We start from the raw sequence: 72,089 nt of genomic DNA, 5'->3' as shown, positions 1-72,089 counted from the left end.
CTACAGCTGTAGATCTAATGGAAGAAAGAAGGAGCTGGCTCGGGAGCGGAGGTAGTCAGGCGTTACGCGCGCCACGGTAGCATCATCTTTATCTATGCGTCCACGCTCTGAATGCGATCCTTCGAGAGCCCGGTTGCTAAATGCGGGTCGTGCCCAAAATCTATACACAGTGTATTTGAGAGTTGATTCCAACGGCTGGCTTTTATGGCCCGTTATACCACGGTCCGTTTGGGGTCGATCTTTTCGGTGCATTTGCGCTGGCGTCACCCGTTTGACTTCCGCAGGAGTTCGTGTCGCTTGTGTCTCGCCTCCTTTTTTTGGCGCCTTTGCGTGAAAGTAAGTGTAAAGATGGAAAGAAACTTTTTCCGTAGTGTAGACGGCTCTGAGATAATGCCTACTTAGTCGTTGTGTTATTAGCAAATTGCCGTTAAATAGGTTCCTGTGCACCAGAAAAAAAACATGCAACGTTAAACGCGGGGTCTTCGCTCGCTTGCTGAAACCAGAACACAAACTTCTCAGAACACTAAGAGCGTTTTGAACCGCTAGGGGCGGGGGATTTAGTTCCCAGAACAATATCAGTGCATTTTGCATTTCGACTATTACGTGATCGCCACACTGCTAACGCTTCCTTCTCTCTCTTTCCTTTCTTCATCCTTTTTCTTCATCCCAAGACACACATCTAACTGACCACTGCAAAGACATTGTAAAATAAAGAGAGACACCACAAGCTAAACCAAAAGGACATTGCACAATGCAGACTACACCCTTTGGCTAATCCACTCGGGGGAAGCATAGTGGCTGATCTTTGCAGCTCCTTTGCAATGTGCGTGAGAGCGGACAGAGCTAATTGAAATATCATTCGCTGAACGATTACTGTCGTCAATAAAAAAAAAGAAGTCTTAAACCCTCCCCCCCTCCCCCCTCTTTTGTTGAATAGTTTATTCAAGAGTCCCAGTTTCTTCTGTCAATCAACCTGGACATAACCGAGTTATAACAGACTCAAACGTGCGGTGTTAGCGTTTGCTTACCTTATGTAGATTTTGAGTATAGCTTAGCGATGTTGCGTTGAGTAATAGTAACGTTAACAGGTTTTTCCCCTCCGGTGCCTGAGAAGGTTAATGGTGTAGTACCTTGCAGAAACCAAGAAAGGAGAAAGAAATCTTTGATGATATGCATATAATTATGCCGACCTGCACGCAGCCTCCTACGTGGTAGTATACATGGGGAAAGGGACCGGAGACTTGAAGGTACTATCGGAGGAAGAGGATGCTTAGGAAAGGAGAAAAATGCCAGCAATATGTGACCATGGTACGTACACGGGAGAGAGAGAGAGGGGGGGGGGGGCGATGGTGTTGATGCTCAAGAAGACTAGTACTTGTAAGTCAAGTCATTATCTTCAACAAATGAAAAATGAAAATGTAAAGCTCGCCGTTGCTTTGAGGGACAATGCGTTGTAAATAGGTTACTACTGCTTAGTATATTGCTTCAGAACTGCTGACCCTCAGGTCGCGGGATCGAATCCCGGCCGCGAAAATGCTAGAGGCCCGTGTACTTAGATATAGGTGCACGTTAACCCCAGGTGGTCAAAATATCCGCAGCCCTCCACTTCAGCGTATTTCGTAACCATATCGTGGTTTTGGGACGTTAAACCCCAGGAATTATTATATTGCTTTAGAGGTTCTTGAGAAGAGTGTGTTTGCTCTGTGTGTGCATCTTCGCTTTTTCGACGGTATCTTTTGCGCATCACGTTACATGCATACTAAATCAGAGTCCATTCTTCGGAATACGTAAGAGTAATAAAGAGAGAGAGAGAGTTTCGGCTGGAATTTCTAGATTACAAAAGCAAAGCTATAGAAATATTCACGCGTGGCACTGTTACCATAATACGTACAGCCGCGCCCAATATGAGTTGCCCCTGGTCGGCGCTAACACTCTACGGCGGTGCCAACATAGGAAACAATCAGTGACGTAAACCGGGTTTCGACTATTGGTATTTCCGAAACAAATTTCACATTTGGCGGTGTTACAGTACAGGCTTGGGGCACTGGCATAGCCAAGGGGGGATGGGGGAGTTCAAACCCCGCCCCTCACCCCCTCCCCTCCCGAAAATTTTCACTTTTGCATGCGTATATATACACGCACACATAAAAACGCACGCACAAACATAAAGTATGGTTGAAGCCCCTTATCCCGAAAAAAAATTTTCTGGCTACGCTACCGGCGTGGGGCCCCTTGAACCATAGCCACCGTGCTGCGTCTCATATTGAGCGTCACTTTACGTAAATAAAAAACAGCAGGCGGATCGCTGTGTTAGGAGAGAGTTCACCACTTTCGCCGCCACGAGGCGGGCTTTCAACGGACGTGCTCGCGTACCGAGGGGCGAGTATTGCCGAACCACTGCGGGCCATCCTCCGGCGGTAGCCGTTCGCTGACCCAGTTCTTCCGCATCGGCTGTAGGGGGGCTCTCTTCTGTCCGAAGAAACACAAACGAACGAGCGGGCAGGTGAGGGGGGGATCCGCCCGTATATAAGGACACGTCGAAAGCTCCTTGTCTTTGACACGAACCGTTCTCACCGCCAAAAGCCGCGCGGAAGCAGCAACCGCAAAAGCGCCACGCCCACCGACAGACGAGGAAGGAAAGGACGACGCTAACGAAATTGCTTCCTCGGGATTGATTGCTCAAAAAGGACGTGCTTGCATCTATATACGGTATTCTGGACTTCGGCTCGGTGCTGGTGGTGGTGACCCATCCGCTGTGATACTGGACATTGTCAATACGACCTCTCGTCGACGCCCCTACGTGTACCACTGCGCTAGTCACCAAGGACACTGCTGCCAGAAGAGGGAATTGAACTTTCGCACATCTCCGTAGAGGAACCAACATGAACAAGGTGAGGTACATGCATACATGTTCCAAGAACGATGTCGTTTGAGCCAGCTATAGTGTTGAACGGAGATCTTCCGAAGGCATTTTCTTTCGCACGCTGATAGCGTGCAGCTGAGATGTCGTGCTTTGCTGTGGTCGTTGAGGTGTGCTGGGACCCTGTTCAGCACGCCGTCCATGAGTATGTCTACAAATAAGAGATAACGAGAGTGCACTCACAATAAGTTAAGTGCGCTTGCCAGTCCGGAAGGCTACACGCCCTGCCGAAAAGATGAACTCGTGCAATCTTTGCGTGTCTTTAGAGGGAATTTCATGAGCTTGATCGTGTGTTAAACGCCTTCCTATGCTTTTAGTGCTATGATGTCACCATAAGGGGTATTATTATTACGCCTTACTGTTATCGGCGTTTTGGTGCCAGCAGCTGCACAAGTAGAGAACTTTACAGGAGTTGAAAAGTTACATCACTACACATTTGTTTACTGAATAGACAGCAGTATTTTAAATGCGAAGCATTTCTTAGCGAACTTCTGCGACTTTGAGCGTATCTATCTATCTGCCTATCTATCTATCTAGCCGCCTACGAGTTTGTGCTTTCCTGGCCGTTTTTCTAATGTTTTCATACAGGACTGTACAAGTCGAAGACTGCAGAAAACATTTCGTAATTACTGCGTTACGGCGTAATTATGACCTTCCTTAGCATGTTAAAGTATTGAACGGGTTGAAGGCTTGAAAACGGACTCATTATCTATGCACCGTTGGACGTATCTACAACGTACATAGCCCCTGCAATTATACTTTCACACATCTATATTTCGCTGTACTCGTATGACTTTTAGCATTTCAGTTCATTTCTACCTATGATGACACTAACTCCTTGGGATATACGCCTCACGTTGTTAGCGATAACAACGATGGATTGAAAATAAACGCTGTATGTGACTAAGTAATAAATTTTGCAAAATTGTGCGAAGCAAGGAATAGAAGTTCAGTTGTCTGCGATCACATTTCCTCTGACGTCACTTCTTGAGCGCGTATTCACGACTGTTACGAATCTGAAAATAAATTTTTAGCTTATTTGGAAGAAATAAAGCTGGCTAACTTCAGTAACGAGTCGAAGATTCGACCACGACAGCAAATCGTAACATATATTTTGTTCTTCTTAAGGAATGGATAAACCCCTCTCCAGGACGTATATTGCGTAGCTTGCGTATCATATGATGGGCACCGTCCACTTATCTGCCCTTGAGCTGCAATGTTTTTTTTTTTTTATGTTGACGCGAAACACTTGGAGGACGCCTGAGCTTCGCATTCGAGAGTAGAAAGCGATAGCGCAATCGGATCCCGCTTGCATCGCCTTCTCATTCACTAGCCAGGCCTCGTTTCTTGTTGGACACCTCAAATGTGTCGCGAAGAAAGGAACTTTTCGCCATTTTAAACTATCCTAGAATGTTTACAGCAAGTATATATATAGAGAGAGAAACATTTAATGAAAAGCTGGAGATATTTGCCTGGCTATTCGCCTTACATGCTACTCCAGGTGCTGGGTGACGATTACGATGTATACACTGTTATGCGTTTACTGAAAGTATAGTTGCGAAGTGCCAACTACATCATTTGGCGAATTAGCAAGTACCCACTACGTGTCTTTAAGGCATTACCTGACTTTAACGCATCTGCACATTTTGTCGATGCTGTTGCTACTGATGATGATTAATTATGCCTGAGCGCTCTTAAAAAAGCTAGAAGAGAAATACTTTTGTTTCAAATATGATGAAGCCACTCAAGGTTCTGACAGGCGCAACGTCTGTGCATGACCCCAGTACAGGGTACTGGCATTTTAATATCGCAAGTGTGGTCACAACAATATAGAGACGTGACACGACGCTGCGTGAAGTTGCTGCCTAACAAATCGTTCGTATGTAAATGGTTGATCTTTACCTTGAAAGAGATAGAACAAGGAAAGCCACCTAGGTTAACCAGACAGGCATCCGGTTAACTACTTTGCGCAGGTCGACGTGCAGATTAGTAGACACGGAGTGTCTTTAAGTGTCTTTTCTGGTTCGTTAATTTAAACAAAAAAAACAACAAATTTAAACTATCGGGAATCGACAAGCGACAAGCGAACTATCGGCAAGCGAAGCTTGTCGTCTGCATGCCTGATGTAGCACTTTCCTTTCTTTCTTTCTTTCTTTCTTTCTTTCTTTCTTTCTTTCTTTCTTTCTTTCTTTCTTTCTTTCTTTCTTTCTTTCTTTCTTTCTTTCTTTCTTTCTTTCTTTCTTTCTTTATTTCTTTCTTTCTTTCTTTCTTTCCTTCCTTCTTTCTTTCCTTCTTTCTTTCTTATTGCGCAATGCTCCCTCCTGTTTCCTTCCCCAATGCCGAGAATTGCACCTTCATCCACGTGCTTAGCAGCACAACATTTCAGTTCCTACAGGCAACAACGACAGCCGTGCTTACATAACCAGGAAACAATGAAATGTGCCAACGTGAACTGACGAGTGACCTCGATAAAAGATGAGATTGCAATATCAGAAACAGATGATCGTCGACAAGCACACGATCGAGACAGCATCAATTATCGGAAAAGGGCGCATACAAATGCGGATGTGACCGGCACACCGCCGAGAGCCGCATTCCTGTGCGCTCACCGGCGCAGGGTCTTTCGCGTACGACTCCGCCGCCTAAATCCGTGATTTGTAAAATCTTCGTTTAAAGATGAGAAAGGGGGTTATAAGAGCACGCGTAGCTTTCTGAATGAGGTTGTGTACCTAGTATATCTGTCTGTAAATAATCGACAATCCAGTTGGTAGAGCAGCGTTCTGGATACGATGGGGCTCTGTGTCCACAGCAAGGATGATTCCTGTGCCGAGAGCACTGCAGTCCTTGCGGAATGTGCAATACGTGCTGGAGGTCTTGTGGTAAGGCATTGCTTCATTGCATTTTGCGTGGTTAGGAGGTTGCTTTTCTGAGCATTAAGCAACGACGGAATGTTGTTTTTCAGGGCCGCTGAGAGAGTAAACAAGGGGAGAATGTGGCATCCCGGCGCCAAGATTATTGCTATTCCAGCTGCCATTAATGCGTCCCAGCAATCGTATTAGCGACAGGGTAGCGAAAAATCAACAGGGAGTGGCATAACCAGCTCCGAATTTTTTTGCTACTTTGCCGAATGTGGCGTTACGTATTTACCTTTAATTTTTTTTTTATTTTTTGGTAACCGCAACAGAATTCGCATTTCAGCTACCGAGGAGCCAGCTACGCCTAAATTTTAGATAAATACAATCAGAAAAGGAAGAGCACCGAACGAGAGAGTAATATACGTAAATAAAAACAATCAAATTTATTTATGCAATTCACGTCCGCTTAGAGTAAGGTCAGCTTACGCTACAAAAACGTGACATAAAGCTTCAAATATGTGTGTGCATACATGTCACGTCTACAACTCAGTGATAGGCGTTATATATGACAACTATGAGCAGTCAGTCTCTGAGGAAGCCGAAGATTATGGTTTTGGTGGCTTGACGCCTGTAGATAAGGCGCGCGCATGTTCATCCGGTGTCGTATTGTTTGTATGCATACGTGCGCGTCTTCACCGCGTCTGTGTAAGCGCAGCTAGTCGTGTAGCGCCCCTAGTATTAACATCCGGTGAAATGCCCCGTATGTCCGGGGCCTGCGTGCTGAGTGTGCATACAGTCGTCGGCATACATCCGCTCATTTCCCGGCAGCATCTGGCGAGTTTCCTTTACAATCATAGAAAAAAAAGACAGTATGTGTCACTCTATTCACTGAGTCCTAAATTTTGCGAGTCTCTTTAAAGAGAGACGTCAACTCTGTTTGGTGTTTTACTACTCTAGGAAGAGAGTATTAATTATCTCCAAAGAAAGTTCACGCGTTTCTTTAAAGAGTGTCGTATACGTAGCAGGTCAGGACTCACAAAAAAAGGAGTCAAATGACTCTTTTTTCTTGCAGCGTGGACGGTGGCGTGTAGACGCGATCGGAGACAGTAAACACGTCGATCTGTGCTGACACGGAGACTTGTATTGCGGTGCAATGCACGTTCGTGGCATCGCCGGAAAAAAACTCTCGGACTCCTGTACCACGCGCACTGCCTGCCGATACGCAGCGCTCAGGCGCCTTTATGGTCTTGTGGTTCCTCTCGCGATTGGAAGGCCACGTAGCTCTTAAAACGGTGACTTACTTCCTCGAGTAGTCAAGCTTCGCTGCCAGGGTGACAAAATCTTTTGAGGAAATCCTTCTACCGTACATACGCGCGGAAACTGTGGATAAACATTTACCTAAGTTCCTCCGTTGTATATATGTAAACAGTTGCCTTCCTTTGCTCCTTCCTCGGTGCCCCTATAGCCTCGCCACACGGATGACTGTCTTTTGAGGAAATCGCTCTATGGTGTACGCACACAAGGAAACTCTGGTTAAATTTTACCTTAATCACACACGTAAGCAGTGGTTATCTCTTACGCTCTCCTTTACGCTATCATCTCGCCTCGAGATTTTATACCCGCTTGCATTTGCTCCCGCATTGCAGAGTACTGTTCTTGTTTGAGCAGCCGAAGCTACATAGATTTGTTACAGCACTTCAGCCGCAACTTCCTTCCCTTTCACTTTGCTTACTTCTTCGTTTTATCTACTTTTTAAACCACCGATTGTATAAAGCATCAGTACTGATTTTCCGTTTCTGTCCTATTTTTGTTTCGCAGCTCACAGTGTTGCTTGCGTCTTCCCTGTGCGTCGTCGCTGTCCAAGCGGGGCACCTCGGCCATGGAGTTCTCCCGACCTACGTTGCGACACAGCAGCTTTACGTAAGCGATGACACGCGGTGTCTCTTGTTACTCGCCTGTATAGCACCGAGCTCCTTGACGCTGTCACGGTGCCAAAGGAGCGGCACGGACCGTTGCCGCGAGCCTTCCGTATTGTGATAAGGAATGCGATGCTTGAAAGAGGATGTGTAGAGGGCATAAGCGCAGAGAGTGCTGGAGCGTAGACTATAGACGCTGACGAGTTACTCGGCGTGCATTGCATCAGCCTTGGTGACCTTGAACATCATAAGCTGACGAGAGCATCGAGAACAATAAAACCTGCTGATGCAACAATTCCACAGAACCTAGTGAAGGAAACGGGTCAAGGACATGTGTTTAGTGCGAGCAAGAATGCACGCACGTACTCGTGTAGACATAATCGTGAACGTTACAGAGTAAAATGCCAAAGCTACCCTCTCGAAATATTAATAAAAAAATTAGGACGGAATTGCGCATTGTGTACGAGCAGTTCAGCTCCTGAGCAGTTTCGCCTCTGCTCTGCAACCTGCAACCCTCCCCCCCCCCTTGCCTTCTTCTAGAATAAGGAAAGAAGTGTCATGTCACGGCAACAGACGCCCTGCTCCGTCAACACTGTTTTGACCATTCTTAATCTTAGTCTCCGCTGTCGCTTCACAATGCCTTGTTCTTCTGAAAATAAGACAAGGTTCTAAGTGTGTTCGTGGGTATTTTGTTTGTCAGTGGCGGTTTATGTAAACCACCTAAACGGTTCTGAACTGTAGCGCATCTTCGTTTGTTCCCCGCAGTACAAACCACAGCCATACGCGTTCGGCTACGAGATCAAGGACGCCTGGGGCAACACGCAACACCGGCACGAAGTGGGCGACGAGTACAACACCAAGCGCGGCTCGTACGGGTTCACGGACGCGCACGGAATCTACCGGCGAGTCGAGTACGTCGCCGACGGCAATGGTTTCCGAGCCATCGTCAAGACCAACGAACCCAGCACTAAGACGCACCACACGGCGCACGCGCTGTACCATTCGAATGCCCCTCAACACGTGGTCCATCAAGGCCAACATCAGAAGGAGCACCTCGAGGTGCCCATCTACGTGGACGCGGCACCGCAACATACCGTGATCGTCGCTCCCGTGGGTCTCGGGCATCACGGATACCACTGAACTAGATTATAGCATACCAGTTAGCGGGCTACTGTTAGTGTTATCGTTACCGCTTCCGCCGAAGTGCGCATGAGCGGTAAATCCCACGCGTCCCCAGTTGGCACCTTCTTGACTAGGCAGTGAAGGCTGCGCAGGTGGGTGTTGTCTTGCATCGTTTTCTTCTTGATATCCAACAGTGGACAGAAGTGCCGGGTGGTCGTGTACATGGCGTGCCACCTCTCCCCGTTAAGACGTCCCTTGTAGGCAGTACGTTGTATCGGTAACAGTAATGGTAGAACGGTAACGTTATAGTAAGCACTCCAACCGAGAGCAAGAACGGGTCCGTGTACGGCTTCAAGCATTGTCAACAGCTGTCGGACCGAAAGCATGCTCTTCTCGAGCCCTTGTGGCTTAGTAGCGTATGCAGTAAGTCAACTACCTTTTCAAAGCACTTGCTTGAGCGAAGACACGATTCGTGTGCCAGCACCATTTGCTGTAGTACGTGGTATGACTTGGGCGTTTTCGACTAGGACGGCTGGCTAGTACGTGTTATTTTTGATGGTTTTAATTCGACACCGCTAGGTTACAGCTGGCGGTACCTGGCGCGCTGTTCAGCGATGATTAGAGGCCATAGGTACCTGAGCTGCGGTGCTGGGCTTCGAAGCTCTCTGACAATATTTTTATTATTATTATTGTTGTACCTTTACCTTGGAAGCTTAAATGTGAGGAATTTGATGTGTTGCTGTCTTATCATTCAACTCCTTTAACAAAGCAACATTTGGAAAACCATCATATGGTCTATCATCGCTATGACCCTACACTAGGGGGGATTTCGGCAGATGCGCACTGCTTGAGCTTCACTCGTATTCACAGTATGTGATGAGCGCTTGAAAAATGACCAGAGTTCCTTTTTCTATGATTCTGATCCTTACGAAAAAGTGTTCGCGATAGCGTGTTGTCATCATTCGCGGAGCCTACAGTAAGTAGGTGAGTGTGTAAAGCTGTGAGTGTGTAAAGCTGTGAGTGTGTGAAAGTGTGCGACTAGCAGCACATCAAGATCGCTGTTTTAAAGCGGGACTATTCGTTGACGAAAGCAGAAGTAAATGCCTACGGTGCCTCTACTATGCCTCTACCAAACGGAGAACAAATGTTCATCGAAGAAAGCGGTTCTACAAGCTGATTTTAGGTCAAACTAAATGTAGCCTATTACTGAAATCGTTGCGCAGTTCTTGTGACGCAACGGCCAGAAACAGCCGGAGCGCCACTCTCACTTTTGTCCAATACTTCTTAAAGTACTGAGGGGAACAGCGCAAAAAACGGGACGGAGAAAGATTGAGCACACGACACAAGCGCTGACGAACAACTGTGTGTAAATTTATTACACCTGGAAATATATAGCTGAAAACAGAAAACAAGAACCATCACGTGCACATCAGAGTGAAAGGCAAAAACGAATCTGTCACGAGTCAAAAAGTACAAGTTAACTGCTCAAAAACATTATCTCTTTTTCCAGGAGGACGAGTGAAGGCTCACTAACGCTCATGTCCCCTTTCGTCTTGATATGAAAAGCCTCGTTAATTTCGCGCTCTGTCTTGTTACGATATCTCGAGAGTATCATGCCTTCATGAAAGAGCGGGGCGCAGCCGCACAAGGAGCAATGGGCTGCCAAGGTGCTGCTCGTTGAAGTCCTGAGATTATTTGCGTGCTCCCTCAGGTGGTCGTTCAAACAGCGACCGGTTTGTCCAGTATAGGACAGACCACAGGACAATGGAATGTCGTACACTACGTTGCTCACACACTCGACGTACTGCGTCCTGTGTTTCTTGACACACGCATGCTCCTTGGTATTGTCAACATACACTTTCTTGCAAAGGCGGCCGAGTTTACGAGGAGCCGCGAAAACGAGTTTCACGCCTGCCTTGCCAACAATCTTCTTGAGCGCATGGCTCACACCGTGTACGTAAGGGATGACAGAAATTTTCTGTCTCTCCTGTGTTGGGCGTGTCCTGGTACCACGTTTTGAAATTCGCTCAGTAGAATTGCCGCCAAGGCACTGAGTAATTCAGTCGGGTAGCCGGCGCGGTTTACCGCGCCGGCTACCCGAGGCCGAATGATAAACATTCCTGCTTTCAAACGCGCATAGCTGAATCGATATAAACGGGTAAATACCCGCCCAATTCACTGAATGAGGAAACCATACACTTGCGCTTAGTGTTTCGAGAAATAGTCCCATTGAAAAAGTCAGTTATATATCGTAGATGCAAGATACATTGTATATACAAGGCTTAGTTTCTGTAGATATATATCACAAACTTATTCAATATTTGAAAGCGACCAATTTAGCACTACATTGACTTTATTTTAGCTGATTGTGTGGTGTTCGTGTCCTTGTATCGAGTCCTGCGATGTGCACGACGTGATAACTGTCCTGTATAATTTTGTTTCTATTGTCTTCTTACTGCAATATAGTATTGCATTCGAAATAAGAGGCCATTTGCTTCGTTCTCGACTTTCCGACACAAAAACGTAAAGCCCTCAATTTGTCTGTATTTCTCAATTACGTCATTTTCAAAGCATTATAATGCTGATAATATTCATATGTTCCGCGTGAAAGTAGTTAACCTTGCCTTGAGAAAATCAGTGTATATATTATGCTTCGTTGCGCGATCGTGAAAGCCTTACTTTTTTGTTATATGTTGAATGTTCACTATCTTGATCGTAACGTGTGTCCATTCGGTTCTGCCAACCAGCCCTGTGTATCTGTTTGTCTGTTTCGTCCAATAGTTCTCAGTGCACGTTACACGAGTACGTCTTTTCTTTTTTCTGCGTTTTGTGTTACTTATACGGTGCACCGGTTAGCCGGAATCTGTTTCAATGTGAGCTTTGGTTGTCTACTGATGATACTCTACATAAACCCTTGAATAAATACTTGCGGAGAGAAAAAGAACTTCCTTTCATTGTTCCTATAACACCGTCGAACGTCCATCTTTTTTTTTTCTTTTTTTTTCAGAAAGAACAAATTATTCTAAAGCTTATTTGTTACTTCTTTTTTTTAGGTTCGTAAATCACATCGCGTAGCCTGTACTGTTCTCACTGCACATCGGGGCACTTTTAAAATTTTCCTATAACTAACTGCAACGCTTCATTTTTCCTCACAGTCAAAAAGCTTTTGCAGGGAATTTTTGCATAGTAACAGATACCATGCCTGAGGTTTCAGAAAGTAAACAAAACATGCGCACAAAAAATACGCCTATTGCATTTTCCTGGAAGCATATCAAATTTAAGCAGTGCAAGCAAAGGTGACATGAGAGATGACGTCAGCACGGTAAGATACCGCCCATCACGCAGTTGAGTGGTTTTCGATCTTTCCTGCCGGAGTATGCACGCGTGTATTTAGATAGACTGCGGTAACGCAAGGATTTCCTCTTTTAACAATGACGACGCCTGGCCGTCAGTGATAAGCTTCACGCATTTGTCGTGATCAGTTTGGGTATGTAAATGGCGTTAATACAATGGTGAGTGGAAACTGATGTTCATTACCGGGAGGTAATGTTTTCCCACTCAGGATGTTACGGCGATTGTGAAAATCCTGGGAATTGGAGCCCTGCCGGATCGTAAGTATGGGGTTCGGTTATTGAAAGTTGTGAACAGCACACGGTTGGCGTAAGGATGCGACACTCATACCGGGAAGAGCTTATACAAAACTTGCTCGTGACACGAACCTGTTTTACATTATTACGTGGCAGCAGCATTACTGAAAGCGTCCGGCCAGCGCGGGAACTTTCATGGCCTCGATAGCTACGAACAGACTGTCATGACTCCAGTTTGTCAAGATCTTGTCGCGATATTATGTGGGCTTTGTGTTTATAAGCAACACCGCAGATGAGTAGGTGCCCCATTTGACCTAGAAGAGTGACCCAGACGACATCACTGGGAGCAGGAGTGGGAGAGACGCACTGAGGGAGGCACCGTATAATTGCTTCTGTCGTTGTTTTGGTCAAACTTCTTAAGTGTCTTTACGCATGGTTCATTCCAGAGCTACTCCGTTTACACAACAGAATGCAGCTAGAATGTGGGCTCCTCGGCTATGATGGGGCTGCTAAAGTGTTTGACCTGATGCCTCTTCAACAAAGCGTGCGAAGCGTCAACAGCACATCCTTCACAACGCCCCTTACTGATCGCACCTGACAGCGTTTCGATAAATGTTAAACTACTACTTTCTATGCTGAATACTTGCAACTTATATATATATATATATATATATATATATATATATATATATATATATATATATATATATATATATATATATATAGAAAGAAAAAAAAAAGAACATAAAAACTTCCGGCCCTGAACACAAAGACAGTCGCAGCGTAAGCAGGAGGAGCGGCCTTCGATATATATATATATATATATATATATATATATATATATATATATATATATATATATATATATATATATATATATATATCGAAGGCCGCTCCTCCTGCTTACGCTGCGACTGTCTGTGTTCAGGGCCGGAAGTTTTTATGTTCTTTTTTTTTTCTTTTTCTTTTCTGACGTTTTCACTATATACTGGAGACATGCATGTGCTCAGGCGCTATCTGCGTTCTGCTAAAGAACACAACTCGCATGTTCGGCTTCTGACAACGGCGACTCCTTTCGGATTGAGTAAAAAGAAGTAAAAAAAACGCTAGTGTGAACACTTAACCTCAGAAGCCAGCTAGTTAATCCCATATTGACAAAGTCACTCTCAAGCGATCCGCTACAACGTTATCCCATAATCGTACAGTCACAACCGCATTGGAAGTGAAAGTGCAGTGTTGCTCTATAACAACACACTGAAATTCAAAATAATTGTTATTATTTATAATAATAATAATAATAATAATAATAATAATAATAATAATAATAATAATAATAATAACAAAACTCAAACAAGTGTGCTTGCTTCCCCAGTGACAGGTGTGTTGTCGCCGTCAACGTCATGAATTATAAGAGCCGTGTAAAACACGGGTATTGAGCTGTTCATACACTGACGCTGCTTTCTTAACTTATAACTTCGACGAACTGCTTTATTAAAATAAGAAGTGCGAAAAAAAGATGGCGAAGCTTGCACTAAGCCGCGAAAGGCTTGAAACAGCGAAACTGGACGATTCTTAAGACTAATCTAATTTCTAGGTCTTAGCTAGGTGATGCAGGTTGTTTCTAGGTTGCTTCCAGGTCGTTGCTAGGCTTTATATCTAGGTTACGCTGGGTTCTTTCTACGTTGATTCTCAGCGCATAAAGGTTCGAGTTAAACCACAGACAGTAACAAACACGACACAGATCTCCAAACGGCAGAGACAGAACCTCGCGCTGAGAGCAAGCGTTCGCACCTCTCGTAGATCTACGGGCACGTCGTCGTTGGCGTAGGCCTTCCATCGCCTCGGGGTTTTCTCGCAGCCACCGTTGCCTTTCCCGTTCCCTAGTGTTGGGCTAACTGTTGCCTTCTTCCTTTTTATTGGACCAGTGGTGAGTAGAGGGATTCACCGAAGTTCTGTGGCCCGTACCCGTTTATGATGATGATAGTTTCGTGATGCGAAATACAGGGAACGATTTGCTAAACAGCGGCGCTATTAAAACAGAGGGACTCTTACGTCTCACCCGCCGCACGTGAATCTACATCGCATGGTGGCTGGAGCTGTACTTTGTTGGCCGCCGGATTCTCTCACGAAAGAGCTCCTTTAGTGTTATGCATGACCTTGGTGTACTCGAACTCAGCCTGTGCTTTATTTCTTGTTCCTTACTTATTTTGAACGTGGAAAAAAATTACTTGCTTACTTTGGCAGCGTTTTAGCATTGCTGTCGGGATAGATAACGCGTTTTGTCCCAAGCGTGTATACGTCAAAAATATAATCATGGTTTGCTGACGTAAGGTGAAGACTCAAGCGATGAATTGCGTGACTTAATGGCTGCTTCGCGTGTTCAGAGGGCCGTTTCTGGCGTCATTGCGGCGTTTAGCTCAGTGACGGCGACAGGAAAAATTAAGAACATCGCACTTTTGTTGTTTCCAAAGCCGCGACTTTGTTTAGCATACCTTTATATACCATGCGAAACACAGATCATTTTAAGAAGTAGATGATCGGAGAAACGGTGCTCCGAATGCTATGTTATTCTGGGATTACAGCCTGCGTCAGCTACCGCTACGCTGAGTTGTCAGAAAATTAGCCAATATTTTAAAATGCATGCATACGAGTGGAAGGAAGAGTAGGAGAGAAAGAAGTAAATTGCAAATTTTTTTCCAGTTTGATTGAAATTAATTACTGCGGTAGACTGTTACATGCAGTGCTAAATTAGTAAATGTAATTATTGCTTTTTTAATGGACAGGTCGAGCCAGCATTTTGTCAATTAAGAAAATGTGAGGTCTAGAGGCGGCAATTTACTAGATGCACTCCTCTTACCTTTCCCCTTTCTTTCTTTCTTTCTTTCTTTCTTTCTTTCTTTCTTTCTTTCTTTCTTTCTTTCTTTCTTTCTTTCTTTCTTTCTTTCTTTCTTTCTTTCTTTCTTTCTTTCTTTCTTTCTTTCTTTCTTTCTTTCTTTCTTTCTTTTTATAGACTGTGCAATAGGAAAAACATGTTAAGCAAACGCTAGTTGTACGTACAGTTTGTCCAGCGGTTATCTACTGAAACGCATTGTTGGACGGGATGTGAGGTTAGTGATATGGAAGACAGCTTTTGCACAAATAACATTACATGTGATCGTAGGAGTGCTACTTCTCAGAAGAGTTAAAATTGCATTGTCCACGACTGGGGTGTCTCATGCAGCTTCCAAAATGCCGCATAATCACTTAACGCGAAGATAAATGTACACGCGAAATCATACGTAGAGGTGAACGCCATGACATACGAAATGGGCTAAGTGTGTCATCACGCCTTCGACACTTCTGTCGTGTAAGGAAGTTTATTTCGTGAGTTCTTCGGTACGATCGGACGCGTCACGTGGCTGCTGCTGATGTGCATAGACCACAATTGATTCGTACATAGACTAACGGGGGAAGCCATCTTTGACCGGGGGCAGCAGATCAGGTGGAACGAAGGAACGCGAAAGCGTCGAAACCCGCCCTCATCGCATGCTCGACGCCAGCATTCACACGCCATCAGCTATGACGTAGCCAAACCCACAGCCCCTGCGTTTGCTGCACCGACAAGCATATAGGCACGCGCAGGGTGCTCAGTGACGGCCACAGGACAAATAAAGAACATTGCACTTTTGTTGTTTCCAAAGCCGCGACTTTGTTTAGCATACTTTTATATACCGTGCAAAACGTACGGTATATACAATGGTCTGCTTTTGGTCCCCTGCATTTTAAACCCAGCATTTTAAACAATATGACGGTACAGGTCTGATTGAGTAATGGTGCGGGGCTGACTTGGCAACCCCCTTCAATGATTAGGGGGGGGGAGACAGCCGCCCTGCCAGCCCCCCCCCTCCCCCCTTTTCCCCCTGTGAGCACGCCTATGGCGACAAGTGACAACTGGAGTTAACTGCTGCTATGGACCCATAAATAAAGTGGATAAATAAATTTGATTTGATTTGATTTGATTTGATTTGATTTGATTTGATTTGATTTGATTTGATTTGATTTGATTTGATTTGATTGGGGAGTTGCATTCACTCGCCGCTGTGCACACCTCATCCGCCGTGCGGACAGCCCGAACTGTGAACGATGCCAAGCGCATTAAACAGCACATCTATTTTGTGACTGCCCACTTTACGTGTCGCAACGTAATACGCTTGGTTCAACGTTGGCAGGAATCGGTGTGGCAACACTAAGTGAGACTGGTATTTTGTCAGCTATGTTCGACAAGACAAAGTCGCCAACTGCTATCAGGGCTGTGACAGACTTTCTTAAGAGCGCAGGACTGGACACCAGACTTAGCGAAACCACTATGTTACGTGGCTATTGTATATACGCATATCTCTTTCCTCTCCCCATCATCACCCCTCATCACTCCTTTTTTTCCCTTTCCCTTTTCCCCTGTGCAGAGTAGCAGGCTAGAGCGCACTAGCTCAGGCCGACCTCTCTGCCTTAAAATAAATTCTCTCTCTCTCTTGATTCGATTTCAAGATTACGTACAGGCTCGCTCTAAACGCGGGTGCAAGAGCAAAATAAGCTTGTCTATAGACTATTCTGAGGATGGGTTTCGGTGCCTTTGTGTACCTTTATCTTGTTATGGCAGACGTACACGCATGAAAACAGTTGTGCTGGTGCATTCTATGTTTAATGACCGTGTTGATTCGACTTCAAGATATACAAAAATAAAACATTTGTTTAACAGCCCGAGGTGCCGGCGCCTTCGTGTCGAATGTAAAATAGTCGGTAGAAACACAGGGAGCATTTCGCTAAACTTCAGTTTCTTGAGCGCTCCCTTTTGTTTTTCTGTGTACCATCACCTTGTCTGTCTTAGAAAATGCAGCTTATTGCGCCACGCGGAGACGGTCGCCAAGCCGCACTGTACAGTATACAAAAATATATAGCAGCATGTGATCGCACGAGTGTTATTACAATTAACGCAGTGTTTCGTCTGCAAAGCAACGACCGGAATTACGCAATAGGTACCACACTGTAGAATATTCGCGAAACGGACACTTAAAAAGCCATCTTATATAGAATAGTTCACGAGTAGAAATGCGAGAAATACGAAGAAATCGTACTCACTCAACTCACTAGTGTTGATGATTAAGGCCAAAACATTTTCGAATCTTAGTACAGGAAGACAATTTGTACTTTTTATGACATCTACATTTTTTTAAATGAATTGAAAAAGGCTCTCAAGGGCATTATTTATAGAGCTATATTAATAAGTAACCGCCAAAAATAAGTGTTTGACACGGCGTGATATCATTGCTTTTTCTTCCTCGCTTCTACGACTAGTAATAAGGGTATCGTTTCAAAGGTCCGGTTTTTCTTTCGATAACATGTCATTTGGCACTACACTTTTTTTGGGGCGTTCACAGGTGTAGGGTTTTTACAAGGCAAATATCAATATGGTTCATTACGATGGTGAAGACGCGCACGTCACGACAACGTTGTGACGCTGGCACTGAGTTGTAGGAAATCGCGATGCGCGTCGTCAGACTGTGCCAGCCGGCAATCAAGCGAAAAGCGATGAGGAAGAAATACAGTGGAACGCGTGGCCTTGTCAAGGTGTTGTTCCTCACAGCCTGATGCGTCCCTGATGTGACGCGCTCGCAGCGTGTTTGATCCCGCACATGCGTGCTACAGACCTCTCTGCTGGCGTCAAGAGAAATTAAGTTCGACGTGGAAGGACTCTATAGTTGTTACACGTGCGAAGGGTTTGTGTTTGGCAGTAAAATAGTTCTGAAGCGCCTTTGAGGGAAGTAGCCGTTTATTGGTACCGGTGGGCTTTGTGTCCGTTTTCTTCAATAGAGCCCTGCTTGATCACGCAAGGCCATGCCTATAAGGCAGCAATCGCAGGGTCAGGCTGTGCTCGGCTGGACACGCATGGCAACGATGCTGTTTTCTTGTCTTTGTTTGTTTGTTTGTTTTTTTATCTCGACTGTGCAATTGTGAGTGAAATGCGATCCGTTTTGCCGCACGAGAATTCGCCCTGCACCGAATTCAGTATGGGCTTACAATTTCAGCGAAAAAAAAAAAAGAAAGGCTACCTCCGAGTGAAACAATAGGAAAGAGGACGAGCCTCATTTCACGATTTTTTCAAAAAATATTTTTAGCGGTCATCTTTGGTCTGTTGGCAGTAGGAGTTCTACTGAAGCGCGCACTGATGCCGTCGAGCGGCGAGCGCTTGGAGCAAGAGCAACGTGCACTCGCTATTGGTCGGCGCCTGTTTATGCCTGCCGGGATCTCAATGTCTTCGTTGCTTATAGATAACTTCACAGGCGTGCTTGCAAAACGCTGTTGTTGGGCGAGGATTTTGCTTCCTGGAAAAAGGAACAGAAAAAAAAGGGGCTGTGTGAGGTAGTGCACGTGAATTAATGATGACTTCGACAAATGTAGTTGCATATACATCGCATTACATTTTTGCGGTGTAGGGAAAGGATATGAGAAGTCACTGATGGTTGCACCTTCCTGATTTGAGGATTTTCACGTCACTTAGTAGCTATTACCAGCACATTACGCGGGACTTATCTTCACGGAAAAAAAGGGTGTAAAAGCCACGCCAATACCGCCAGCAAACGTCATCAACTGACGCAAAAGTGACAGCGAACGTAATCTAGTCAGTTACGACGACAACGAAATTATCTTTACGTTCGCCGCTCTCAGGAGCGCGCGCTGATATGTTCTTCCTCTCCTATGGAATACTCGTGCTTTTATGCAATCATAACTCGTTATACGTCATGTGTCTGCTATTATACGAGATGCTACTTGTACACACTGCACTCCTTTTTGTTTCCCTTGTTTTGAATGCGCCGCCTTGCATCCTGAGAACAAGCACCGGTGTCATTAAGACGACGCCTGACGATCACCAGCAGTCATTTTGCCTGGCAGGGTAATAGCCACATAAAGGCCGTCTCTGCCTCACTTGCGACGTTAGCGCTCGCTCGTTACGAACACAAATTGACGTTCGGCGTAATCAATGTCACACACGAAGTGTGCTGGCAACTATCCGAAATCCACGCCCTCGTCGCAACAAGATATTTCCGTCCTCTTAAAGCTACGAGCGCCATCTTCCTTCAAGCGCACGACGTACACATATACGTAGTCTTATGGCGGGATAATACAATTTTCTATTTTTAGTGCACTCCGGTCCCTGCACCGATCTCAATCAGTGCACGCTATTTAACTCTCTCCGCAGCCTGACATTTTCGATGTTTGGGCATAGAGGTCAGACGTGTGCGAAAGACAAGTTCTAATTATTTTACATGCGTACAAGCGCAAATCGTACGCAGACACTGTTTACTATAGCTGCGTATAAGATACGAATATGTTAGCGACCGTTTAAGAAATAAGAAAGTAATACTCCTGCGTGCAGGCTTGTCCGACTCGGTACGGTTATCCATATGAATGAATTTAAGCGTATTTAATTGGCATCTTCTTTAACGTGTGGTAGCGTCCCGGTGCAACCACGATTGTTCTGTTCATCTTTGTTTAGTCCATTGTGGACCTCTACAAACAGCGCTTTGCGTTGACAAACCACTAAATTCTAAGAGAATTTTGTTGCACTAAAAGTATTCACCTTTTTTTCTAATTTTGTCTGTCTCTTACCCTTGAGGCGCTAGTCTTTCAGCTGTCTTTTGTAATTCTTTACTGCAGATTCGCTTGCCTCCCTTTTTTCTTATAGTCTTTTCAAAACAAACAAGGCCTCGAATTGGGTAACTATGTTGTGATTGGGATAAAAAACTGCGAAATACGCATGACTACGGCAAGGAAAGAACACGTTTACTTTTGTCCTGTGTCTTCGCGCTGTGTCTTCCGCGGTTCTATATCCAAAATCACTAATCACCAACTGGCCTACAGACATACTCTTCTAAGTAACCAATTTGTCTTCGTTGGCTGCATTATAAACGCAATGCTGCAGTTAAAAAAACGAGATGCGTAAATGAGTTAATAGGGCAGGCCGATGGGCTATTTGGTAGTACATGATTCGAGCAGTAGCGCAAAGAATCACATGGACGAAGAATGAGCAAGACAGCGTCCCGTCTTGTTCTTTCGCCGTCCATGTGATCTTTTGCGCAACTGTGAGGAGTAAATGTCGAAGCATTGTTAGATTGTTTGGTTTTTCTATTAGGAAATGGAATATTGTATCATACCACGCCGTTTGTTTCTGTCTGCCGGCGTGCCTTGCGGCGGTTCCGCCTCGCGGACACGAGTGGGCAGAAGCAAAACGACTGTCCCCGGGCGAAGTTCTCGCTGTCCTCGATGCTCTGAGGCAATGCCTGGTTTAGGGTCTCAGGTAGACAGAAGAGCAGTACGCCAGCGATCAGGCTTAGCACTCCCATCACCATCATGGGCAGGTACTTGTCGTACTCGGTCTGCGGGGGACACAGGAATCGCACAGTTTGGGTCATTCCACGTGTTGAGATTGTGTCGTGAGCTTTGTTCACATTGTGGCAGTGACGCCGTACGTCCGATTGACTCTATAGTTGACTCCATGGACGCTTACAACCAGACTGCATATCGTGAAACTCGGATCCTATGATTTGAAAGTGTAGGGATACTTGGCTGCAAAGTCATGATCGAGTCAATATTCTCGACGTGTTATTGTAAGGGACAGAAATTTCTGTTGCAGTAAAGTTTAAGGACTACCTGCGCAACCTGTCACTACAACCTTTAATTAAATGTAATTCGTTATCAGCTGCTGCCTGAGTGGCCCTGAAAATTTTGAATTTAGATTTCGCTGCTCGTATTCTGCAGCCGTCTGAGTGGGGTACCTGTTTATAACGAAAAGTTTCGGCGGAGCTTCCAAATGAAATGTCAGCATATTAAAGGACTTGAAAACTCGTTTAAACGTGCGTTTGAAGCACGGGGTGTTTCCGTTAATGCAAGCTCTAACAGGAGGATGTCTATATGGTTAGGTAGCGCACTTTCGACGGGGACAAAAGAAACAGAAAGGACACGACACACGAAAGTGCGCTGCCTAACCACATATATGCATAATGATCAGTCACCAACTAGCCCAGCTCTCAACCTTATTGAAGGAGGATGTACTTTATCGTGCTACACAGCGTCAAGAAAGCTGCGTGACGCACGTAAGCACAATTCTGCATGCCACGAGTGCAATCTGCATGGATAAAGTAGGAAACTGAGCAGCACATAGAGCTTACCAAGGACGCCACTTGTGCTCCTAGGAGGCTGCCGATGTCGCCCACGAGACGCTGAAGGAATAGTATGCGGCCTCGGATTACCGTGGGATACAGCTCCGAAGAAGTTTGGAATGTGATGTTGTAGCCTCCCGCGAAAGACATCATCGAGATGACACCAATAACCAACGTCCACGTCGGATCATCTGCGACACAAAGAGGTGGAATGTTACGTTGATCTTGCGCATGCTTGAGGTTCGCATCCCACATTTAAACTGCGTATCATAGGAACATCAGTGTCGCTTTTCTTTAGCGATGTGTTTCCTCTTTAGTGGTACAACGCATAGCCGTAGCAAGCGTGAAAGCTATGAGGTGCGAGCGTTTACAAAATTGGGCTCGTACGTGCAGCATGGTGGGACTGCATACGTAAAATTGAATGTCTACGTCGTTAATCGAGGATGTTTGCCACTAGAACAAACTTCGTAACACAATGTGTAGTCATACTTTCTGACTTTGCCAGATAACATTCGGCTAGACTCATTTTGAAGTGACCATACCTTCACTTGATGAGGAACCAGCCTCGTTTTTACGGCCGCGAATTGCCTCAATGGCACTCAAAGCTCCTTTAAACTTCACGTTAGGCGTCACTTTCTGTATGTTCATTGTTGCATGCAATACCGCGGCTAAGCGTCGTATGAGGTAGACAAGACACCGAGCACGACAAATAAGCAGCTGATGCTGTCTTACTAAATCGCAAACAAAGTGCGTACAAGGATTTCGATGGGTAGATTGAGCACGTAGAGGAAGCCTGTGTTACAGCGTATATCCGCAACCTTCGTAGCAAATACGTCTACAGTGGCAGGAGGTAAGCATTAAGTAACGCACGCTGTCAGAAACTGAGAGAAGAGGCGCGATGCAATAACATACCGTGACATCAGAAATTGCTTCAGCAATTCAGTGCTCTTGCATAAAGCGCGGTAGCTCTTATCTTATTTGTAGTGTTTTAATACGCCGCTAATACAAATTTACGTTATATGAAGCTGCATTATTGCCCTTACAGCATTGTATGTAAATATGAAATAGAATAAAGCCGGACCTCATATTAATCACTGCACGAAATTGAGAAAGCTAATGGAGAGCGCGCGAGCTGCGCAGGCGTGTGGTGGAAGCGTGAACTATTGTCTCAACCTGCAAAGTACGTACGAACCCTCGAAGCGAGGAAAGTACCATTAGGGGGTTAATACGCGGTGGCTACTTCCACGGCATAGCTGCCTGATGTAACTGTGTATATAGCCGTACCAGTTCGCACGATGGCCATCAGCAGGCACACGGCTCCCCCGAGCAGCATGAAGCCAGCGTTGGGCCAACGCCGGCCCAGGATATCCAGTGCCGTGATGCACAGAATGTTGACGGGCATCTCGAAGGCGATGGCGATCGAGTAGATGGCGTACAAGTTCAACCCCAGGCGGCCCAAGCCAAGGGCGTTCGAGTTGTAGCACAGGCACACGATAAAGCTGCGCGAACAAGATCAGGCCACATGAGACGCGAGCGTTACTCGCTTCAAGCATGAGATTCGGAGGCACCGGTTCACGTAGTGGCAGTGAGACGAGGCAGTGAGAAACAGGGTGTCGGAACGAAAATTTTTTCGTTTCGGTTTTAGTTTCATTCCACAGCAAAAAGTTCCGTTCCGTTTCTGTTCTGGAACAAGAAAAATGTTCCGTAACGGTTCGTAAACACGTTCTTCCCACGTTCCTCAGAGGAGCGGAAGTAACTGTACCACGAATTCCTACCAACTAGCACAAACCAGTATACCCTTCCAAGTCATATTATTTATTTTCTCACAAGTCAATTACGAGTTTTTAGTGGGCTCAGTCCTTTGTGTGAAGGGAATGAGCACGATCTCAGAAGCATCACGTCATTGAGTGTACTCTCTTATGTGCGAGACTGCTGTTCTGATAAAAAGATCGCCACGCCTGCGCGGAACACCCAGCACAGTCACAGCGAAAGCTGGAAGAGCGGACTTTGTAGAGCCCGTCGTAGAGTCTCTTGGGGCAACTAATACAAGAACACATACATGCAAGGTACCCACTACGCCATAAATCATTGTAATTTTTCTGCAGTAGCGAAGCACCCACTATGCCATTATTCGTCATTCTTCGGAGAATCGTGGTACGCGCTACACATCTGTAAGGCATTATGAGTACTTTGTGCTGTGGCTGATGACGATGAAGAATTATGGTTGAGCCCTTTGTAATGGGTTGGAAGCATCCAACGACCGACTCGTTGCGCAATTCGCGTTGTGTGACGCCAGGCTGTTATTTTACTCTTCTGCCACGCTATATTACATACATTTTAACACGATTCCTTGCCCGACATGACGCCTGTATAGAGTATTTTTGCGAAAGAGTTACAAGCACCAGCGTGGCACTGTGGTGGAATACTCGACTGCCACGCAGAAGGCGCGGGTTAAAATCCCATCCGATCCTAGAAATTTGTCTCTCATTTCATTTTTTTTATTTCACGCGATAGCGGTTACGGAGGCCAGCGGCGGCGGCGGCGGACAACTATGGCGCCAAAATCGGCTGTTGTGATCTCATAACAGCTTTCGCTGTAACAAACTTCAGCGCTGACAATGCACTCTCCACGCTGGCCTGCGTGACAGGCGCGCGAAAGTCCATCTGCGTTAATATAAACATCTCTAGTTGCCACTGTTTTCGTTTCTCGCACAATTTCAACATAGCTTTGCTTTGGGATTTCTGCCTGAGGTACTCGCTAATACTGTACCCTGAGATATGCATAATTGCTCACGTCGCATGACCTCAGTTGTTCCGGATTGCCAAGCTCTTTTGTGAACCGAAAAACGCTTTGAAAAATTTCGGTTTCACTCCGCAAGGAAATAATAGATAATGTCTCGGTTACATTTTCGTTCCGGTCAAAAATATAGGTTTTTTTTTTCGTTTTTCGTTTTTGGTTTTCGTTCCGTTCCGACACACTGGTGAGAAAGAAAGAGAAGAGGAACATCTGCTGCTCTATTCTGCATTAAGGGAAAGGTAAAGGGAGGTAATACATTACGGAGTCTGCTACCTGCATGAATGCATAAAAAAAAAGAGGAAAAAAGACGGTTGCTTCGGTGCGTCCAAGAAATGCCCATGCTCTGAGAGAATTGTATTGATCTTGATTGACTGCGCGGATGTTCACGATAAAAGATAATAATAACTATAATAATAAATTTGTTTGCTTCCGAGTGAGCATTGTAAATTAAAGCAAGCTGGTTTACTTTTTTGTTGGCCCCTACGCAAAAGAATTCCTGAGGCATACAGCTACAAAAAAAATGCAGCTATATGCCAATTTCGGCTGGATACAAAGAAAAAAGCCATATTAAAGTTAAAATGCGCAGATCAGATGTGTGCGCTCTGTTAGTGAAGGATCAAGGCTCTCTTCAATACCAATAAACCTCTACTAACCCTTCAGAGCAAAATAACAGTACTTCACAAATGGGAAGAAAGGAAGCGTAAGTTTTTCACGTGCTCTTTGTTGGCGAAGCGCACACGCATTTTAAAGCGGTGGACAGAACATCCGGGCATCCTTCCCTATCTGCGCATGCCCAACGGCATGTACACGAAGAACCAAATGAAGAGAGCTTTCACACACTGACACGACCCAGGCATAGAGAATTGAGCGGCAAGGGTAAAAATTGTATGTGTACCTCCCGGTAAGGTGTTTTATATATCGGTTCCTGAATATATAGGTGAATTGCTGCTTTACCAAATATACTGTGTATATATCCTGAAACTTGAACCACAAGTATTAGTGAAGAAGCGTGTTGCGCAGCCAACAACGTAGCGCTCACAGAAGAATGACGCTTGGCCTTCATTAAGGAATATCCAGTGTTTTCATGAGATTTGTAGGGCTCGTAAGTGCTGTTAGTAAAACGCTTTTCGGAAGCTTTATCCTGTTTCTATGAAATGAGCTACCTGTGAAAGATAAAACGGCATGCAAATTTTAGGCCTGCTCACAAAACACTAGATTGCGCATTTCAAGATATGTTAGTACGCGCTTGTTAACATGTTGCACGTACGAGGAATGTGAGCATTGTAGTGTACAGTACAGCAGAGTCCAGAAGGACATCAGAAGATATATATGCAAGTCAACTTGGCTTACTTGCTTGGACTTGTTGGTAGATTCGGCTGGGCTTATAGTGTGTATCAGCTGGAAAGCAGTACGCATCATCTCCGTGTCGATATACCTACCGCTATATATATATATATATATTTTTTTTTGACAGCGTTTGTGGCACTGGTAACATCAAAATTAGGCAAGTTCCGTAGTTGATATACACTATATTCGTGTCCAGGAAGCATCAGCACGTTTTCTTCACCTGCCGCTTTGGTCTAGTGGTTACGGTGCTAGAATGCTGACCCGAAGGTCGCGGGATCGAATCCAGGCCGCGGCGGCCGCATTTTCGATGGAAGCGAAAATGCTTGAGGCCCGTGTACTTGGATATCGGTGCACTTTAAAGAACTCGAGGTGGTCGAAATTTCCGCAGCCCTCCACTACGGCGTCCCTCATAATTATATCGTGGTTTTGGGACGTTATACCCCAACAATTGTTATTATAGCACGGTTTCTTCAGCGTGTAATTGTTGCCACATGAAGTAGTGTGATGTAAGAGTGGGAGTGAAATGCAAAGTTGGTTTCTAAAGCAATAGTCGGGACACACAAAAAGAACGTACCTTCGGCGTACTACCTCAAGAGTTATTAGCTTATTGTTATTGAGGGCTCACTTAAAATGAAGCACTTCATGTTGTAATATAGTACTGATTCATTTACGTCAGGCAACAATGTTTAATGGCTCATCCTTATCGGAAGCAACAAAAACACGGATATAGATAAGGCGAACACTAGCGTTAACTGCAAAGCGGCTCACTCACCAACCAAGATATGAGAAGATGACGATCTTGCGTAACCTGGGATACTTGACAACGGCGACAGTTGTCTGCCAGAAACCTGTTTGCTGTTTTTTCTCGTTGCCCTGGACATCTTTGGGCTCTGGGTCCTAAGGAGGTAAAGATACCAACGAAGAGGTAAGTGCGCTACATCTTAGCTCCAGAAAAGCGCATTTAATGGGCCTCGCGACGGCGATGACGACATCCTGACTTCAGTGAGGAAGGCTATCTTTAGTAGCGCCTGCACGCGCTAGCGGTGCATTTATGTTCGTGTATCACAGTAAAACAGAATTGCCTTGAACTATCTGTATCCGACAAGGAGGCTGTAAACCTTTCTCACTTCTTAGCTTGGGGCTCTAAAAACGTTGGCGTCTGCACGCACATTTTGTTGTGTACAGTAAGTAATACTGTAACAGACGAAAAAAACTTTGTGGGAATCGTTAAGAACAAGGCAGTTGAGCAGGGGCGTAGCCAGAAATTTTTTCGGGGGGGGGGGGGGTCAACCATACTTTATGTAAGTTCGTGCGTGCGTTTGTATGTGTGCATGTATATATACGCAAGCAAAACTGAAAAATTTCGGGGGGGGGTTTGAACCCCCCGAACCCCCCCCCCCCCCCCTTGGCTACGCCCCTGCAGTTGAGAACGTGTCTGTGGCCATACCATACTTCTATAGCTGTAGACGAACCACGTAGCGTCGACGAACTATATATAAAAATACTGGACGAAATCTACAGCGGCTCCACAGCCAACACAGCCCTCCATAAAGAAAGCGACAAAATTCCAATAAAGAAGGGTGTAAGGCAGGAAGACACGATCTTCCCAATGCTATTCACTGCGGGCTTACAGGAGCTTCTCAGGGTCTTATATTGGGAAGAGTTAATGGAGAGTACCTTAGTAACCTGCTATTCGCTGATGACATTGCAGTGATGAGTAACTCAGAAGACGAATTGCAGCTCATGATTCTGAATTGGACAAGGAAAGCGGAACGGTAGGTCTGAAAATTAATACGAATAAAACTAAAGTAATGTGCAACAGTCTCGGAAGAGAACAGCGCTTTGGGATAGGTAGCGAGGCACTGGAAGTGGTAAATGAATAAGTCTACTCAGGACAGCTAGTGACCGCGGAGCCGAACCATGAGAATGAAGTTTAAAAGGACAGACTGGTGGGCTAGTTGGTATTGCATAACTCCGGAAAGGAAATGCTATTTTTGTCGCGTCAGCCGCTTGTGTGATATGCTTGGTTGATTGCCTTGTGTATTCCTTCGCCCCCCTCGCCCTCTTCTTTTTCCTTTCGCGCGGTGTCATGTGCATATATATGCAATCACCTGCAATAAACACTGAGTTGTTAGTTTAGCGCTGTGTCCCGTCTTGCTCTGTCGTCGTCTGTGGAATTTTTGCGCTACTGTTCAGAGTCATGAGAATGAAGTAATTAGAACATTAAGAATGGGGTGGAGCGCATTCTGCACGCACTCTCAAATCATGAATGGTAATCTACCACTATCCCTCAAGAGAAAGGTATATAACAGCTGCATCCTACCGATACTTACCTACGTAAAAGAAACCTGGGGGCTTACAAAGAGGGTTCAACTTAAATTGAGGACGACGCAGCGAGCGATGGAAAGGAAAATGATAGGTGTAACCTTAAGAGATAGGACAAGAGCAGAGTGGGTCAGGGAACAAACGGGGGTTAAGGATATCATAGTTGAACTCATGAAGAAGAAATGGATATGGACCGGGCAGGTAGCACGTGGGCAGGATAACCGGTGGTCATTAATAATAATAACCGGTGGAGAGGGAGACAGAAAATTAGGTGGGTAGATGAGATTAAGAAGTTCGCGGCTATAACGCGGCCGTAGCAAGGCGGAGCATGGGAGAGGCCTTTGCCCTGCAGTGGGAGCAGTCAGGATGATGATCATGATGATGATGATAGCCGTAGATAAATAGAAGAGAAAACCACGATATGAATTTGGGTTGTCTCATAATGCCTCATCGTGATTCTAGCACAGAAAGGCCAGGAACTTAAATTGTGCTTAGATAAGTTGATACACAGAGAAATCGCTGGTCTGTTTTTTTTTTAACTAATGTTCAATAAACAGGATATGTGTTTATAAGTTTATCGCACAATTTTTTGTTCAAGTGCAGTTTTTTTTTTTTTTTTTGCAGCTACCGTAAGAGCATCCTTCAGTGTGCCATGGACCTTGAATAGCGTACATGAATGACGGCGTAAGGTATTTCACTAAGATGCTTACTTGTAGAAGTTCGTTGAGGCGCTCCTCGCTGACTTCCTTTCCGTTGAATCGAGCAATCTTCTGGAAGGTCTGCAGGGCTTTCTTTTTCTTGCCAACGGACAGCAGCCATCCAGAAGATTCTGGCAGCCACCTGTATTATTGAAGCACGTGGCAAAGCAAGATTCTTTGTACGAGTAGTGTGCATTACGCTTGGAAAGAATAGTAAAGTGCTCACGCACGCGCTGTCGATTGTGAACGGAAAAGCCTTCAAGTCACAGTGAGTCCTTTTGAATGTGTCTTTGTGCCATATCGCGTCTGAGACGTTGGCGTTCCTCTGGCTCGGAGGGATGAGTTTGGGAAGTGGGAAGTGGAGGATGGTGGTGCAAACACGCTAGCAATCATTGAAGGACGTACACTCATGTTTGGTTGGGAAAATAGGAATCAGAGACTGGGCCTCGCATGATTTAGTTCAAGGGCGTGTTTTAGCTGTACTGCTTCGTGCGAGGGTCGGCCGAGCTTCGCAAGCTGAACCGAGCATAACTTGGTTCGAGTGGCCCGCACGCCGGCACTAAGGTGCGTCGAAGTGTCCAGCTTTCGGTGTCGCGGAGGTACGTCAGCATAAGGCGCGGAGTAAATAAAGCATACTGTCCTTCCCGAATGACAATTAGTTCTGAGGGATCCAACGCCATAGGTACCTCATAGTTCTAAAATACGAAATTTTGGCATATGCATCGGTAAAAACCTGCAAAGTACCACTATAGGAAGAAAGAGGAGCCGCGTTGTTTTCTGGCGTCCACGCGATTACTGTATGTTAGAAAAACGTGGAACGAGAGAGAAAAAGTGAAGCCGAAATTTCTTCCTTTTGACGAGCACCAATAAGAAGGAGAGAAGGGACTAAAATCGCCGAAGCATATGAGGCCGCAATCTACGTTGACCCGAATACGTCTTGCTCTGCAGTCGCTGTCGTTTGCTCGGAGCAGTCATTCGCTGCAAAATTCAAAACGTCACCCAGAACGACGTCGGGGCAGAGCTCTTAAAGCACGACGTCACCCGGCCGAGTATCAAGCGTGACGCGTCGACATCTGCTGCATACTGTATACAATCGCCATTGTCTCAGCAATAAACGGCTTTCATCACTCGGCTACTGGACCGCTTACAGACATGTATACGGATCCGAGCTCTTCGATATTGGCGATGCCGCTAAAACAGGTGGAACACAACGGACTTGTGATATGGCCAATATTGCATGAAATGTGAGGCAGACTTGCAAATCCCGCAAACTTATTACACTATGACAAGAAGACCTTTCACGTGCGTTCGCGTTTTCAACGCTAGGCGAGATAAACATGTTGACTGTACGGCATACCGTGCTGTGTATGCACACGCACCCTCGATCGTACAAAGTATAATGGCCTTTCTTTTACGGCCTACAAAAGCTGCGCGAATGGTATACCCACCAGAGGGAGATAAGCAGAACTGCGTCGACAGCGGTGTTTGTGATAAGGAGGCCCCTCCAACTCTGAATGAGATAAGTGTACCACGGCAGCGCAGTGGCCAGCACGGACCAGTTGATGGCCCACAGGAAGGCGACCAGCGTGCGCCGCTCTTTCACCGTGTACTCCAACGCTGCAGTGGGGCAGAATATTACGTAAAGAAGAATGAAAACACACATACGTTAAGAAATTTTCGATGACACGTAATGAAGACGGTTCTATGACCCCTTCAGGATTAGCTAACCACGCCACGCGGCGGAAAGGACTACACACAATGAGGAACACGAATAAAGTTCAATTTCCTCCCGTGTGTCGTCTATTCTCGCTCCGTTTGTGCATTTAGCTAATTATGTTGCGATGAACAAACTAGCCCTTCAAGATGGCCTTCTACAAGACCCTATACACATGCTGGTTCCCACATTCTATATGGTTCATTTCAAGATAAAGGCAAAACAAAGAGCGCATGTTCACGAATGAGTTTCAATAATGCTCTTAGCGAGTTTCAAATAATGATCTTGCGTGTACAGTTTTAAATGCGAAGCATTTCTTAGCGAACCTTTTGCACTTTGAGCGTTTCTATCTACGTATCTATCTATCTAGCCGCCTACGTCCGAGTGCTCTCATGATCGCCTCCTTAACTTGGTGTAGACCAAAATTGGCATGGGAGGGTGAGAGGATTCAACAAATATGTCTGTCGGGTAATGACATGAATAACGTCAAAATCCTGTCGCGTACGTCGTCAAACCATTTCCTCCAGACACGTGTGGCACATACCCGTTCTCGAGGGGCCGCGGTGTACGGGTAGGCGCCACAGGTGATTGACAGTTTATATCTACCCAGGAACGGCGAGAACAGACATTGGTAATTTAAATGCGAGAGCTGTTAAGAAAAACCGACATCGGCTGCGTTGATCCGACGAATGGAAAGAATAAAAGTTAGGATCTCAGCAGGATTCGAACCCAAGCATTCTGCGTGGCAATCAGGTATTCTACCACAGAGCCACGCCAGGTCTACAAACTGGTTTAGAAAAACAGCCTACGCAGGCGTAATGTCGGTGCAGCGTCAATTGTGGTTGTGGTGCTGGCTATCTAATTTTACAAGAAAGCAAGAAACACTAAATATGTACTCCTACAACACAGGCGTCACATCAGATTAGCGTCTGTGGTTCCAGTGTTGGCTCCGCTTTTATAGCATTCTAATAAACATTACATTTGTATTCCTATGATTCAGCAAGCTATATTGAAGTATTGCTCGAACCCGAAGGAATACATTAACGAAAGTTACGCATGACATTCACATGATCGCACCATAAAGTGCACTCAGTTTCGATACTACTGACATAAGTACTCTAACGTGAGGGCTGACGTTACACCAGACCATAGGTTACCCTTTCAACGCCAGTGTTGTCGACGTGCCTGGTAAGCCTACGATATGCATGCAGCTACTACTATTACAAAAACACGTCGATCCACCTCGTAACGCTTGCCTCAAAGACATAAAATACAGCATAGAAGTACTCGCTGACTGCTTCGCATGAAACCGATTCCCACGACGCGTGGGATCTGCCGAATTTGTTTCTTGTTTTTCATATTGAAATGAGCACTCTATAATTTGTCATTGCTTTAGTCTTTGTGAACTCTCATCACACACTATATACTTCCTTTTTCACTTACCTTCAAATTCTATAATCATCTTCCTAAACAGGACGCAGGCGTAGTGCCAGTCATTAGGAAGGGAACAACGCTAATGGAGACATTTTTGTTCAAGTTAAGCAACCTCAGATAGAAAAGGCACAACTGACAGGAGGTAACCTTACCCTGTCCCTCTTCCATTGTTATTGTCATACTCCCTCACTTCAATTCAGTGGAAACTTATATCAAAGCGAAGCTGATGACTCAGCGCAAAACAATGCCTTTTGTTATCGCACATGCTCTTCTCTCTTAATACGACAGCATGGTCCAGTAAACATAAATGTTTTCGCAATGTGCGAATTAGGGCCCAATGTCTAATCTAGAACCTACACAGACGTCTCAGGCAGGCACATTTTTGCCGAAGAATTCCTGGATGTCTGTGGTTTTAACAGCAGAGCTGGTTATGCTCTGCTTACCCCCGTGCCGGCGCGCGTTCTCTTCGTCCTCTTCTTCATCTTCGGCTTCGCTCCCCGAACACGTGCGCCCGGCACGCGCTCACAAAGAAGATATCGAAAAAAAAAAAACGGAGATCAAGACAGAAAAAGAAAGGGAGAGAGAATGAGAGAAAAACAATAAAAGAGATAAAGAGAAAGAAGGAAACAGGAAGCGAGAGAAAGAAAGAGAGAGGGAGAAAGAAGGAAAAAGGAAGCGTAGGGGAACGGGTCGTAAAATCACGTGACACTAGTCACTGACATGTTCCCGCCAAAATCACGTAACACTAGTCACACGATGTAAAATCACGTACCGTATAGTCCTGTGACATGTTCCATCCAAAATCACATAACACTGGCCACGTGACGTAAAATCACATTACACTGTAGTCACGTGACATGTTACCGCCAAAATCGCGTAACACTAATCATGTGACATGTCCCGCCAAAATCTCGTAATACTAGTCACATGATGTAAAATCACGTACCGCTAGTCCCGTGACATGTTCCATCCAAAATCACACAACACTGGCCACGTGACGTAAAATCACGTAACACTGTAGTCACGTGACATGTTACCGCTAAAATCGCGTAAAACTAATCATGTGACATGTCCCCGCCAAAATCACGTAACACTAGTCACATGACTTCTCCCCACCAAAGAAATCACGTAACATTAGTCACGGGACATGTTCCTGACAAATCCATGTCGTTTAGGCGGTGCAGGGACACGGGCTTGGGAGCGCATCTCAGGAGTCCGAGTACTAGCTCCGCTGCTGGTTCCAGCCTTGCACCACTAGAACAAACCGCGCCTCTTTTTAGGAGCTTGCTCCTTATGCTCGGGGCTTGTCCATCACCGTAGTAGCCGCTTGTTCTCATTGCTTCCGCTAGCTTGGCGTAACACAGGTAAATTATAACCATCTCAGTGCACGCTCGCGCGAAAGAGAAATCTTCTTCCTCTTGTTCTTCGAGCACCTTGATGATGATATTAACGCAGGCAAAACCACATATACCATAGCCAACTGTATGCGGCACTCACTCCGCTCCGGCGCGTGCTCTAGTTTGATAGGAGACCTCTAGAGGGCCACAACTGCGCGCGTCCTCTCTCCTTCGACAGTGGTCAGTCAGTGCGCTTCGATACTAATAACACGAACGAATAAGACAAGGCGGCCGAGCGGAGGGCTCGCAAGGCAGCAGCAGTGCGGGCTCGCCGCCAAGACCCTGCGGTGAGAGCTCGCGAGGCCGCAGGGAGACGTCAGCGTCGTGAGGACCCCGAGATACATGCCCGCGAAGCCGAAGAAGCGCGGAAGCGGCGGCAAGAGAACCTCGAAGAGGTACGGGCGCGGGATGCAGCGGCCAAGCGCCGAAAGCGGTCGCTACCTGAAGTTCGTGGCGCCTACGCGCGCTTCAAGCGCGATTTCCTCGACCACACGTTCGGCCACAGCTGCAAGGTCTGCGACCGCTTGTGGTTCGACAACAACGTGACCACAGAAAGTATATTGAGGCTTAAAGAAAAACATAAAATAAATGCCTCATTCATTACTATAACAACGTGTCACGTCTTTATATCACAGTAGAGGAACTGTACGGAGCATTCACGGTTTACCCGATTATCTCCGAGCAAGCTCCTCTAACATCATTCACCTCGTGGATATAGTGGGGATTTTTTTTTTGCCCTCACTTAAGAGATGGCCTATATAATCTCCATCACACGACCTGCAATGTATGATGTATGATGTGACAACTTTATACCTATTGGCCTCGAGATCTTTGAGTGGCGCCCTCTCGCGTGTGCCGTCAGAGAGGAGACTCGGGTGCCGCTCTTCGCGCGCGCGTTCGCTACGTGAAGGCTGGTCGACGCTACCGGCCAGTCTCTCCTGCTCGAATTATTGAAACATTAATGGAAAAGTTCATAAAGCAATTTGTACTGAATGTTCAAGGAAAATGCCCAGCGAAATCGAGCGGAGTTGCCGTCAGGAGCACGTTCAGTGTCGATTGCTCCTGGTGTCGTCTGCTAGCAGTCAATGTGTGCATCTGCATGTATGGCGACGATTCCTTTTTGCGACTGTTCTATGGCCGTGGCGCACTCAAAATAACTTTCCGGCCCATTTTCGATTACTGATTGAAAGAGCTCTCTTTCTCCTCTTCCTGGACATATTCGCCAATTTTTCCTGCTGCTTACCAAGCTGTACTATCGGTGAGAAATGAAGCACGAACAGCGGAGCGCGTTCCCCAAGCATTAGGAACTATATAATGCGCGTCATCCTGTCACCACCATTGACATGCACGCACACCCGATTAGGCAGCACTGCGCAATCGAAAGCAAGAATCTGGCTCACGAGCGGCAAACCGCAAGAGCGTATCTATTTCTAATCATAAGGGTGCGAACTGTACCACGCGCACCACCGCTAGCGTTTCATTCGGAGCCGATAGTACGTGTAACAAGTTTGAATGTGCATCCAACTCGCCCAATTTACGCTAGTTGTCCGCAATAACCCGCTGGTCGATTAAGTTATCAATTTTATTTTGTCGGCAAACGTTTTTTGAAGGTGACTACAATTGGGAGTGGAGTGTGAACTTTCGTTCAAGTCTGTTTACATAATGTTAACTTTTGCGAATACGCCGTAAAGTTGATCGCGCTTCGCTTCCAAAGCAGCGCAGACTCTCTTTAACTCGCTTGGCGGGACGTTCGCACTTTCACGTAAGCTATTTCAACGCTATGAATCCAGCCCAGTGAGTGACGCTACGAACTCGGTGGTATGATCCTGACCGCGATGGCTCTGTGTATAGAAGATACGTTAAATGTTAACGTTTCTTAACCTCCTGTAATACTAGCAGCCATCTAAAGAACTATCATGACAAGAAAATACAGCTAGTCGTCGAGGAACGCTGTGCAACGTGAGCGAACTATAAGAAAAATACCGCTGTTCTAGCCACAGCCAAGCAGACGACAAAAGCCGAATCCCCGCCTTTGCGTCACCCAAGGAGGTTAAAAAAAATTTCCTTGGCGTCACCGGAGCGTAAAGACTTTAACCGGAGCGCCGTTCGCAGCGCCGCCATCGGTGGCGCACGAATATGTGCATTATAGTGTACTAGAATAATTATTCTAGTACACTATAATGTGCATCCTTCGGTCTGCACATGAAGAGTTTTCCTAGCGGCTTTTCTGTACGCCAGCGGCGTTCCTATTCTCCTGTGGCAGAATTCCCTTGTCATTGTTTAGGTTACGAACCAGAATAACAAGATTCTGCAGCTAATGTGTGTATGTATATTTTTAGTACTTGCAGTGAAAATTGACTTTGAAACTTACTTTAAAAGTTTACATTAATTCAAATGCCACTTGCAATAGGCGGGAGGCTTAGAATAATGAGTACGCTGCATTACCTTTAGGGTGTTCGTGTGGAAGTGCTATAGGTCATGGTGTTCCGCGACGTGAAGTTTGTTTTGTCACTCTCGTAAGCGCATGTCTGTCTAGCAAGCAAATGTTACGTTGAATTCTTATTGATGTTAACCGTCTGTGATAACAAACTTTTTTAAACACACAGCCTGTACTGCTGGGCTTAGCCAAACGGCTACATGGTATAGTACTTAGAGTGCATATAGTACTCTAAAACGTGGACAGTTTGTTGAAAACACACGCCCACTGCATCCACCACATGACGTCTGACGCAAACGTAATGTTCATTATAGTAAGTACTGCGCAGAAGAGCCTGATACGAACGACTGTCGTGTAGGTTCATGACAGCCACAACGCATCATCTATGCGACACATGTCTCTCTTATACGAGTATGGTGTTACATATTGACAATATATATGCAATATATTTTGCAATATATATGCAATTATGAATAAAAGATAAAGTCTCGTGGATAAGTCGCTCTTACGCCGAACCAAGGTAATCCCGTGGAACTCAAGGTAGCCTGTGTTTTTTAACTGCTGGGCAATTGCGGTCAGAGGCACTTTTTTAACCGCGGATCTGTTTAAGCTCGGAGAGACTTCGTAGTTCATGAACATAAATTATCACCATCATGAACCGGCATGCACTCTCTTCGTCCTCTTCATCTTCTTCACTCCCCGAACACATGCTCCGATTTGTTCGGCATGGGATGCAATGACTCTGATGGGCGAGAGAACGAGTACAAAGAGAGAGAAGGGGAGAAAGAAAGGTACAAAGAAAGAGGAAGAGAGAAATTCTTGGCGGAAAAAATTCTAGGCGGGATTCGAACCCACGGAAGGAAGGTAGGACGGAAGGTAGGCGAGGAGAGAGTATAGCATAGTATAGAAAGAATGAGAAAGACGTTGAAAGAGAAAGAAAGCGTGAGAAAGAAATAGAGAGGGAAAGAGAAAGAAAGAGACAGGAATAGAAAGCGCCAGGCCTGCGCGGAAAGCGCAGCACAGTCACAGCGAAAGCTGGAAGAGCGGCATTTCTAGAGCCCGTTATAAACTCTCTTGTGGCTACTAATACAAGTAAATTAGCAACGTACCCACTACGCCACAAATCATAATTTTTGGGAAGTTGGGAAGCACTTACCACGACATTATTCGTTATTCTGCGGAGAAGCAAGGTATCATCTGTAAGGCATTATGCGCATTTTGTAGATGCGACGGTTGATAACGATGAAGAATTATCCCTGAACTCTTTGTAATGGGTTGGAAGCTCTACATGACCCACAAGTTACGTAATTCATATTGTGTGACGCCCGGTGGTTATTTAACTGTCCCACCACGCTTTATAACATACGTTAACCGGAGAAACGGAGAGCGAGAGACAGAGAGAGAGGGGGGGAATTAACTTTATTGAGAGCCTGAGGAAATGGATCATGGTAGCCTTATGGGCTTCCTTGGCAACCAATACAAGTGCACTTGCGAGGAACCCACTACGCTATAAATCACTGTAATTTTTCAGAAGTAGGGCAGCAGGCACTGTGCCATTTTTTGTCATTCTACGGAGAGCGTTGCTACCTGCTATACGCATGTAAGGCATTATGCGCACTTTGTTGATGCTGTGCCTGATGACGATGAAGAATTATGGCAGAGCCCTTTGTAATGGGTTGGAAGCATTCAACAACCTACTCGTTGCGCAATTCGCATTGTGTGACGCCTGGTTACAGAATTCGCGTTGTGCGACGCTTGGTGCTTATTTTAATCTTCTACCACGCTATATTGCATATGCTAATGTGGTTCCTTCCCGACATGAAGCCTGTATAGGACCTTTTTGCAAAGCAGTTTCAAGCACCGGCATGGCTCAAAGGTTGAATACTGGGCTCCCACGCAGAGGGTCCAGGTTCGATCCTCATTCCGTCCTGGAAATTATTTCTTATTTCGTTTTTTCCTTATTTCGTGCGATAGCGGTTACGGACACCGGCGGCGGCGGCGGCGGCGGACAACTACGGCGCCAAAAACGGCCGTTGAAATGATCTCATAAAAGCTTTCGCTGTAATATAGAGAGAATGAAAGGGATAGAAATAGACAGAAACAGAATAGAAATAAGGAAGGCCGCCCGGCCGCGCGCTCCTTTCAGGCTTGTCACCCCTCGTTTTACACACTTTCTCCTTCCGATTTGTGAAGTGATAGTCTTACCGATGACGTAGATCGTGGTGCATACGGTATCAGATCCCATGGACGTCATAAACCTCCAAATTGGGAACGTCGAGAAGGTGGGAAAGAATGTCCCAAGCAAATTCCCAGTTGCGCCGATGAGCATGACAAGGATTACTGTCTTTTTTCGGCCTATCCTGCAATCAGAAAAAGAAAAAAAAAGTTTTAGAATACATTGCTTAGTGAATCATCGGTTTGTTCATAATGACGAAACAAAGGATGTCATAAAGCCTGTCGAAAATTAGAAAAAATAATGAATTCAGCCGGAATCACAGTTCGGGCGTGTGGTCCTCACCTGTCGGCAAGGAATCCAGAAAGTAAATAGGAGATTATGGACCCTGTGAAGTAGGCTGTGTGGACTGCGTACATCTTCCAGCTGTCTCCGCACACCCATTGATTCTGCATAAGTTCAAGGTGGTAGCGAAGATAAAGGAATAAAACTTATTGAGTGACAGGTGCACGATACAATCCCCTATTTCGTTTGGCTGAAATATAAATGGACAGCCTGGACGAAAAAAGATCTGCGTGCCGTTGCTGACGACATTTCACTGTTCTTTCTTTATTTTATTTTTTTAATACCGCATGGGTTGAGTTTCTCAGTTCTTTATCTTTAATCGGAATCACCCTTTGGCCTAGACGAAGGAAACGAGAAAAGGAAGGATCTCGGTTGATCTGGTAACACGAAAAGATGCGGCATTTGCAAGCACTTCTCAAAAGACGTAATGACAGATTTGTTCAGCGAGAGATTAGCGTGACGCAAGAGGTGGCTTCACCTTTACTCACTACGTAGGTTGCATTGATAGACGTGTTTTGGACGAAGACATTCACTTTCTTCTCAATGATGAGTTCTTATTTATAGCAGTCGTGTACAAACTGTCTGGGTATCGCCTTTTTACTGCAATCGGTCTTTGTAGGTCGAATGTGGTTCCATTGCAAGCATACCTTATCCAGTGGATAATTTGGAAAGTAATGAATTGCTTGGGTTTTACGAATTGTCATTTTAGAGTGACTTAACAGGCGCTGCAAAAGGTCCTGTAGGAAAGCAACAGTTATATACAGCTAGCAAAGCCGGGATCCGATGATGACATCAAAGCCGAATTATTGCTGTTAGACTAACTTATTGTTGTAGGACGCCTTTGTAGCTCTCCTCCTGAAGTGCCCCGCAGTGGTAACAGAGCTTTTGAACAACCGGCCGAATGTGCCTTAAGCATTGTGGGGGCAAGTCATGGAGGCACTTGGGCAAACTACTGCGCGGGACATTGAGGTTTTGGTACCCTTGAGGGACTACTCGCCGTCCCGTACTGACAACGATGGAAATAATGAATTAGGTGCAGCAACGGCTATACTTTAAGGTGGACGCTTATAAACATGTCTTACTGTATGGCTATACTGTGCAGTTCCCAATGTGATTATCATTCAAGCAAAGCAAGATAAATGAAACAATAACGGAAAACGCTAGAAAACGACAACCCACCTCCATGGTGACGGTGGTGTAGATCTCACTGTTATCGTAGTACCATCTCGTGGGGCAAGTGACCCACTCGCTGCCGCTGTCAGCGATTGCTGTGTCGTTGCTGCTGTACTGGCCATCGGGCTGTTGCCGTAGTAGCTGTAATCCGTAAAGGTGAATCGTGCAGAATTAGTCACCATGGAAAAGCATTCAACGAGAGCTCTGCTTGCTTTATTATCTTTTCTTTTTCTCGAATAGTTTGGTTCCGTGACAGCAATTTGAGTGTTCTCAGTATATTTGTTTTTCTTGTACAGAAGTATGCACTCAAATATCCTAAATATTGCTGACTCAATGGCGACAGCGCTTCCATCTCATGAAATTGTGTTCTCATTGTGAATCCTGATAATGTGGTTAGCTGCACGATCCAGTGAATATGATGTAAATGCTTGCTTCTTGCGACGCTACGTTACAGTCTGCACGAAATCGACAATACACCCAACTGGATGCGATAAACTCAAGCCCACAGGCAAGTGAACACTGGGACCTTAAAAACAACTAAAGCGACACATTACGCTATCATATCTTTCTAAGCTGCGTTATCAAGCGTGTTGTAGGTTGGGTTAATGCTGAATAGAATGCATACGCACCTGACAGCGACCTGTTGGAAGCTCTTTGACGTCTACAGGCGGTGTAGAGCTGTCGCCTGTATAATTGAGGAAGCACCACTGGCTGGCTGGTGTGATGTGGATGAACACTTGACCGAAGTAGCAGAGCGTCGCGTGCCAAGCGGACAGCATCAACGCTGCTGTGACGATGGTCTTGTTAAATAGGCCATAGCCTCCGACCTCGCGTAGAACTTTCTCAAACTCCATGGCCACCCTTCACAGCCCAATAAGGGATCCACTTCGTTCTTCAGTGCTAGACTGAGGGGGTCAAAAAGAGACGAAACGTATGCTTCAGGTAATGTTCTCACGCTGCTATGCTCATTCTTGCGTCGCGTGTATATTGGCTGGCTAGTCACTCGGTGGTCTCCAAATTTCCTGGCCAACAGGCCGTACTGGCGACCAATGGTGGTGCCGAGAGCCGAATAACATAATACTACATGAAGTTTAGTAAAAAATAATTAATAAACATAAGTAACGGTACTCGAGCTTAGAATGAAATGGTATTTCAATTAGTTTAGCCGACGCGCGTTTGTCAATTAGTTTTTTTTTCCTAGTTCTTTGACCCCCTACGGTAAGGTTTCGCCCGAAAAGGAGCAAAATAACTATATTATACGATAACGTTGGCATTTTTGTTTTTGCCGCCAAGTCTACGTTGGTGCATACATTTCAACTTATACTAAATGAAAACGGCTCGAAAACAAGCACGTTCACATTTTGCGGTAGTCAGCAGTCAGCTTCTCTGTTTTTTCCTTGTTCACAGTAACACTAGCTTCTGGTGTGTGTGTGTGTGTGTGTGTGTGTGTGTGTGTGTGTGTGTGTGTGTGTGTGTGTGTGTGTGTGTGTGTGTGTGTGTGTGTGTGTGTGTGTGTGTGTGTGTGTGTGTGTGTGTGTGTGTGTGTGTGTGTGTGTGTGTGCGTGCGCGTGTGCGTGTGTGTGTGTGTGTGTGTGTGTGTGTGTGTGTGTGTGTGTGTGTGTGTGTGTGTGTGTGTGTGTGTGTGTGTGTGTGTGTGTGTGTGTGTGTGTGTGTGTGTGTGTGTGTGTGTGTGTGTGTGTGTGTGCATATATGGGAAAGTGGTTCGTTAAAACGTTTCAACTATCCATTCAGATAGCCGGTACAAACGTAGCTTACTTTCCAAAATGCATGCAATTATTAAGCGAACGAGAATACAACGTGATGCGTTTAGGTCGTGCCGTTACGAGGTCAAATAAGCCCTCGTGGGATGCTTGTCGACGGAAGATTTGTCGGTGTATGTGTACGTACAGAAGAGTACGACATAAGCTGCTCTTAACGATTATGTAAACCTTACGTCACAGTAGCCCATAAGCATTCTAGAGGATTTACCAAGAACGGTCGCGTTTGACACATGCGGTGCGCCTAAATTCAGCATTTTGACATTGTGACGTTTTGCAGGGTTGCCAGACAAGCTGGCTCACCCTGGCTCACCCTGGCTCACCCTGGTGAGCCTCCCTGCCTTTCTCTCACGACTTCTGTCTCTTTCGCTCTCTTACATCAACCTTACGTTATCGTCAATTTATTGGCCTTTCGCCTCTTATCAGACATTGCATCCGCTTCTGTTTCTTGGCTACTAGAACTTGCCGTCGTAAAAAATGGGGGTCGTCATAGTTACTATTGAGGTTATCTAAGAGGGGTTTTGGTTAAAACTGATAACGCAGTGGAGGAGACGCGTACCGTTAACTGCCTGAAAGCCCGTAAAAAAGTAACAGCAGCCTGCGAAAGTAAGCTGCCTGTCGGCAGCAGTAGTCATTCGTCTATGCAAGGCGAGGTGGGGAATGGTAGCTAGAGAGGAGTTAGCCAGACAACGCGGATGAAATATGGCACACGCGAATAACCTCACGCGGTCACGTTTCATGGCGGTTATCTCTTGGCTGTACAGCGCTTCTCCTGCAAAGAGATGTTCTGCGCTGCTTTAGAGACCGCTGGGGCAAAGTATGCATGCAAGCGCGTCAGTTTATTACACAAAGAATATTGCGGATATCTAGGCTATGGTACAAAGTGTTGTGCCTAATCGAGAGTGGGCGCAATATAGTGCACATGTATGACTTTAAAAGGATAATATATTCAAAATTAATTCCTTGTACGCATGACGTTAATCGGACTTTAAAACTACCGGTTTCATGGTCCGCCTTCTGTGCTGAGCCATATGCTATACGGAAGCAAAGGCTTATAGGAGTCCTTCCTGCAACTTAGGTTCTGGTGAGGTGGTCGTATGATGCAGAACGGCAGACACTGAGATTTTCAAGTGAATGATGTAAAAATAAGTACTACTTTTTTACAGCATTCTAAAGCCGCAGAAGCGGTACTAATATGTACAACCGATTTCAGCTTTGTACAGATGTATCATAACTTGGAACCATAAAAATCCCTGATGCCGCCAACCTCAACGTGCCGAAAACTACCTGATATGGCGCATGTTAGTTAACGTTCGTTTAGAATGCCCGATTTGAAGTCGTATAGAGTACACAGCGCTGCCTCGCCGGCCGAGTGATTCGCTAAGCGCCAGTCGGCAACTCTTAATTGTACTCTGGCGCGACGCGTTGCGTTTAGTGCGCAAGCGAGGGTTTCAGAGCTTAACTGTTCTCTTTCCTCAATGATAAGCAATAGCTTAAGAGCAATCGCAGATGTTCAGTTGCAACTAAGGATATGCAGCTGACTGCTACTTACTTTTAGATGATCTACCAGGAGGTACGAGTGTTTTAATGGTCATTTGATGGTGGACAGGGCTACAAGCTCTGGCCTGATGGTCCCCATTGCGAGATTATGTTGTAGGGATGGCAATAGGGCGAGGTGTGTGAGAGAGAGCGAGATAATACAAGGTGGTTATCAGTGTAACAGAACGCCGGATATCTTGAGGGGTGTACTATAGACGTTGACACGGACATTGCAAGCAATTGTCTGGTGAATTTTCACTCGTCTCTTTATGAGCTTGAATTCGAAACAGTGCACAACCGCATAGCTCTTATCGCATACCAGACATTGCAGGGATAAAGTAACATGGACGCAGCGAAATTTCCTGGGCCAAAAATGAAGCACGATCCCTAAGGGACCCTATGACCTCTCTAGAATACCGGTGTTATGGTACACACCATTGGCGCCTACACGGATATGTCTGTCCGTTGCATTTCCAACATGTAACGCTTGCAATGGTAATAAAAGTGCGACTCATGGAGTGCAGCATTGAGCGCTTTTCATTCTTGGCCCACCACGGATAGCAAGCAGTGAGCATATGGTCATCGTAAGCATTATATGAGGCGGTTTCAGAGACTTCTGGGTGTCGTTATTTACCACATAACATTCTCTGAGAGCTCTATTGTCGTTACTTTCGCAATCATAAGTTCGTTCTTAGAAGCGTAACTGATGTTCAGCGTACCATTTTCTTTTACTCGCGCTGAAGACTGGGCACCCGAACGTCAACGTGACGTCAGTGACTTCAAAGTTCTTTCGATCTTTCGCATTTTGGCCCCATTAGCCCGATGAACTTTCCTGAAACTTTCTAATACAGGTCTCTGGCTCCCTTAGAACGCGGTGTAATTCATTCGTACCGCTAATGTGGGCCCTAGCAGACACTGTCAAAATCTGTTCGTCATGGTGAGTTGGAGAGCGAACCTCTAGCGGCATCGCCACCTTAATTTATTGTATTTTAATTGACGTCACTTGACGTGCGCCCCGGGAGCGGAGAGTCCTTTAATTTGGGGGGCATCTGGGGGTTCACGTTTACTGAGCGTCTTCTCTCGCAAGAGCGGTGTTGCTGGGAGTGGGAAAGGGCAGCTTACTTATACGAGAAAAAAAATTATTTACCTTTATAGTGCGCTTTTAAGGAACTCTTGTGGCCTCAGTGCTTTTTCTTTGCTGGTTAATTAAGCGATCAGGAGGTGCGGGCCTCATTATACCCTAAGTGTTATGGCGTGTCGTTGCAGTCACGCCTCGGAAGAAGTCAGAGCTGAGTGGCCACAAATTTCTGAACGAAATTGCTTCTTAAGCAGAGCGTAGCGAAGGTTAGGCGCCTTATCTGAGGAATGCGGACTCCTGCCTGCTAGAAGTGGCGGAGGCTGAAGATTTTACAAGCGCTGCTAGTGGCAGAATAGATAACATCTACCTGTACTTTTACTTCACAGTTAACCGACTTGGACTTTCGCAATATGCGCAGAATTTGCTTGCGCGAATGCACGACGATGTTGATGTTAAAAAAAGAAAGATTAAATTATCGGGTTCTACGAGCCAAAACCACAATATAATTAGGAGGCACGCCGTGGTGTGGGACTCTGATTTTGACCACCTGAAGATTCTTGACGCGCACCTAAATCTATGCGCATAAACCTTACTTCTTCTTTTTCATTTCTCATTGAAATGCAGTTGCCGTGGCCGGGAAATGAACATGTCTCCTCGAGCTTAGCTCCGCTTCGCTTAATAATAATTGTTGGAGTTTTACGTCCCAAAACCACGATATCATTATGAAAGATAGCGTAGTGCAGGGCTCCGGAAATTTCGACCACCTGGGGTTCTTTAACGTGAACCTAAATCTAAGCACACGGGCCTCTAGCATTTCGCCTCTGTCGAAATGCGGCCACACCGGCCGGGATTATATAGATCCCGCGGCCTTCGGATCAGCACTCGAGCACCATAACCATTAGACCAACGCAGTGAAGCAGCGCTACGCCGCAGCCAGTAATCTACCACGGTGGATGACGTCGATGTTTGTCTGTACGATTACCTTTAAAGGGACACTAAAGTGAACCAACGAATCGGTTTAAATTGATAAATTGTTCTCTGGGAACTCTAATGGCGTTAATTTCATCATCTTGGTTTATTAATAGAGGAGACAATCAAGGTCAAAGATCGTTTTTAATTTTCGTGCCGAAATCTCCGCACGTTACGCCACGGTTTCCAAAGTGTAATTTCCGTATATTGGCTCGACGAAATTTCCTGAAACTTGACACGTTAATTTCAAAATGTGAACAGCGCATAGCCGGGATTAGATCCCTTGACGTGTTCAGTCTGCCCCCTCGGAAGACAATGCACTTCATTTTTGCCGATTAGGAACTACGTAGGCCCTTTTAGACGCCGTCATAATCAATGACGTCACGATGATTGGGGTGGCAATTTCAACGAGGCGTCTCCACCCGCATTTTCTTTTTGCGCGTTTTCTCGCTTATCAAGGGTCTTCTCGCGGTAAGCGCGTGACCTTGGTATTGTGAAAGAGTAATTTACTAATACGAGAAAGATCGTTTTTCTCTTTAGGCATTGAATAGATGCTCCCACCAAGACAATGTTATTCCTGACAATGCAGTAGTGGCAAGAAGAATTTTTCTGAGCGGGGAGGGGCGAGTAGGAGGGGTAATTGTTATGAGCAGGTAAGGAAAAAAAAAAGAAAAGAAAAGATAAGAGATTGGTTAACTCACCACTCCTGCAAGTGAACGTTTCCGATGGATTCACTCCGGCGGCCACGGCGGTCCACATCCCCTGAAAAACGAGGCTGCAGGTGGTGAAACCGCACACTCCTCGCCCCGCTGTTCGCCACGAGTCCTGCTCACTTTCTCAACGCGAAGCCGTGCGCGAACTACACGGAGCTGGCGTGCAGTTCACACCCACCCACAAACACGCCTTGCCGCCGCGTGTGGCCGCGTTTCCCCGCTCGAGTCGCTAAGAGCGCCGTCTCCTGTCCGGCCGCCTCCACTTTATAACCGTCGTTTGTCGAATGGTGGCCGTTGTAAAGATAATGTTTACCGTAATTCCGCGGTCATCGCAGACGACAAGGAGCTCCTTGTCTCGGTTTCACATCCAGGTGCTCGCGTTTTTTTCTGTTGACCGGTGTGTTCTATCGCGCTGTCAGAGCGATATAAGACAAAACCGATAATTGGACAAGGTTGCGCTCGCAAAAACAAGCATTTCTGCCTTTTTCCGTGTCCTTCCTGACAACTGCTCCCCGTACCGTTATCAGTTACCCGCTTCGGTAGTTAAGCAGTGTCGCGCTTGAATTCAAAGCTCGAGGAGGCGGGTTCGATTCCTGGCGGCTATAAAAATAGTTGTTGGGGTTTAACGTCCCAAAGCCACGATATGACTATGAGGGACGCCGTAGTGGAATGCTCCGGAAATTTCGACCACCTGGAGTTCTGTTCCGTTTTAACTGTCTTTCTGAGGAGAGGTTGAAGTTTATGTCACCTCGGCGACTCCGTTTCTATAAGTTCTGCAGCGAAAAAAAAGAAAAAAAAAGAAGTGGTTCCCCAAAAACAAAAGTGAACCACCTGGGGTTCATGTTAACGTGTGAAACAGCGCACTGCTTCACAGTTAACACGCAGTTGGGCGATTGGTGAACTATCACCAACTCGCCCAACTGTCAACTTTACTGAGCTTCCCCTGGAGTTCTTTAATGTGCACCTAAAGCTAAGTACACGGGCCTCAAGCATTTTCGCCTCCTTCGAAAATGCTGCCGCCCTGGCCGGGATTCAATCCCGCGACCTTCGGGTCAGCAGTCGAGCACTATAACCACTAGACCACCGTGGCGGGTAATTCTATGCCTCTAGGACTGTATTCCTTTGGGGTTGAAATGCAATGAACACCAGTGTACTTAGATTTAGGCGCACGTTAAGTAACCCCAGATGGTTGAAATTAATTCGGAGTCACCTTGCACTAAGGCGTGCCTCAAAATCATACCGTAGTTCCGACAAGTAAAACGCAAGGACTTATTATTGTGAGCTTTTTACAACCTAGTTACTACCACGGTGGTCCATTCAAGTGCATCGAGGCTATGTTCGAGGCTAAGTGTTAACATGACTGTGAATGTGTTGGGATCATGTGCTTGTAATTGCGAGTGGTCGCAAGTAGTTAAGCGTCCTCAGTTGGTTTCTATAAAATACTGGTTCTGTGTTCTTTGCGACAAGTTCCTATTATTAAAGCCAGACATATAAGTGGAAGGTGTATAGAAATCTTGCATTGCTTACAATTGCTAACAGCCCAGTCGAAGCGCACAACCTTCCGACACTACCCCTTTGTACTCTGGCTAAGTCACATTACGAATCAATAAATATTGAAGTACAGCTGCCCACCTTTGTAAAGCAGCCGTTGAAGCTCGAATGGAATGCACAAAATAGCTGCATGTTTGCATCAGCTGTTGCCGGTCCTCCAATCTGAACACTGCGTATTCTAATCAAATTACCTCGCTTTTAAGCCCTCAGGAAGAAACGCGGCATATTCTTGTGTAATTGATCGTGTTTGTCAAAAGAAAAGACTAACAAAAAGTGCCTTGCCAGGCTTGCTAAGTAGCCGCAAGACGCGTAGTTTTAGAAATACTGGGTATTTAGCGCTGCTGGCCTGTTACTTTTTTCTGTATAAAAATGTAAGTTTACGTGCTGTTTCCGTACAGCTGTCACCAGTGCTTTTCAAAACTGCGGCTTAAATACTAAGTCTAACAATCCGCGGGCAATAGTTATGAAACCGCAGTGTGCGTGTAGGTCTGCCAAGCGACCAAGCGTGTTCATTTGGAGGGAGCCATCATGATCTGACGCAAGAACTTCTCTAAGAAAAAAAAAAGAAAGAAAAACGTACCCGTTATTATTTTTGTGAGTCCTCACTTGCCAAATATACTATAACTCTCTTTAAATATACATGTTAACTATCTTTTGGAGATTCGGACCGCCCACGCCTCTCCGAAGAGAGTACGATGGTTTCCAAAAAAAGATCGTCAACGTGCCTCTTTAAAGAGAGTTACGTATGTGGCAAGTCACGACTCACTGAAAAGTAACAGGTAATCTTTCTTTCTTTTTTTTTTCTTTGAGTGAACTGAGTTGCGCCGAGAGCCGAGCGCTAACAATTACTGGCGCTTGAGACGTTACATACGTGCTGTCGCAGACGAGCTTTCTGGCTTCTGAAGGTTTACAGATCGCTTTCATGCAGGCGCTCTCGCCGGTAAAGACAACCACATTTAAGGTGGAAAGTTGGACCAGTTGGATGAACTTCGAAAAAGACATTTTCCAGCGCGTAAAGAGGAGGAAGATGAAATAGACTGAAATACAGAGAGGTTAGCCACTTCTAAGACCAGCTGGCTTACTCTGCGCGTAAAGAAATGCGCAAGGATAGGGCGGAGAAGAAACGTCCTACCTGTCCTGTCGTTTCTTCACCGCGCTATCCTTACGCCTTTCTTTGAGCGTTGCGACACGTCTTTTTCGAAGATATGTAGCGCAGTTTTCTTACGAGGAGCAACACCCTCTTAATGCGCGGTTGAAATAAAAACTCACGCCGCCGCCGCAGCGTCGTCTGATAGCGGAAATACCCCCGTGTTTCCGCTTCCGCTGTTCGCAGATAAAACATCCTGTTGAACGCTCACTCGTTAGAGGCAGCTTAAGAATCGCCCTCTTGCGTTCGATTTGTCGCGCGTATCGGAACTTGAGGTAACCGAATCGGGTCAGTCACTAAGAAGCAATTGAGGAAACCCAAGGGACTGGGAAAGGAGAAAGAGAGTTAAAGGAAAGGCAGGGGGGTTAACCAGGTTGTACCCGGTTTCGCTACCCTAGACGAGGGGAGGGGGAGGGGGAGAAAAATGAATAGAGAGAGCAAGGAGGAAAGAGGGAACAAGTGATATGCGCACACACATGTCAGCGTTCACCGCGCACACAGTCACAACAGAGAAATATTTGAGATCGGTTTCTGCGGTTGTCGGTAAGCAGACTGGAATACGAGATGTTAAAAAAGGCTTGCATGGACTGGCTCCAAGGAATCGAGAACTTGCAGTGCGCATTGAGCTGATGGAGTTGTCATCTCGTTGAGGAGAGTGCGCATCGTGGCCATGAGAGATCTCAACACATTGAGGACTTGTCGGTTTTCGGCGTGGAAATCATCTGTGGACTGGGAAAAGACTAGAATAAAGGCAGGGAGGTTAACCAGGCATGGTTGAGCCCGGTCGGCTCCCCCGCACTCGGGAAGGAGACGTGCCATGAAACATGAAAGCTCAAAACGCCAGTGGGCTATTTTATACAAAAGATTTTCCCTGATCAGCCGCCATCGAAGGCAAACCTAGTTTTTTTTTACCAAACATGTAAAAACAAATTTTAAAGTACGCCAGGAGTACAAAGTAGCAATTTTTAGTATTGTAGTTTAGTGATTCTATACTAAAAAACTGACATTTTTTTTTACTTTGGCCAAAGATCTATCTGGAATTTCCGAGAACATTTAACCAGTTCCTGGTAGCGCAGCCCCACAATTGCGCCCGTGCAACATCAACGAGAATGTTCGCAAAGTGAAAGCCTTATCGAGGAGGTTCTCGCACCGCCTTCGCCGCAGTAGCGGTCTCCAGGCACTCGTGCAGAGGGCACCGTGACAAGAGCGGCGACGACAAGAGAGTATTGCCTCCAATAAAAAAACGTCGCCCTTTCACAAAGCGCTGGCCAGAAACGAACTGCGGCTCTTGGCGGCGTAGGGTCGTCGGCCACCTCCGTACAGAGAGCTGTCTTTCTCGCTTTAGCACGCAAAGAATAATAAATGGCAAATTAAGAATTCATAGTCCCTTTAGCTAACGCTAACTAGAGCACAGGCGAAAGCCTATGCTCCCAAGTTTTGTTTAGTTCACATTCGAGTAACCTTGAATTCACTTGTGATGGACTGTTACAACGTTTGACGGACTGTCAACTTAAGTTTAATTCACTGTTAATTCTCATTTAATTCACCTTATGCACTTAATTGTCACTTCTAATGATCTTACTACTTTGGTTCACATTGATTCACATCTGATTCGCCTTTAATTAACTGTAATATTCACCCGGGATATGCAGTCATGCGCCACACGTGACCTTTGTTGCCATTTGTGTTCATGCTGCCAACGCCGGAATTTTTTACGCATGAGTAATATAAGGCTTTCGCTTTAATAATATTTGGGGTTTAACGTCCCGCAACCACGATATGATTATGAGAGACGCCGTAGTGGAGGGCTCCGGAAATTTCGACCTCCTGGGGTTCTTTAAAGTGCCCCTATATCAAAGTGCACGGGCCTCAAGCATTTTCGCCTCCACTGAAAATGCGGCCGCCGCGGCCGGGATTCGGTCCCGCGACCTTCGGGTCAGCAGTCGAGCACCTTAACCACTAGACCACCGTGGCGGGTGACAGCGTACTCGTACTGACAGGTTTCAAAGACGTGCGGTCCGGCCCGATACTATAGACAACGACACCAACTACGTATATTGTCGCATTGCATTGTGTATACAAGCGGTGTAAAATATTTACAGATGGTGACATTGGAGAAGAAGCACAACATTTGGGCAGCCTGGACACGCTCCTCGCATCCGCATTTCTAGCCTGCAACAGCGTATGCGAACCGCGCATATTGTGGCACTTTCCACAAGTATAAGAGGGAACACTGCATGTGCGTCTGAACAGTGATTTTCGCAAACGTGCCAGTCAAAACTGAGCGCATAGCGTTGCAGCAAAAGCCTCTGAAAGTGTTAGCTACTTCAACTTGATTTTTTGAAAACGGCAGTTCACTTAGGGGACACTTAGACAACCACCAAGTTAAATGCTACGTTGCAAGAGGTGAAAAAGGCAGAAAGATAAGAGGGAGAGAGAGATGAATGTCAGGTAAGTTATCTAGATTGCCCCGTTGGCTATCATTAGCTTAGATTCTCTAAAGCGGAGTGAAAGGGGAGTGAGAAAGACGATAAACGCTCACCTCGGTCCGAAGTGAGCGCTCCGAAACGAGCGAGATTTCGACTGTCATTTCCCAGTTTTCTATGCTAAGGGTCATTTTTGTTTTATTGCTCTTGATACATTATTCGAGGAAGAATTTTAATTGTTATTTAATCAAATTGGGTGAACTCGTAATCTTTCTTTAATTAAGCGTTTTCAGACATTTTTCTGAGCGATTCGAACGTGTTAAGTACGACGACCCGGACTGTTGAAGTACGAACAAAGTTCGCTCTGTATAAATTGCAGAAGTTGTCCGCCTCGATGGTACAGTGGTTACGGTGCTCGGCTGCTCAACCGAAGGACGCGGGTTCGTTACCGGCCGCGGCGGTCACATTTCTATGGAGGAGAAATGCTAGAGGCACGTGTACTGTACGATGTCAGTGCACGTTAAAGGACATCAGATGGTCAAACTATGATCGTATCGTGGTTTTGGCATGTAAAACCCCAGATATTTATTTTTAAATTGTGGAAGTTAACTGGAAGCAGTGGCGTACCAACTTGTTCGCGAGTGGGCACGGGAGGCAAGCCTCCCTCACTCCGTCGGCCGTATGTATGTATGTATGTATGTATGTATGTATGTATGTATGTATGTATGTATGTATGTATGTATGTATGTATGTATGTATGTATGTATGTATGTATGTATGTATGTATGTATGTATGTATGTACGTATGTATGCATGTATGTATGTATGTATGTAGTATGTATGTATGTATGTATGTATTTATAAAGAGAGAGAGAGAAAAAATTTCATTAGCACTCAATTGTGCGTATACACAGAGAGAATTTGCTTAGCACTCTCTTATAACGTTATAGAAAATGTACAGTTTTTATAAAGCATACGCTGCGACAACCATACATATGCGTGTTATGCAGGTAATAGTAAGTATTACAAGCAACACATTTTATATATTAACCACACATCTTTATGCACGAATGCAATTGTGTCGATGGCGGCCTTCTCAGTAGTACAAATTTGTATCATTCAACGAAATTTCGTTAATGTCTAAAAGGTGCTCACCAATAATTGTTTTTATTAATATAGGTAGCAATGACTGTACCTTTTATTTTTCCTAAAAAGTACTACGTACGCTTTCTTGCACATATTCAGATTTGCGTACATTGCCTATGTTTTGCCTTGTTTGCTCCTAGTCGAAATAGTGTTTTAAGCGTGTGGTTAGCATCATCATTATTATTATTACTATTATTGCATTTCTGTTATTAATAACTTGTCAACCACAAGTATTTCTTAAAGAATTAAGAATTTGTGGTATTAGACGAGTTGCATATTGTTTAAATGCATTGTATTTGGATTTGCAACATTTCTTGGAGGACCCTCGGGCAGCACCAAGGGAATACGCCAATGCAAACGGTGCAACCACAAATTTTCTTTGAAAAAAAATGTGGGCGACTGTAACGTTAAGCTACCTCGCATTGTTTCCTTTTCCATTGGTCATTAGCCGTTTATGATCGGTGGAAGTTTTCTTGGTCATGTACACAGCAGCTGCTTGTAATGCGATGCAACAAATGGCGCAAAAACTATCCATCGTTTAATGGCCACTTATGCGCGACTACGTAAAAAGAAATAAAATTCCGGCAGATCCCACGCACTGTGGGAATCGATGTAATGCGAAGCAGCCAGCAAAGAGCTGCATACATCGGTTTGTTTATTTTTGAGCCAAATGAAATCATTCATGCCATGGCATCCAGTTCACCATATATCGCATGTTTGCCATGCACGCGTGCATGCACAATATGGTGTATACCATGCCAATGAAACGTATATTCTGGTATATACACTGCATGACCGGTCATTTATGTTCATCACGCACTCCTGTCATGCCATACCAATTTTGGTATATATCCAGTTATCTAAACGGCCGGAAGCGCATCATAACAGTGTCATGTAAATCATACCGTACATGACATGCATAACATAATGCGCATGTTAGGACCTGTCATTTATGTTTGTCATACAGCCACATCGCACAATACCAATTTTGGTGTATATCAAACGAGCGAAATGGCCGCGAGCGTGGCATGTAAATCATGCCGTACATGACATGCATGTCATGGTTTTCATGTTACCACGTGTCATTTATGTTCGTCATACATTCGCGTCACGCAATGCCTGTTTTGGTGTATATCAAGCTATAGCGAAACGGCCGCGATCGGACAATGAGCGTGGCATGTAAATCATCCCGTAAATGATATGCATATCATAATTTTCAAGTTACTACCTGTTATATATGTTTGCCATACAGTCACGTTGCGCAATACCAATTTTGGTGTATATCAAGCGAGCGAAACGGCCGCGAGCGCATCATGAGCGTGGCATGTAAATCATGTCGCACATGACTTGCCTGTCACGATTTTCATGTTACCACATCTCATTTACGTTCGCCATACAGGCGGCTCGATCTGAGTCTGAGTGAGTCTGAGTGAGTCGACTCATGAGTCCGCTAGCCTATAATTAGCATTTTTCTACCATAATGTCAATGCTCTTTAACGCCAATATCTCGCATAATCGGTGCGCTACTTAGCACCTTTTGATCTCGTACCTTCAAATACGAGTTATTTGACTTTGTAGTTCAATAAGGACCGTTTTATTGAAAGACATGACTCACACGAGATATTTTTATCAGTAACTTCCTATGAAGAAGTTTGCGGGGGGAGGTCAGGGCACCTCCTCCCCCTCTCCCTCCTCATCTCCCGCCTCTGATCAATAAATATTGAGATGATGTATGAACGTTAGCGCGTTGACGTATGCGGGACTAACCGTGAGTATAAATGTGAGCCGACATAAGGCTGATAGTAATGCTGAAGTTGAGTAGACAGGACCATAGGCCGGCAAAAAATGTGGAGCTCACTCAGGCTCACTCATGCAATATATTTTGCCCTTAGGGCTCACTCGGACTCAGACTCACCAAAATTTTCCTCAACCGGACTCACTCGGACTCAGACTCACCAAAATTTTTCCCAGCCGAACTCACTCGGACTCAGATTCACCAAAACTTTACTCACCCGGACTCACTCAGACTCAGACTCACGTCTCGATATGAGTCTGAGTGAGTCGACTCATGAGTGAGTTTGCCGACCTATGTACATGACACGCATGTCATCATTTTCATGTTGCCACCTCCAATTTACGTTCGTCATACAGTCGCGTCGTGCAATACCAATAATGGTGTATATCAAGCCCGCGAAACGTCCGCGAATGCACCATGAGCGTGGCATGTAAATTATGACATGCATGTCATGGTTTTCATGTTACCACCTGTTATTCGTGTTCTTGAAGTTGATACAGTCACATCGCGCAATACCAATTTTGGTGCATATCAATCTAGCGAAACGGCCACGAGCGCACCATGAGCATGCCATGTAAATCATGTCATACATGACACGCATGTCATGATTTTCATGTTGCCACCTCCAATTTACGTTCGTCATAAAGTCGCGTAGTGCAATACCAATTTTTAAGTATATGAAGCCCGCGAAACGGCCGCGAATGCACCATGAGCGTGGCATGTAAATCATGACATGCATGTCATGGTTTTCATGTTACCATCTGTTATTCATGTTCTTCATACAGTCACATCGCGCAATACCAATTTTGGTGTACATCAACCTAGCGATACGGCCGCGAGTGCGTCATGAGCGTGGCATGTAAATTATGTCGTGCATGACACGCGTGTCATGATTTTCATGTTACCACCTCTAATTTACGTTCATCATGCAGTCGCGTCGCGCAATACCAATTTTGGTGTATATCAAGCCAGCGAAACGGCCGCGAATGCACCGTGAGCATGGCATGTAAATCATGACATACATGACATGCATGTCATGGTTTTCATGTTACCACCTGTTATTCATGTTCTTCATACAGTGACATCGCGCTATACCAATTTTGGTGTATATCAACCTAGCGAAACGGCCGCGGGCGCTTCATGAGCGTGGCATGTAAATCATGACGTGCATGACACGCGCGTCATGATTTTCATGTTACCACGTGTCAGTTATGTTCGTCATGTCGAAATGTCTCGTCACACGTGTTTTTGTATATATCGATTCATTTAAACGGCCGCGAGCGCCCCGAGACCATGTCATGTAAATCATGCCGCACATGACATGCGTGTCATGATTTGCGCGTTAGGACCTGTCATTATGTTCGCCATGAACGCTTGTCACGTCATACCAGTTTTGGTATATACGAAATTAACGGAATGGCCGCAAGAGCCCCAGGGCCGTGGAATGTAAATCATGCTGTTCATAACATGCATGTCACGATTTTCATGTTATGACCTGTCACTTATGTTTGTAATACCGTCATGTTATTCCATACCAATTTTGGTATACATCCGATTAACGAAACGGCCAGGAGAGCAGAAAGTCGTAGGCGACTAGATAGATAGATAGATAGATAGATAGATAGATAGATAGATAGATAGATCAGTAGATAGATAGATAGATAGATAGATAGATAGATAGATAGATAGATAGATAGATAGATAGATAGATAGGATAGATAGATAGATAGATAGATAGATAGATAGATAGATAGATAGATAGATAGATAGATAGATAGATAGATAGATAGATAGATAGATAGATAGATAGATAGATAGATAGATACGCTCAAACTCGCAGAAGTTCGCTAAGAAATGCTTCGCATTTAATAAGAGAATAAACTGTTCATTTTCCATACGGCATATTGTTGGCCGTTAGTTCTTCGGCATTCGTCAAATATTTTTGGTGTGTCATAAAATCAGTGAAATCTCATGGCGTTGAAATGACGTGTGCAAAGTAAGCAGCGCATTTATATGCTGAACATTAATTAAACATTTTATAAAACAGCCGGACAGTGTCTCTTTCCGAACGCAATGCGAGAAGCCTACTCGCCGATCGTATTGGCAGCGGGCAGTTATAGCAGCTGGCGTGATAGATTTAGATGCGTATGATAAATTTTTGCAGTTGTAGTAAAACGATATTAAGCTTTTTGTGCGCGTATACAACTCTTTGAACTCACTCTTGCTGAAAAAGAGGGAGAGAGAAATAAGCGGCGCTTAGCGTGCTTATTTTGTGTTTTATTTTGCGCTGTAAAAGTCAATTCAAGGTTAATCAAGACCAACTAGCGCGGCTGTTAATTCAGCCTCCTTAGTCCAGAAACCCGTGGACCTTGACCACCTCCCTGATCTGGTAGATCAAGTTGCGGCGCAAGCTTGACAGCTGGGCTTCCCAGTGTGCTCGAGTCCACTTCCATATTCGTCGCCATGTTTCAAGCCGCCGCGATCGCTGCAAGGTATACCGTACGCATATATGATAAGCAAGGGTAAGCAGGTTGATCGGAGACTAAAGCTGAAACCTTTTTTATCGCTTCTATTTCGGCCAAACTAAAACACTCAACACTTTTGCACACTCATCGACTCACAGCGGCTTGGACATAGAGCAGCGGTGATGCTATTCGTTTTCGCTGAAAGAAAATGAATTGCCTGAAAGAGGAAGAGGTTTGATCACTCCATAAAACGTTTACTGGTTTCCGCCCGTATTTGCGTCGCCGCTGATTTGAATTCCAGGCCAGAGAGAGCAGAATAAATGCATGACTGGCTGATATAACGTTATAGATTTACTGCTCAGCGGTAGCCTGCTGTGCAATGTTGGAGCACAAGGCGCCAAAGTGTCGCACAGGCGCCTTGCACCGCAGAGAGCCGACAGTGCGTGGTCGTGAGACGCGGAGGACAACCTTCACATCATAAGCGTATACATATAGACAAATTTCATTGTATAATTACGTGACTGCTGTCTTAAAGGAGAACTTCGCCTCAATTGTTGCTCTGCCAGCGTGCAGCCGACAGTGACCACTGTCTAAAGTGGCCCACTTTTTCTCAGTGGGTGGAAGGGGGTGAGAGGGGGGGGGGGGGGCTGGCGCCCTCCCTGCCTCCCCGGTAGTACGCCTATGACTGCAAGCCTGCTACTTCAACGCTGATGGATTTAAAACGAGTACATAAGGGGCACAACACACCATTGGTCATAGAAGAGCCGTAAATCGAGGCAAATATACTAATCAATACGAGGGAAACGGTAGAGAAGGAAGCAAGTTGAGTTCTCGGTATAGGAGTGAACACGTGTCTGACGAATGTCACCGTTGCGTAACTGTCAAGAGGTGCGTGCTGGGTCCACTCTGCCGACCGTATGACTCGCCATAACACCTGTCAGCTGCCGTAACCTGATAATCGCTAGCCTTTTCCCTTACGCCCATTCGCTAACCCGCAGCTGCGTGGCGATTCAACTTCCGGTTTCCTGTAGCTTCAGGTAACCGCCCTTTCGTGGTATTCTTACTCTGTCTCCGCTTGCTATACTACAAGCTACTCGCTGCGCTGGAGATATTTTATCACCACATTTCACCAATGCCGGGATGAAGAGCGACGACTTTAATATTCGTTATGTGTAAAGGCATTAAGAAGCTGAAATGTCTAGGGACGGAAGCTCTGGCTGACATTGATTTGGCGCTGGAGTGCAGGCTCAAGCTACCGTCAGCCATAGAGCCAGACGACGTGAATTGTAGTGTCGTTAAAGTCGTGTGTATTTCCTAGTAAGAGCGTTGTTTCTTTACTATCGAGCCAAGACTTGAGTGAAATATGAATGCCAATGTTAGTGTTAGATTACATTTAAAAAAGGGAAAAGCAAAAAACTTGTATGTCGAAGCGGTCGTTCGGGGGTCGTGAAATTGTCGCCACAAACGTCCATTGTGGTGTTTCGATGGGCCATGGCCGCTATCTTAGCATACGCTTGTCTCGTTATTAAAACGTACTTCGGCGCACATACAGGCTTTGAGTGTCGTTCACGCCCTTTGATATAGACACAGGTACTTTTTTTTCTTGGTGACTGGGTTTCAGTGGCTCAAACTGTTGCTGTCATTATCGCTCAATGGAAGCAATGTCTTGGTGTATCGGAAGCAAGCTACGGGAACGTTGTCGAGAATTTTGATTGCCTGACAGCGCGAAAATTCCTATACGTTCTATAGAATAAGCGAGCACCAGTGATTAAACTTGAATCTGCGATGACGCACGTATAGAAGCCATCGCGTTTTACTCGCTGATCAGATTCTCGACGACCGTGCCTACCGCCATTATTACGCTGTGAGCGTTTTGATTTGCTTAGAAGTTCAGTCTTCACCGGTTTTGCTACTGCATTCTCCTCTACCACATTTGACGTATGGTGGAGGTGCTTCTGCGTTCACGTACCGGACCGCGCACACCGTCGATCCGTGAAGCGAGCCCGAACCTTGAAAGAAACACCGACTTCTCCCTGGACCGTCAAGCTAACTTCATCACCCCGTATTCTCAAACAATCCTCGATACGAGGTTAGTCCTTCAATTGACCGAGTTGACCAGAACGCCACCTCTCGACTGAAAATGGCGGTTCTCAAGAGATGCTGCCGATTATATAGTTCGTACGCAGTGACACCATTCTGCTGGAGGGCAGCTTTGGCATTGACGTTTCTCGAGTCGAGGCAGAATGTTGAGTGGAAGGGCGTTCTAGAATACGGAGGAGACTGTAACTTCAAGATTTGCCCCAAGAGTAGGGACCCTTCCTCGAGAAGACCAAGAAGGCCACGATGTTAACAGCCACGATTACAACTGCCATGTCTCATACAACAGTCATGCTGCAACTACCCATGGAGACTCCTACTTTCTGTGGAACATTGCAAGAGGACTCGGAAACTTAGCTGAGGGCGTTCAACCTCTGGAACTCTGAAAACAAGCGTAGCCACGTATACTTCTCCTCGGAAGACGCGGAAAGGATATGGTATGTGAATATCTTTGCGTTTTGCGATTTTAAGTTTCCGCTTGCTTTTTGCTTTTAAATGCGAATGCATTTCTTAGTCGGGCTATGTCAGGCGTCGGTGTCAGCGCGCCTCTCCGCTCTCACTCCCTCTCCCATAGCAACAGCTGCGGGCAGGCGCGCTTATCCTCGCCCCTAGCAACCGGAGCAGGTGGTGCGGGCGGAGTAGCGGAGAGTGAGTGAGAGGAGGAGCGCGCTCTGGCGTGTGAGGGCGCTCGCATCGCGAGAGCTCGTGGAGAGAGTGTAGGAGAGGGTAGGTGCAGTGCTTCGCAACACCCTCAACACCCTCTAGAGAGTGTTGTGCTTCGCCGTTCCTTCTCTCGCCGTTCGCTCTCTCTCCTCCCTGCGCCACCGCCTCAATGCAGTGCGTTTGAAACGCGTTTGTAGCGTTTGTGCTGCCTTGGCACAGCCTGAAAACAACGCGTTCTAAACGCGTTTGTGCTGCATTGAAGGCGGTGGCAACATCCCTGAGGTGATTACGAACGCACGTAGGAAGCGTTCGTTGAAAGAGGCGCCCAAAAGGGAGACACTTGAGCGCGTCGATGTGTCCAGCTTTACGCCATTAAAATTACTACGCCGTGTACTCTCGGCGCAAGAAATGCATTCGCATTTCCTCACGATTCCCTTCGGGGAGGTGGGGGCATTTTTTTTCTTTGTGTGCCCGTACTTTTTTCGCTTTCGTGTTCCGTTTGCAGCATCGGAACAATGCTTTTCAAGAAACGGGCATCGACACGCGTACTTCTTTTGCTCCTTTTCCTTGGAGGCTCGGTTTCAATAACTCAGTGCAAATGTTATCTCTTGGTGTAAGCCGCGCCTTGATGTATAGGAAGCTTGTGAATTGTTGTCGACCATTGTTACCGGGATTCCTGCGCAACGCGAAAAGTCGTGTAAAATCGCCAGCCTACGCATGCGCCAGTGTTTTAGCCTGATTAAGTGATTAAAAAACGGCACCGACGCGACATTTGAATCCATTTGAATCCAAGCAGCAATCACCAACGTCATCAACGATTCTTGTAAAATATCGCTGAGGATCGTTATGTTTTGTTAAGCAGGAAACATTTCATTCAAAAATAATCACATGTACGAGAACGCTACATCGTAAATATCCTATGACATAAAAAAAGAAGAAAAGTCTAAATGACATGACGCTTAATAACGTCAGCGGTGCTAGGCTGACGCAATGTCTATAGTGGGAAGTTTGGCTTCCTTTCCATTCGTTGATATCTACGCCATATTTTAACCTAATAAGCATATAAAGTTCATATAAATTCGTCAGTATCGACTAATTTAGTCGTGTTAGTACGCTTCAACCGCTATGCGGATTTCCTTATCATAAAATTGTAGCTCTAATACCTTGACCTTGGACAGTTGGCTTATCTGCACAACAACAAAACAGCATTGAAGACGACGATAGGGACGCAGACAAAAGGACGGACTGTTCAATCTCAGCTAACGTTTTATTTTGGACAATCGGCTTAATTTTAGACACGGCGCATAGACCCCACCAAACAGTCGTCACGGTATCAAGGATTACGCATAACAATCCATTAACATGCCTGGATAATTAGAAAAATAGTCTGTTATCACGCAGATAAGATTAAGGACTGCGAAGTCGCTCATTACCTCCTTGTCTTATAAGTAAGGCATTTACTCCTTCCAGTTGCGTCTTGGCTGTTTCCTTGCCTAACTAGAGGAGTGTTGTGAAACATAGGTCTTCGACCACGATTTTTACAGCTTTCTATCAAGTGGCTGTCCTAACCCTTCTAGGCGTCATTGTCACGTAACATCGCCCTGATAATGAGAGTTACGTGCATAAAGTTAGCATAAAGTGCATGTAACTACAATGCACGTGTATAAAGTGTTTATAACAAAAGCAATTCTCCGCAGTAAAACAACGTGATAGAAATGAGAGTGCTCCTTTTTTTCTATATAAAACCGAGGAAGCTGTTCGATGTGCACGATTCTTTGTATACCTCTTTTACAGCAGAGCTGTTAAGGTCGAGGTTGGCCATGTATCGTTGATAGAAGATGATCGTCATCGGTGAGCAGGCACGCGCCATTTTCGTCCTCTATTTCATCGCCTTCCTCTTCTTCCTCTTTTGCTTCGCGGCCAGAAGACGTGCGCCAATTTGTCCGGCGAGGGATGCAGTGACTTGATGGGGGAAAGAACGAGTACAGAGAGAGAGAGAGAGAGAAATATAGAAAGAGACAGAGAGAAATAAATAAAAGGAAAGAGAGAAATTTTTGGCGAAAATTTTTTTGAAGAGGCGAGATTAGAAGCCGCGTACCCAAGATCCGAAGGCGAGCGTCCTAACCACTCGGCTATCCAGGCACGCTGGCAGGGCAGAGCATAGCCGTGTATAGTATAGTACAGCAAGGTGCTGGGAAAGGGAAGTGGGGATGAGAAGGAGAGATGGGAGGGTTATGAGGATGGGAGAAAGAGTACAGAGAGAGAGAGAGAGATGGAAAGAAATAGAAACGGAGAAATAGATAGAAAGAAAGGGGAGAAACATAAAAAAATATAGAAGGCGAGAGACCGACTACAGAGAGAGAGAGAGAGAAAGTAATACGAAAGAAAAGAATCGGAGAAAAAAATTAACCAACGATTACGCTACTGTATCATGCGAATTCTGAGCGCAGCTTCGTGTTGAGGCAAGACCAACTGTGTTTGAAGTTTTGGCTTTCCGCGAAATATCGACTACACGATAAATCATAATTTTTGTGAAGTAGGACAGCACCCTCTACGCCATTATTCGTCTTTCTGCGGATAGGTGAGATACCCGCTACACATCTGTAAGGTATTATGTGCACTTTGTTGATGCTACATGTGGTTGATTATGATGAAGAATTATGGCCGAGCACTTTGCTGTGGGTGGGAAGCATAAAACCGCACACTCGTTGCGCAATTATCATTGTGTGATGACTGGTTGTTATTAGTTTGCCGTGTGTGGCGTAAGAAAAACTACCACCTTCATGAACCGGCATGCGCTCTCTTCGTTATCTTCTTGAACTTGGTTCTCTTCTTCCTCTTCTGCTTCGTTCCCAGAACACGCGCGACGTTTTGTCCACCGTGGGATGCAATAACAACGATGAAAAGAGATACGTTTAACACGTCAGCAATCCCATAACACATAATACATAATAAATGCACGGCACGAATTTACCACCAGTTCACCAGCTCTGATGTGACCCAGACTTTCGCGACTTAGTGCAAGCTGCGCTAACTTTATTTATTTATATTTTTGTCTGTAAGGCCTTCTTCAAAAAACCTCATCCTCTCCACAGCAAGCCAGTTAGAACAGAACAGGCCTGCGGCCTCTGGTAGGTCAACGACCAGTAGCGTGATTGCAGCATTGTAAGTATTGTTGCTGTTTATTTAGTTTTTAACGGCGACGTTTCATGGCCTATGACGAGATATACGCAAGACCGGTATTGAGCGCGCGCTTTTCGCAATGTAAGGTTACACGCACGAAACAACCAGCCGCTCAAGAGCGAATGACCGTCCTTTAAAAAAGAAAAAAAAAGAAAAAGCAAAGAAAAAAGGGGGAGGGCCACATTCAAGCAAAAAGAATTCTGGGCTTGATGCAATTATGACGTCGAAATATCACTCACCTGTGGCACCCTCAACGTAACGGTCATTCTCCTCCTAGTAATACTATTTTTTTTCTCTCTTCAAAATCTTCTTCTGACGTATGTCCTATTCATTTTTTTTCCCGATTCGGTAGCTTGCAATACTCCGGTGCAGTACGCAGGGCATAGTTTGTTGTTTTAAGCTATATTAATTTAGAATTAATTTTGCCCGCACAACCCTTTCTGTCATTCTCCTCCAGGATGCCCTTCCATTCATGAGTGCTGGTCATTGCATCATCGTGCTTTTTCAGATTCTTCAATACAATTACCCACCGCATTGGCGTTGCGGATATAAATTTCCGCTGCCAAGCAGAAGGTCGCGAGTTCGATTCCCGGCTCCGGAGGCCGCATTTCGATGGAGGCATGATGCCTAAAAACTAGGGGCGTGCGAATATCAAATTTTTCGAATACGAATCGAATACGAATATCCACCTTCGAATATCGAATCGAATATCGAATATCAAAGGAAAAATGCCTCCACAGTAACAATATTTTATTTAACATGTAGCTATTTGAAAAAAAAAAAACATTAACAGCCTGACTGGCAACAAAACATACACTGCTATCTCCAGAACACGATGTCCAGGCTAGCACAATGCACATCACAACGCAAGCAAATATCACGGCACAATGAAAGTAATGACTAGATGTTATCGTGAAGAAATATGAGCTGCTCCACATAATCAGGCAGCAGGCGCTCCCTTCTAACAGAGACAACCCCCCCCCCCCCTGCCACTGAAAAGGCACGCACGCTTGGAACAGAAGTGACTGGTATGGGGAGGTACATGGGGCAAAGCTTTGCCAGACTGGGGTATCTGAAGGTGCCTACAGTCCGCCACCAGTCACATGGGTCACTGTCTTTCTGCAGAAATGGTCCCGCATAGTGAACGAGTGATAGTGCGGCACGTTACGGCCGCATAATATTGAAAATGTACGGTTACATGATCACCAACAGCGCTGCACGTCGGAGATGCACCAGCAATAAATCATACGTATTGGGGCGCTCGTCGCAGGCAGATATCGTGCCTCCGTGTACTTACGATGTGTATCACTCCTCTCGGTAACGTTTTTAGCTATACGAACGCAGCAGAAATGTGGAAGACGAGTTATTTTATGCATGATAATCGAATCGCATATTCGAATTTTTCGAATATTCGAAGTTATCGAATATTCGAAACTTTTCGAATACACGACTTTCGAATTGAATACGAATATTTCGAATGTAATATTCGACGAATATTCGAAACTTTCGAATATTCGCACACCCCTACTAAAAACATGTCTACAGTTACAGTAACACAGGTGATCTAGGCTGATTCGGAGCCTCTCATTACGGTGTCAGTGTATCCCGGCCGCGGTGGCCGCATTTTGATAGAGGCTAAAATGTCTGAGGCTCGTGTACTTAGGTTTAGGTGCACGTTAAAGAATCCCAAGTGATCGAAATTTCCAGAGGCCTCGACTACGACGCCTGTCATAATCATGTCGCGGTTTTTGACGTAAAACCCCAACAATTCTTATTACGGTGTCAATCATAACCTTTACTGTGCAGCTACGTGACAGTGAGCTAAGTAGTTCTTTTTTTTTTTGTAACAATTACATCGGGAAAAACAAGTCAGAGCGCACCTGTGCCTACCTTGTGTCTTCTTCACAGTCGACCCGGTCGATGAAGTCGATGTGTCGACTCGCGTCTCTCCGTGCGGCGCGTGTCAGGGTATACCATCGTACGATGTCCCCGATATGAGCCGCGCTGTCGTAAAGCACCGCACCCGTGGCGAGCTCTTTTCTTACGTTCGCGAAGGCTGGGCCCCGCACGCGAGTAGCATCTCGGCCGGACGCCGCGCGTTGCGACAGATTGACAACGTTCGCAGGCGAGGCCGCGTCTCATATCTCGACAAAGAAGTGAATGAGACCCTGTATACGAACGGTCGCACGTATAAACAGACTGAGCAATTCTGGTTGCATTGCCGGTATTAAATTTCGCTTACGATCAGGCCCGACCTCACGGTAGCGCTCAGCAAAAGCCTGAGGTCACCCTTTCTTTCCTTTTGTCGTCGTAAAAAAAAATACAATATACCCAATATCGCGTGGAATGCACACTTGGAAGGCGCGTGATACGTCTAACACTCGGCTTTATGGAGAGAAGGAGGTGCATAGAGCGTCCGTACTCGCGAAAAGAATCTGAAGGTCTGGGTGTCTTTGTGAGGACATACCGGTTATAGGCAGCCCTGTGAGTAAGACCGTTTCCGACGATGCCATATGTAGTTGTACGGAAGCCACTAAATGATAATGTGGCGTTTTATTTTTTCTTTCGGGAAAGAACTTCTTTCTTTTTCTAATGATAGGTGCTATCAGCTCGTGTGACCCATCACGTAAAGCAGAATAATGGATGTGAAAATCTGTATGGCCCCAAAACATCAACAATTTCTATTCCAGTTCGCCGGAGACATGATTGAAAGCGGCACGGAAGTACGGGGGATTTGTTGAAGATACCATAAGGCATCGGAAACAGCGTACGTGAAGACGACACCACAGGTGGCTCAGCAGGCGCTCGCAACAATGTTTTTTTTTTTTTCGCGCTTGAATTGTATATTTCACAAGTGCGTGTTCCTTCGCGTCTGTCCTTCGTGTTCCTTTCCGATCGAGCGCTTACCTCCGGTTCTCTGAATATTCAGAAGTCTCGTAAAAAAATAAAACAGGTACGAAATCAATGTTTCCGGTTCAACTTAAGAGTTATATTGGATACGTAGGATGTCGGAGCATGCGGTTACTTCAGATAAGGATCATTCAACTGTGTGGATAATTAATGAGAATTAATTGAATGAGTTCATTGAAAAGTCAGACGGTTCTTCTTGCGAGCAGCTGGGATCGTTGCGACACCTGGCGGAGCAGATCTCAACGACACGCTTCTTCCTACTTGGCCTCCGGGATCAGCTTCGTCAGTGCGGCGAAACGCAAGGTCAATCCAAGGAATACACCAGGGCGCGCGAACGCTGAGTGCCGCCACCAGACACATGAGCCGAGAATTATGATAAGCCAAGACTGAGTTTACGCATGACTATTTTTTGCATTTCTTGCACCCTGATAATGTTGAGCAGATGCGTTGGCGCAGGTGCAAAAAAAAAAAAGAAAGAAACCGTCTTTGCACGCAGCAGCTGTTCGCCGTGCATCATCGACAGTGCGCAGAATGCACTGCGTTGAGAGTCGGCACCTGCGGCGCAGCATTTTGCCCTCGTTTCGCATGAAACACGTATGGTTGCTTGTGGGCGAAGTGGGTCGAGCAAATGCTTGATTAAACTCCGAGATTTTTTTTTCGTAAACACGAAAAAATCCCGGAGGTTAATCATAATATTTCTTATGAGGCCCTATAAAAAACCGGCTTGCTTTCAAATTTTCTCAGTTCAGCCTTTCTTACTTTGGAATATTCGAATTCACTTTTTACCGTGAACATGAACAAATTGTTTCTCGTTTGGTTGAAGAAGCAGGACAGTTCTTTTTTTTCTTTTTTGGTCATAAATATAATATTTTTTTACCTTGTTAAAAAGCTGAGCGCACAGAATAACGAAAGAAGAGATTGAGTACGGAGGATAATCCTCTTATGCAAGAGCGTCTCGTTCCGCTAAGGTTTTGCTTCTCCTGGAGAGTAGCTGTAGAAAAATCTTGCATTTAGCTGCATGGAAAGCATCTTTGCTAAGAAAATTATTGACCTCTTGAACATGCTCTCGTCTGCTAATAAAGTTCGTGAGTGATTGCGTTTTGCTTTTGCTATCCCATTTCTGGGGATTCATTATTTGTGCTAACGGCGTGGTAAATTTCTTTTTCGTGCGTGTTTAAAAAAGACCCGTTCTATCCCAAACATTCACAGGGGGTCCACGTCGTAAGAAAGACACGACCAGTATGATGCTCTTGCTCTATGCATTAACCATGCACATTTCCTGCAAAGGCTTTTGATAGTGGTCATAGATGGCTGTATAGGATCGAGGTGACATAAGCTCATCGTGGCGGAACCTGCGATAACAACACCGGCAGCACGTTGTCACGCTCAGTAAACCCAATGTCCGTAAAGTTTTCACTTAATTGAATTGTATATTGTTGGTGCAACTAAGTCATGTTCAAAGCCTTTGTTGATGGCAGGCTTCTGGGTCACTGGCATATTCTTCTTGTGGAGTGAGAGGATGCCAGTCCTGCACAAAAAAAAAATAAAAATGAATAAACACCAGTGGAACAAGTTGTCATCGCAGGTTAGCTTGGGGGCCAGCCGCAACACAGCCCTGAGCCGAATGTTCTCAGTACTTTCATTCTAATTCTTGTCTATGTGCTTTCCGAACAAACTTACGAAGAGTCGGATACCTTGGAAGTATGTCTGTAAGCCGAAACTTCGACGTCTACTGTAATAGGATTTCTTTGAAAAGTTGGCTAACTACACGGGGCGCAAGAACGTGCCTCCGAGAGCAAAGAGAACTGTCGAACAATAGTAGGCACAGAAGAAAGCGCACTTGTTTTTGTGGCGGCTTGATGAACGCAGTAGAAGCCAGTATTCTCGCGAATACGCTACATTTAACAGCGTAATTGTGGCGTAAAGCATGCAGTGCCCACTTGGAGAAATCGAAACTACTCGATACATACGAAAATATTTTGTAGTAATAAGCATCGAATACGCTGTTGAATTTCTACATTGCGTTTTGTAATTATCCTTGATCTTTTTACACCCTTAAAGTATCACAGAATTCAACCAGCTTCTTCAGTACTGCAACATTGTAAAGAGCAAACGCTTGTTTCAGCTACCTGTACGTACTGTAATGGTGTGCAGCAAACATCCATTTCAGGGAGCCGAACAGCAACGCCGGTTTCTCCAGAATGCACGCACTCACCATTCATTCAAAGATGGCTTCTCCTTTTCCGGAGCCGGTGATTCACCGGCGAAGAGCGGGCAGAAGCAGATACCCTGTCCTTTGCCGAAGTTCTCGCCATCTTCGATGGTCTGCGGAAGGGCCGTGCCCGCCGACTCCGGCAGCAGGAACAAAAGCACGCTGGCCACCAGGGCCAAGCTTCCGGTCACCAGAAAAGGAACGTACTCGTCCAGCACAGCCTAGAAAGACATTTACATGAAGCGTACAGTATTCTGACCTGACTCAAGTTACACAGTCCAAGAATGCGCTCATCGGACGCGATCAGCCGCGGAGGACCAGCCTAAGATCTAAGAACTTTGACTCCTCTTTTATACATGTGAGAGTGAGATGAGTAGCACTCTCTTTAGAGAGGCATGTTGAGTTTCTTTAGAAGATTCGTGGGACGCACGACGTTCCAAAAGAGAGTCTTAGAGTGTATGACTCTCACATGTATAAAAAGGAGTCAAAGGACACCTTTTATTTAGGATGTACGACGCCTGCCTTTAATAATATGTGTGGTTTAACTTGCCAAAACCACGATATGATTATGAAGCCCGCCGTAGTGAAGGGCTCCGGAAATTTTGACCATCTGGTGTTCTTTAATGTGCACTGACATCGCACAGCACACGGGCCTCCAGCATATTGCCTCCATCGAAATGCGACCGCCGCGGCCGGAATCGAACCCGCGACCTTCGAGTCAGCAGAGTCAGCAGCCGAGCACCGTAATCACGGTACGTACCAGCGCGTGGTGGACAACGGCTACTACTGCCGAAGACATAGTAAATACTACAGGGTACTTGAAGAAATGTGATGGTGAATAAATCGTTAAACGTACGCTACGCCATTTGTAGTGCTTATCAGACTGAAACCCTGCAATTTCTCCCAACGATGCTTATGTACTTCAACAGCAACCTGAGCCGCCGCGGTTGCCTAGTGGTTAAGGTGCTCGGCTGCTGACCCGGAAGACTTTCGACCCCGGCTGCGGTGGTCGCATTTCGATGGAGGGGCGATGTTATATGCTCGTGTGTTGTGCGACTTTAGTGGGTTAGAGAACTCCACGTGGTCTACATTATCCGGAGCCCTCCACTACATCGTCTCTCATAGCTCGAATAACATTGGGATGTTAAACCCAATCAACCAACAAACCGACCGACCTACTGACCGGCCGAAACCATTTACCTACCTTCAGTGGCAAGTAGTAATACCGAAACGCGACCATATTAGTTATTATTACGAAGTTGGTCAGAGCGTATTGAGAAACATTAGAAAGAGTTTAAAGGGCGTCAGGAAACTCGGCATTCATGAGTTCAACAGTCATCGCTGTGCGCAACTAAACATGTTATATAGATATGCTCATGAAAATATGCACTTGGTATCTAAAACAGCCAAATACTAGAGAAGTTCGGACGGTACATACCAAGGAGGCGACCTGGGCTCCGAGCTGGCTGCCCACATCTCCCAACATTCTCTGAAGCAGCACGGCGCGTCCTCGGATGACAGTGGGGAACACCTCGGACGCCACCTGGTACGTGATGTTGTAGCCGCCGGAGAACGACATTGTCAGCAAGGCCACCATGATGAGAGTCAAAGTGTTTGACCCTGCGGACAAGTGGTTGCCAGGTCAACGAAGAAAACTCTTGGCGACCAGCTCTCCCTCTTAGGGAGCAAGAATAGCAAGAAAAGAATGCTACCAGCAAGTGGTGTCACTCACGTTGTCTGAACATCCACATTAGAAGGCAGATGATTCCACCAGCGAGCATAGACAAGCTATTGGGCCAGCGTCTCCCAAGTGCGTCCAGTGAAAACATACAGAAAATGTTCATAGGAAGCTCGAACGCCAAGGCGACAGAGTAGGTGGTGTACAAGTCCAGGCTAAGTGTTCCAAGCTGCACGGTGGTCCCATTGTAGCATATGCTGATCATGAACCTAGGCATGGCAAAGACAACAGCAGCTGTTAGAGCCTTCCTTAATGGTTTCGTTTTCCTCGGTGATCTGGTAATTGCACGGAACATCCATCAATGAAACAAATCTTGCGATGCTTAATGAAAGAAAAAAGAAGGCCAGACGGGCTTCTTTTTTAATGATATGAGGGAATGATATTTCGCTTTCCCACTCTTGAGTGCACTTTTCTTGTTCGCGTGTTCTTCGTCAGGTTAACACTTAACTTACGAGCAATGTCGATCCGTTTGAAAACAACCAGACCAAAGTTGTCATTTCATACACTGCCACTGACACTATACCAGATATGCTTGAATTTTAAAACCTTTATAATCCTAAGAATAAACAGTGAAGAAATTCATGAGTATTTGTAGTGTACGAAATGGGCTGGCAATTCCTGGCTCTCGTTATGTCGACAACTTCAGAACAAACCCAGCAAAGTACGACACCCTTGCGTGCTTTATGTTTTCTGTACGCGCTAGCGTCCTTCTCGAAAGCGTAATGAATCTCCGCCCGACATATCATGTTTACAACTGCCACGCATATTTAACATCCTGCTCGTAACCTTGTGAATTGAATACGCACCAGGCGACGTATATCAGTAGCGAAATCTTGCGGATGTTAGGAGACTTCAGCATTGCCATGGTACCACGCCAGAAGCTTGGAGGCTTTTCGGCGTCCCTCTGTGTCTGCACATCGTTAGCCGTTGCCTGTGAAAGGGGGATTGAGTGGAGTAATTAAAGGCGCAATGTAGGTTAGCAGTGACAGTACTCATGTCACTGGCGTTGTCAGTCAGTATCTGCAAATCTGTCAAATAGTAACAAAAGTGGTCACATGGGACGACAAGCCACGCACCAAAAGTATTGCAGTGCTTGATGGACAAAAAAAGTCAGTTCCGCCTCAAGGCCGAAGCAATGAATGCGATAACAACAGATTTGAATGTTACACGAAGTAAGACTAGCAGCTGACTCGTTTAGCATCCGATCTGGCTTAAATCGTACAAAGGTACAAAGGTATGAGCCGTCTGCTAATCCCTACCAAGATAAGGCCCACGCGACCGTACCCGGCCAAGCGAGGTACCCATTTACTATAGGGGCGACGCAGCCTCCCCCCCCCCCCTCCAGGACCCGCACATAGAGCATACGACGCGCGAAAATATGTTGTCAGTTTGAACTTTATACGGAACCTCACGGCAAACGTCGACGCAAAAATGCGCCTGGATTGCCCCCATAATTGCTATCGCAATAAAATACATCACGAAAGCGCAGTCGTGCGTAGTGTTGTCGCTGTCGAAGTGAGCTTTCCTGCATCTTTCTGAAGCGCCCTTACGCAAAGGGGTTGTGAGGCTACGCAGAAGAAGGATCGTAACGTGAGCGACGTCACAGCCCTACGTCACGCATGTTACTCACGATAACGGACCAGTGACTCTGCTTCAACAATCACATTTAAGGATGGATAGGCGAATTCTTAAGAGCAGAGTCGCCACCAGACTTCCCAATTTGTCTCTGGGACGCCGAAAGTTATTTGCCAGCAATAATACTTTTTTCTGCAAATTTTACGTGATGCGATTCAAGCAATGTATAAAATTATTCGTTTCTCGTTCGCCAACGCCAAGACTCCGTCTCAGGCCGCCGAAAGAAAGGAAACAGGTGAGATGGGAAAGGCTGGGGAGCTAACCAATTCACAGCAGCAACAGTGTTGATGGGGCGCATATGCCCATAAAGCACATTTAACAAACCTGTAAAAATATGGCGAACTTTTCTTGAGACACATCCTTGCCGTTGATGCGCGCGATCCTTTGGAGAGTGGTGAAGGCCTCTTCGTTGCGGTTTACCGATAGTAGCCAACTGGAGGATTCGGGAAGCCACCTAAAGATATGTAAGAACAAGAGGGCGCTTATAAATGGTGTGAGCCCCAATTGGTTGAAGATAATTAAATAAAATAGAAGCTCGAGCATTCAAATGAAATATGCGAATAGTCATAGGAAGATCTTGACGAAGGAAGTATAGGCGTAAACAAAGCGGCAGCTTGCAAAGTCTTTCATTGCCCATGCCGCCTCTTTTTATATATAGTGGCATTAAGCAAGACGAGTCTAAACTCCTTGAATATTCCTGGTTCATATTTTGATGCTAGCGCGAGAAACAAGTGACAGATGCCGAGCTGCGACATACGTACACACTACGCCGTGGCACAAACGCACACACATTTTCAACATATACACACGTACACAGGTACATATGTATTCGTACATATATGCAGCGTCAAGCACGAATACCATCCAGTCAAGCATCCCATGGCGCCCAAATTATCGCACAAAATTGGTTCATGCATTTGGGAATTTTTCTCGGTCCTTTATCTTGCGCCTCGTTTTCGTTTACCGAAGAGAATAAACGATTCCTAAGGCTGATACTATGCAATGTTTAATTGCGACCTCTGTTAAGTTAAGCCTCACAGCGCACACCCTTCCACTTTTGCGGGATGTGTTGGCGTCGACGATGATACGCGCTTGCATAGCACCACCACATAGTGTGGGCTGCTCCTCTCTAACTCTCACAGGTGAACCGCTCATACGGCCTGATCGCTGCTAATGAGGTCAAACATATCAAGTTGGAAGTTGCTGGAGGTTGCTGAAGGTTAAGCAAGGATATTCAGCTGCAAAATAAAACGAATCGAAATAAACGAATGAATGATCGATTTCATTGACATCGATGAGCAAGGCGACAACCTAGATCGGGCTGTAACAATGATTATATTGCCATTCTTCTGGCTCTCGCTCACTTGAGAACTTTGGATTAACTAACTTTTAACGTACTTCTTGTTGAATGCGTGTTTTCCGAGTAGTAACTTACAGAACCGACGAATCTCCCGCTTGTCATTTGCTACGCTACCTGTCGCATGTTATGCATTACGCTGTCAAACGTATAACCCTGGGAAAAGAGATGAACGGCATATTGTGTACTCACTCGTCGACGCTAACTTAATATATGCTCTCCTACTGTTCTCCCAATGCTCTCCTACTGTTCGC

The 72,089-nt window shown here is 45.6% G+C and overlaps 2 protein-coding genes across 2 annotated transcripts; one reads left to right on the top strand and one right to left on the bottom strand.

The window, feature by feature from the left end:
- The first annotated feature begins 2,542 nt into the window (after nucleotides 1–2,542).
- LOC119385203 (cuticle protein 10.9) lies at nucleotides 2,543–9,007 on the top strand. Its single transcript, XM_037652716.2, has 3 exons — nucleotides 2,543–2,891; nucleotides 7,594–7,695; nucleotides 8,457–9,007. Exons 1-3 carry the CDS (start codon nucleotides 2,883–2,885, stop codon nucleotides 8,829–8,831), a joined length of 486 nt encoding a protein of 161 aa, XP_037508644.1. The 5' UTR covers nucleotides 2,543–2,882; the 3' UTR covers nucleotides 8,832–9,007.
- Nucleotides 9,008–18,215: 9,208 nt separating this feature from the next.
- LOC119387828 (solute carrier family 22 member 13) lies at nucleotides 18,216–45,748 on the bottom strand. Its single transcript, XM_037655357.2, has 12 exons — nucleotides 45,499–45,748; nucleotides 40,063–40,338; nucleotides 39,440–39,574; nucleotides 38,261–38,364; nucleotides 37,948–38,102; nucleotides 30,209–30,377; nucleotides 28,773–28,902; nucleotides 26,510–26,634; nucleotides 22,879–23,093; nucleotides 21,604–21,785; nucleotides 20,590–20,811; nucleotides 18,216–18,759 (listed from the first exon to the last, which is right to left on the bottom strand). The coding sequence occupies exons 2-12, from the start codon at nucleotides 40,285–40,287 to the stop codon at nucleotides 18,712–18,714; spliced, it is 1,710 nt and encodes a 569-aa protein (XP_037511285.1). The 5' UTR covers nucleotides 40,288–40,338; nucleotides 45,499–45,748; the 3' UTR covers nucleotides 18,216–18,711.
- Between the last annotated feature and the right edge of the window lie 26,341 nt (nucleotides 45,749–72,089).

The sequence above is a fragment of the Rhipicephalus sanguineus genome, chromosome 3 (genome assembly GCF_013339695.2).
Source record: "Rhipicephalus sanguineus isolate Rsan-2018 chromosome 3, BIME_Rsan_1.4, whole genome shotgun sequence".
In the NCBI taxonomy this organism is placed as follows: domain Eukaryota; kingdom Metazoa; phylum Arthropoda; class Arachnida; order Ixodida; family Ixodidae; genus Rhipicephalus; species Rhipicephalus sanguineus.
This window is presented reverse-complemented; position numbering and strand designations above follow the sequence as displayed.

Coding starts and splice junctions, on each gene's coding strand:
- LOC119385203 (XM_037652716.2), top strand. Junction 7,696..8,456: donor TTGCGACACAGCAGCTTTAC/GTAAGCGATGAC, acceptor TGTTCCCCGCAG/TACAAACCACAGCCATACGC.
- LOC119387828 (XM_037655357.2), bottom strand. CDS start 40,287: ATGGAGTTTGAGAAAGTTCTACGCGAGGTCGGAGGCTATGGCCTATTT. Junction 30,378..37,947: donor CACCACGATCTACGTCATCG/GTAAGACTATCA, acceptor GCCCCACTGCAG/CGTTGGAGTACACGGTGAAA. Junction 26,635..28,772: donor GCCTCAACGAACTTCTACAA/GTAAGCATCTTA, acceptor TTACCTCCTTAG/GACCCAGAGCCCAAAGATGT.